Source organism: Cynoglossus semilaevis, chromosome 11 (genome assembly GCF_000523025.1).
Source record: "Cynoglossus semilaevis isolate Cse_v1.0 chromosome 11, Cse_v1.0, whole genome shotgun sequence".
NCBI lineage: Eukaryota > Metazoa > Chordata > Actinopteri > Pleuronectiformes > Cynoglossidae > Cynoglossus > Cynoglossus semilaevis.
In genome coordinates this window covers 16,861,697-16,918,743 of record NC_024317.1, presented here as the reverse complement: position 1 = coordinate 16,918,743, position 57,047 = coordinate 16,861,697, and the positions used below count along the sequence as shown (strand labels likewise).

Sequence of the window (57,047 nt, the reverse complement as noted above, 5' to 3'; positions counted from 1 at the left end):
AAACTGAACTGGTGAGTGGAAGAGCCAGGCTTTGCTGTCACACACAGGAAACTCTGAATGAGTCAAGGTTATTCCCACTTTGACAGCTTCAGCAAGAGACTGTAAAATTCAATCAATGTATGGTAACGTAAATAAATTAAATATGAGGATTAGGTGTTACATATACTGTATGTAATTGTGCAAAAGAAATTATATATTTTTGGGTGGAGATGCACATGCAATGAAAGTGTTGTATGATTACAGGTAATAGAAGTGGTAGCTCATAGAAAAAGCTAAGACAAAGAATCGTCAGGGAGATGAGGGAAGTAGACAAAAATACTGAACGCTTTGCACCAACATGAAAACTGAAACAATGAAAGAAATTATTTTGCTAATTATTAGTACCATTGCATTTATGCCTATGACTGTGTACTTATCTCACTAAAATAATAAATTACAAAATTATGAAAATGTTTATTCAGCAGATTTCAATGATAAAAGAAACTTCCCCCACTCATGTTTATATTAATAATAAAGGACAGACCTACTGGCCTGCTGACAGATTGTAAAATTTTCTCTGTATGACTACTACATAAAAGTGCATTCATATCAAGTGCAATTGCACAATGGCAGCTAAATTGGTATTTAAAAAAAAAAAAAGTTAGATGACAAATAAAAACAGCCAAAAATGTCAGTCAAAAATTATACACTTAACAAAAAAAAGGTAGCAGTAGAAGAACAGTTGATTAACGTGTCTGAGAATGGATCCAAGTCCACATTGAAGATGTAAAATGAAAGCAATGAAGGCAGATGCAACCATTCTCACTCATTTACTGTTTATAATGTAGAAAGGAATGAAACTCAGTGCTGGAATCAACTGAGTGGTGGTTTCTGAAGGCATTTTTTTTTCTTGTTAAATTGTAGAGTCATAAATCTTTGGTTACATAAACTTCAGAGTTATCATTACCATCTCCCACCCCTCCCATTATAGCTGCTCTTCATGCTCCAGTGACAGTAGTGACTGAGTCTGGATGTGTGAGGTTGGTTAAACACTATCACGCCACAAAGTCTGTCATTAAAAAAAAAGAAAAAACTAGAGTGAAAACAATTGGATGCATTTCGAAACCAGTGCAAAGATTCTTAAGAACCAGCTGAACCTGTCCTACTCTGTCTTTTCTTGAGTCAATTCTAAAAATAAAACAACATGTGGTTATCATTGATAACAAAACTGTATCTGTACACATTCACCTCTTATTATGTACACTTAATGAACTGTTTATAACACAAATATCTGATCAGCCAAATGTTGCAATTCACTCCATGTCCTCATGGCCAAGACCAACAGCTGAAGCTCAAACTGGCTATGAGAATGGAGAACAAAGTAACTTTAAACATGGTTTGGTTGCTGGGTTGACTATTTGCCAAAAAAGTTAAGTTGTGTAGATTATTTTAGAAATTTCTGAATTACTAAGAATTTACACGCACACACACAACCTTCTCAGTGATTTGCAGGAAGTGATTCAGAGAAGAGAGCAACAGTTCTTTTATCTAATCGATGGCCAAGATTTCTGTTTAATAGAGCACCTTTGGAATGTGGTTGAGCAAGAGACTGGCATCATAAATGAGAAGTCAACTAAATGTTTCCAGCATAGTCCAATCGGTGAATGATGGGATTGAGGCAGTTCAGTATCCAACAGTGGTTACATTTGTGGCTAGCAAATGTTTTAGGAAAAAATGTTGACAAATCACTAGGGTTTTTGTTGTACAAATAAATTCAAGCCTCTGACCTAACAAATGTGTTAGCTGAACGCTTTGATGACATCAGAAATGAACAGACACCTTGCTACAGTATGTTTGGATGACAGGGAAGCCCCCGCAAAAAGACCAGAAATCCAAAACCAGGGTCGGTTTTGGAAGTAATTTTGCATGAATGCATGTCTATGAGATAATTAGTGGGCTTCTTTTAAAAAAGGATTTGTGGTGATAGGAACATTTGAACTGGTTATAGGAAAAGATAGCATAACCATCATTCTCCAATATGTTGCTGCCCCATCTACAGTGGATCGACTTTTGTTTATTAATAAATTAGACTAAAATCTTCTGTAAAATGTTTACTAATTTAAAAATAACAAGTGCAAAGTATCATCTTTGATTAAACGCTAACGATAGATCCAATAATGGACATTACCCAGAAAAACTACAAAAATAGACAATGTCAATCTGTGCTTGAACTGATTTCTAAACAGACTATTCTTTTATATATTAATATTATAACTTAAATGTAACCTTTCTGACTTGTTCTACATGCTATTCAGATGAAACCGGCAGCTGGTGAGAAAAGGGTAAAGCAATTATTCTATCTCATTTGTATTTTTTAATTACTACTGCCGTGTTTTACAATTTCAGTGGAAAACATGAACAAAGATTTTTAATTGTGGTTAATTATGGGAAAGGTTAATCATATTTTATTACTCATATTTTGTATGTGGTTAATCAGTATTTTTCAGACACCTCCCAAGCTTATCTGTGGGTGATGGTCTAATAGCATGCTGTAAAGTAAGGAAGACGGCTGTATTTCCTCAATATATATCGACAGAACACGGAAGTTAAACAACAAAAAAAACATGCCTATCACATACACGAAGAGAAAAACAAGAACAAAATACAAAGGAAGGAAAAAATGAGAAATGAAAATATATTACGTAGTGTCTCAGATGCCACAGAATATAGGCTAGTCAGGGATGATTTCTGGCCTTTTCTTTTTTCTTTTTTTTTTTTTACAGACGTGGGACCTCCAGATAGGAGCCCAGTTGTTATGTTTTGCAAGAAGCAACAATGACAACCAAGTAAATCTTGAAAGCTACTTATGAAAATGTGTTTGGTTGCATTTCTGTGTGCTGTTATTTTTGTTGTTGGTCAAACCTGAGAGATAGTTTAAACTAGCCATTGGCTAACTTAAAGTGGACAAAGAACACAGCTAAAAGTTAGTCACAGAGGTAACCAACAATTAAAGTGAAATATAACAATATATACTGTATAACACATAATATAACAAACAATACAAATACATGTCTTAAAGCAAAAAATGAAAACAAATGCAAATAGCTAAACGTTTGCTACAGTTAACTGACAGTCAGTTACAGTGACAATGATGGCACTTGTCCGGACTGTTAAATATTTGCAATGTAGATATCTATGAAGATATAAGATAGCCCTAAGTTTTAGTACAGGAACAGCCTTTCTAGTTTTTTATTGAAAGTTCGATTAATTTCTACAAAAATGGACTGGTCTTGGAGAAACCTGTGTGTTAAGACTGTGACTAAATATCAAAACAAAAAACAATTCTTAGTTTAACTGTGCCTACGCTAGTGATGATGATGAGCTGGACTTATTTTTATATTTTTGTCTTACCTTCTTAGCTTTGTTAATCAATGACCTGATTAGGTCTTTGACGTTGTGGCTCTTGTCCCTCTGGAAGTAGATCTGGGTCTCTGAGGGGCCGTATCTGGTCGGTGACTCCGGCCAGCCTAGCTCTAGCATCGGCGGCTCCTCGTCAGACATCATGGGGAAATAAGTCCCAGAGGTGAGCTCGGACACGGCGTCACCGTCGCCAAAGTCCTTCTCCGCAGCGGCTCCAGTTCCGTTGCTCTCGAAGCCGTTGTTCTTGGCAGCGGCGTACTGAGTGATGTATCGAATCTCCAGAGGAGACAGGAAGTTTAGCTCTCGCTCCTCTGTCAGCACCCGCCGGTATTCCTTTTCCCCATGTTCCAGGAGCGCGTCCGTAGCCAAGCGCGCCGCCTCGTTGTGGCTTAGCTCCAGCGTGGACACCTGTCTCCACGGGTTCTTCACCTCCTCGAGCCGAGAAGCGAGCTTCCCAGGCGGCTTCCTGCCGCCGCTGGACGTCGGACGTAGGCCCTCTGAGCTGATCATGGTGCGAAACGTCGACGCAGCGAAACTCCCGGAGGGGATAAGTCCTTCTTCAAATCCACCTCTTCCTGAGGGAAACGGTCTATCGGTCCTGACGTGGGCAGTGAAAAAGTTTTTTTCCGTTCTAGAAACATTCAAAAGTTAAAAGTTATAAAATAGAACAAAGTGAGGGGAACTGTGCAGAGAACAACCGCATTACCAACCAGAACAAAACACAAGAAAAGAAACTGGTTTAAATTCTAAACACACAATATAAACGAACCCAGTCACACTGGAGAATGAAATCCGGGTTCAGATGATCCGGATCAGCGACAGAATGGGCCAGGCTGCTGTACTTCCCGTCATGTCAAAATACTGCCTGTCTGAACTGAAGCTCCTCCGTCCTTCAGTTCTCTGCTCCTCTGAATGTTTGCGTCTCACCTGTTGATACCTGCCCTCTCATTGGTCACAAACAAGAACAAGCTCCGCCTCTCGCTCGTCCCCTTCTTACCCTGTATGTCACTGTTGGAGGTCAACATATGACGTCACAGCGGGAAATTGTTTTTTTATCTCGAATTGAGCCTTAAGCCACAGGCACCCCGAGTTTTTTTTATACTCCCTTGAATGTTAGAACGAATAGTAGAAATTCGTCATTTTAAAAATTTTTTCGTTTTTTTTTCTTCATTTAGGTCACACTGATTTGAAATAGACTTAAAGATGTTTTGCGATCTGGCTGAAACTGCTATAATGTTAAACTTGCGCAGCAAACATGTAGAATTATTTTACTAAAAAGAAATAATAAAATAATAATTAAATAAATACGTTATTTAACTCACATTACTTTAGCTTTTATTATTTTCTAAACAGTTTCTTGTCAAACACAAGCACGGTGAAGGCTCATCGTGTGCGTTGCTCACGTCATACTCACGTGACCACATGACGTGTGAAATGGGAAATCCAAGGAGTTTCGGTGCCATATTTAAAGATGTATGTGGTCTGACCGAATAATCACGCGGAAAATGCGGAACTTGTACAAAAATGAGCAAAACAAATACTTAAAACTAGCCCTTAAAACAGTTGTTTGTGTGGTGAAAAAAAAACGTTAGCCCAGAATTTTTGTGTATATATTTTGATAAAGAATAATTTAGTTAAAACTTCAGTAAAAATTAAACTCATCCCTGAGGTTGCAATTTGATTTTGCCTACTTAACAGTCCGTTATGCATCCCTGAGGTTGCAATTTGATTTTGCCGACTTAACTTATGTGTCCCCTGTTTCTTTTTGTTCACTCACATAGAATTGGTTTGGTTAGTAAACAATTAATTTGTTTACTGAGCTTGCAGCAGAGGAAAGGGGGGCCCTTTGGTAAAAAAGAAAAACAACTCTCAGGGTTTAGAGTAAATAACTAAACTTAAATCTAAAGAATTGACATTGAACACAAAATGTGTTTTAGTTTCACTAATGTTTTACACGTTATTTAAGTTTAACATTGTTTAGTTCAGAAAAAAAGGGTGTTATTTACTCCTGCGTACCTGCAGGTGTAGCATTTATTTTAATTTTGTAAAGTCTTTTTGCATTAACAATTTTTGGCGTGTAATTCTATTTTTTAAATTTTTTTTAAAATATTATTTATCTTAGCTTTCACTTTTTAAAAACTATATCTGGCCTAACAAGTGCTATGTCTTTATTATGTAAAACCATCTCACACATTTCCACGACAATGATGACTAAAATGTCTTTCATCATTTCCAGAGAATATACACAATGGGACAGTTTAGCCACGGGACAAAGTTACACTGAAGTTTTTATGTGTGTGTGTGTGTGTGTGTGTGTGTTTATCTGAGTGGGTTCAGAAAGTCACTAGAGGCAGGTTAAACCTGATCTGTCAGGTAGCAACACAGGAAGTTACTCCAGTGACTCTCTCAAAGACGTACACACACGCTGCCTTTATTTGCAGACATGAATTGTGTGTATAATCAGTGAGAGACAGACGAACAGTAAAGCTTCCTTGCCTGCCACACCCAGGATTTTTACATTTCTGCATAATCATTTAATTAGGTAATTTTTTAATTCAGGATTTTTACATTTCTGCATAATCATATAATTAGGTGATTTTTCTGTCTTATTGTCTTAATATAAACCAACTGATTATTGCTTCATTTATCTTTTTAAAATTGTCATCTTCTTATTAGTCAAGTAGTTGTCAGTAAATGTAATTAATAAGTCTTTGTAGACACTCGATGACAATTTCTTTCAAACTAATATTTTCATGTTGATACTTTTATTACTCATACAACCCATTATGATATACTGCACACTTAACGACAGCTATTTTATATAATCGTTAACCGTCCTTACTGTGTAAACACTTCCTGTTAGATGAAGCCTGTAACCATCTTCACTCAGCCAGTACTCTTTATACTGTACATACATATTAAGTAATTACATATTGACTTACATTACTATATGTAGTCACTGACTGACACGGTGAGTCATCATGATGTCTAATAGAATAGACTTTATTGTCATTGTAACACGGGGTACAACAAAATGTGCAGTAAACAAAGTATTAGTGCACAATTTATAGCATTTTTTTTTTTTTTAATTTTCCTCCTACGTTCTGATGGGAAAATACAGCTCAAACAACTGGTTTGTTGGCCCACATTGTTTATTTGCTAAATTCTACACCTGTGCCTTTTGCAAACCAAACTTATAAACGTGTACCTGTCAAACACACAGTATAGACAGTCCAAAATAAAGGTGTGGTGTTTTCCACTTGTACTCCTCTACCTCTGTTTGGACTTGTTTTGGGTGTGTCCCTCTCCCCTGGCCTCTCCAACTGCTCCAAAGTTTATGTTGTAGTTTTAAGACCCGTCAGGTTTATCAACGAGATCGTAGGTTGTCAATCAGCTTTATTTATTTGGCATTGCAAATGATCTTGTGACTGTGACAAACGAGTCATGAGGCATTTGTGGCACAAAGCTATTTAAATGAATTCCACCTACTTATGTTTCATCCTCTTCATTCAGTCTTTTGAATCATGGCGCTCCAAGTGAATGTCCAGTTTTTGCAGATGAAACCCATTAAAATATATGTTGCCAACCTACTTTTCTTATAGAGAAGTTCCAGGAAACTGTTTCTCTGCTGCGTGTGTTCTTGCAAACTAGTTCTTCTGCCTCTGCAGCTGCTGCCTTCCATGGAAACCTGCTTCAACTTGTACTTATTTCTCCATTTACAGCCTTGCTGTGTCAAGAGTCTGAATGCTTACTTCAGTCTCACTTCCTTTACCTTCTTTTTCCAGCACGTTGTTAAATGTTGCATAAGTTGTGACTCACTGGTTTCATCGTCCGTACCATATACAGTACAACCTAGAAGGTGTTCTCACAGTTCCAACAATGACTCATCAGGGTCACAGCACAGTGACATTGACTAACCATAAACAGGTGATAATTACACGTATTTGACACGAGAGCTGCAGTTTGATGATCATATCTTCTATGTTATGCAACGCATGAAAGATGTGGCTCATATAGCATCACACGTTGCTCCAAAAACTATATGTCCATTACGCATTAATGATGCCTGCACAGAGGTGTCAGTTACCCATGGCAGGGGCAACAACCCCCCCATAATATTACTGATATATCTTTTTAATAACATGATGTGAATCATGCTTTATATTAAGGAAGACTGGAACAAGGTTGCCGGTGAAAACGCTGAGGCTCTTTACAAGTAACATGGACACGGCAAGAACCGAGTGACCCCAACGGTACATGAGTTAGATGGGGGAGGGGCTAACGCTCTCAAGTTTTAAAGGAGCGGTCTTCGATTAAATTCAACCTTAATACATAACAATTACAGATACGGTTTTTGAACACTGCACTGATGATAATCTGGCCGGTCCTTTTCACTAAACCTCAATGAGAAACAAAACAAAAAATAGGTGCACAGCTGTAGAAACTCTAGTTATTTGCAGAAAGTAACTAATAATAGTTATAGGATTACCTGAGTGAAATTGGATACAGTTCCATGATACATATGACGGTCTCTCTCATTGGTGTACAGAAATGGATTCAAAAAGCTGTTTGTTGAGTGTTTTTGCGGCTCCTAAGAAGTGTCGAGGACAGGTGTTTTTGAGGACGGTCCATTTTGACTGAGGCAGACTGGTGAGGCTGAAAAGGTGGTTGGTTGATGTCTCTGTTTGTTTGTGTGTGTGTGTGTGTGAGAGAGAGAGAGAGTGAGGCCCAGCTGGGGGCATGGGGTTTCAAAGAGAATGGGTGTGAGTGTGTGAGCAAGCAGGACACAGTCTATATTGTATGTACATGGGGCGGGGCGTGAGAAGGTCAGAGTGGCAGGACTGTAGGGGGGGTGTGTGTGTGTGAGAGAGAGAGAGAGTGACGCCCAGCTGGGGGCATGGGGTTTCAAAGAGAATGGGTGTGAGTGTGTGAGCAAGCAGGACACAGTCTATATTGTATGTACATGGGGCGGGGCGTGAGAAGGTCAGAGTGGCAGGGCTGTAGGGGGGGTGTGTGTGTGTGAGAGAGAGATAGAGTGAGGCCCAGCTGGGGGCAGGGGGGTTCAAAGAGAATGGGTGTGAGTGTGTGAGCAAGCAGGACACAGTCTATATTGTATGTACATGGGGCGGGGCGTGAGAAGGTCAGAGGGGCAGGACTGTAGGGGGGGTGTGTGTGTGTGAGAGAGAGAGAGAGTGACGCCCAGCTGGGGGCATGGGGGTTCAAAGAGAAGGGGTGTGAGTGTGTGAGCAAGCAGGACACAGTCTATATTGTATGTACATGGGGCGGGGCGTGAGAAGGTCAGAGTGGCAGGGCTGTAGGGGGGGTGTGTGTGTGTGAGAGAGAGAGAGAGAGAGAGAGGGAGGCCCAGCTGGGGGCATGGGGTTTCAAAGAGAATGGGTGTGAGTGTGTGAGCAAGCAGGACACAGTCTATATTGTATGTACATGGGGCGGGGCGTGAGAAGGTCAGAGTGGCAGGGCTGTAGGGGGGGTGTGTGTGTGTGAGAGAGAGATAGAGTGAGGCCCAGCTGGGGGCAGGGGGGTTCAAAGAGAATGGGTGTGAGTGTGTGAGCAGGCAGGACACAGTCTATATTGTATGTACATGGGGCGGGGCGTGAGAAGGTCAGAGTGGCAGGGCTGTAGGGGGGGTGTGTGTGTGTGAGAGAGAGAGAGAGTGAGGCCCAGCTGGGGGCATGGGGTTTCAAAGAGAATGGGTGTGAGTGTGTGAGCAAGCAGGACACAGTCTATATTGTATGTACATGGGGCGGGGCGTGAGAAGGTCAGAGTGGCAGGGCTGTAGGGGGGGTGTGTGTGTGTGAGAGAGAGAGAGAGAGGGAGGCCCAGCTGGGGGCATGGGGTTTCAAAGAGAATGGGTGTGAGTGTGTGAGCAGGCAGGACACAGTCTATATTGTATGTACATGGGGCGGGGCGTGAGAAGGTCAGAGTGGCAGGACTGTAGGGGGGGTGTGTGTGTGTGAGAGAGAGAGAGAGAGAGAGAGAGTGAGGCCCAGCTGGGGGCATGGGGTTTCAAAGAGAATGGGTGTGAGTGTGTGAGCAGGCAGGACACAGTCTATATTGTATGTACATGGGGCGGGGCGTGAGAAGGTCAGAGTGGCAGGACTGTAGGGGGGGTGTGTGTGTGTGAGAGAGAGATAGAGTGAGGCCCAGCTGGGGGCATGGGGTTTCAAAGAGAATGGGTGTGAGTGTGTGAGCAAGCAGGACACAGTCTATATTGTATGTACATGGGGCGGGGCGTGAGAAGGTCAGAGTGGCAGGGCTGTAGGGGGGGTGTGTGGGTGTGGGTGTGTGTTTGTGCACAGTCCATAAATCTGTGTCCAGCAGGGGTGTGGGTGTGTGTTTGGGCACAGTCCATAAATCTGTGTCCAGCAGGGGTGTGGGTGTGTGGGTACAATCTATTATGTGTGCAGCCGGGGGTGGAGTTAATTTGTGTGCTGCTGGTGTGGTGTGTGGGGAGGGGAGGGGGGGGGGCTGACTAAGTGTCTGTGTTCAAGGCTCTGACGACTTCTCCATGACAGAGCTGGTGTTGGTGGTCAAGGTGAGCTCATCGGAGAGATCCTTTTCTTTTCTTTGTATTTTGTTGCACTGTTCAAGTTTTTGTAACATGTTACAGACATCAAATTCAGAATAAGGGAACGTAAGCAAAAAAACAAACAAACCACGTTTGAACATTTTATGTTGTATCTTTATAATGTATTCAATTAAATGGTGATTATTGGTGACACTGGCAGGACTTATCCTACATAATCTACAAAACATGACTCTGTCGACCCAGTGTGAGGCTGGTCTGCCAGGAGGGAGGTAATTAGAGATCCTCATCATTCAGTACACTTTTAAAAGGAAAAGGATATTTAGTGTCATCTTTTTCACCAAATAATACCCAAGACAATTACTAAATTATTATTGCAGCTGTAGAAAATGAGATTTATTTGGAAATGGGGTTTAGATTTTTTAGGTTATTAATATGTACTCCCTTGCCAAAACACTTATGGACACTGGATACTTAATATTTAGGATAATCATTTGATTTTTTTCTAAATAAGGCAGACTTAATCACTATGTAAATAAAACATTAACAAATGCTCCTAATTATATGACCAGCTTGGGATGTAAAAAAGAAATCCTTTCATCAAATTTAAAATCAAAAAGTTATTAAAGACGCACAGAACTGTAACTGAGAAATAAGAATGGAAATTTGGAACTCTTTGAGGAACAGTGTAAGAACAGAATCACAAGAACAGACAGAGAAGACGACACAAGGACAAGAACATGAAAGTGTTTCTTCACTTTAGTCAGCGACCTCTCACTTTATCCAACTCTCTCCACAGTTCATGTGTACGCATGGATGTGTGTGTTTGTGTTACGTCACTTCAGATTGTTATTGTCCAACATCCTCCAGGCTGATCACACTTACATCTTCATCATAAACCACCGCGGTCACTGAAAAACACAGCGACTTTCACACGCCATAATAAAGGTGACCTTAATAAAACCATAACAACAATAGAAACTGGAATGTGAATGTAAATGTGAAGTGAAAGGAAGCGACACAATGCCTTTGTAAACTCTAAATAACAGTATAATCCTAAAGATGTAGGTGGGTCTATGTAACTTTGCCTTTTTTTAATCAGTCTTCTTGTGCTTCTAGTTTATGAAGCAAATATAAATGATATTAAATGTTTCTGACCGTCGTGGTTGTTATAAATAAAAATGTCCCCCCTTCCTCTCCCCCTGCCTAGGAAACAAACCCTTTGCCCCAGCTGAACTGGTCCAGTCAGTCCAGAACAGTCCAGAACAGTCTAGAGTGAGTGTTACTAGAAGTGAGGCATGAACCACAAGATGGATGTTTTCCTTAAAAAAAAGACCAAAAAACAAGCTTGTCTTCTGCAGTGTAACCTTATTTAGAATAAGCCAATATTTCTCTGTGTTTGTATTATAGGTTGGAAAACTGAAAGTATGCAGTGATTCATTTACTACATGTAAATGACTCCCTCTAATACTTTTGTGTTGTACTGAGCAGACCTCGTCTCCATGACAGCTGCAGGGCCTGACGAGGCTCCTAAAGTGTGTCTAAACAAATGTAAACAGCTTGTTGTTTGTTCAGTGATAATAAAAACCGGACTGTAGCACCCCCTGTAGGACATGTGCAGAAATCCAAAGAGACGGACTGGGCAGGTTTATCATGCTTTAAGCATGTGCCCTCTGTCGTTTGAATTGTTTATTTGTTTTGTTCTCTGGAGGGTGTGGATCGTAGTATCTCACACGACTTGTTCCACTGCGCCTCCTGAGTTCTCTACTGGATACTGCAGGTCTGAGCTCTGACACGGTTGTTTCAGTGAATACTAATGGTTTAGGACTCGTCTTTGTGCCTGTAAAATACTGATTTGAATTATTTTCTTGGCAGAAACCTGTAGCTGTCAGCTGTGAGATCAGTCAAAGTTTTCTACTGTTGCATAAGAAGCAGCAGAGATCATTGTCTGATAAAGACACTAGGTAGATTAGACTTTATCATCTGGGCAAATGTTGAAGGCATCACAGAGACATAGTGGTTTCTACACCACTGATGACACATGGACCTGCCATTGGTCCGGTACCTTGTAGTTGAAGTTCTTCTTCACCATTCCTATTGGCTGTGATGATTAGGCTGGGCAGCAGGGCCTCAGCATCAGTGTTTACTCAGTAAGTTAGGACGGGCAAGTTCAGACTAGATCTACCTGAGAGATGGGACGCTTTTAGAGCAGAGAGACCTGGGTTCAATTCCCTGAGAAACAACATATCCCTAATGGCACCTTCTGTGTCGGTTGCTGGTTTATTATTTGAGCTGGTACTTGTGTTTGAAGGGTATGATGACATCACTGGTCCGATGAGATGTTTGATGGTTGTGTGGTGTGTTCGTTGGTAAAGTCTTGGGTTGCGTCATTTTTTTGATATTGCAATTATGAAATCTGTTGTTTCATCAACTTTGCAAGATTGGCTGAATGGTTGGCCAGTTGCTTGATTCGAGTAGAAAGCAATGTGCCTTTTGGTTGGTTGATTATTTGTTCATTTCAGTGAAACTAACTCAGGTTGGTGCGCTGTTTGAGCTGATCTGAAGATCAGATAAAAAGTAAGGTCTTTCCAAACCTTACACCCACCCCAGGCAAATAAACACGGACAGAAATCTGTGGTTAGGACCAATTTTTAGGAATGTTACCAAATGGATACATTTTGTTTTCAAACATAATCATTTTGATTGAAAGAAAATAAACAACACCAACACATTTGCTTCATCCACTGAGCCTAAACACTCAAACGCTTTAGTGAAGTGAAGGCTTAGAGCTCGGGAATGTTAATGTTTCAAATATTTGACTGACTGTAAGGTAGAAAAACAGAAAAAGTACCAGGGTGTCACTTTTTTTTCAAAACCTAAGTGCCAACAGATTGACCATGACACGGTCGTTAATGCACACAATGTCCCCCGGCTTTCTAATGTTATCCTGTCACTCATGGCTTTTTCTGCTCATTCGGTCTGTTAGTTCAGTGTGTTGAGCATCTGCTTCAGGTGGTAACGCCCTTACTTCAAACAGCCTGAAGTTTCAACCCTGTTATCAACTTGTTTATTTCCAATGCAGATTTGAACAGACCTGGAAGTTTTGAACAAAAAGTGACAGCCCCAAACAAAACAAGTTTGTTACACTGTACATTTCATTTCAGTGAATGTGGTCAAATGTGGTCATCTGATGCCACACAAAAAGCATTTTGCGCTGCTTGATATTAGCTGGGAGCTTTTTTTGTCTAGTAGAATTTGTAATTCAGACGGAGCACATGGTTTGATTGTTAAAGTACTGTTAAAAAAAATGCAAATGAGAAGAGAACAAGAATCGAGCTCTACAGTAGTCTTTGTCTTTGGAGACGTGGATGTTCTGCTTGAAGCTCAGTATTTAATAGTCCACTGCTTGATGCTGGCGTCGTGGGAGGTGGTTACCAGCGTGTTCTCGTTGATCCAAGCCAGGCTGCTGATGTGGTGCAACCTGTGAGTGTCTGCACACACGAGGATAGGCGATAAAATCAATTAGCACCGTTGTAAATCAACAAGGGAGATTAACTGTTTGTAGTGCATCAGCAATATTTATAGATGTAATTTTCTAATTTTATCTTTATTTAGATTATCATTTATTTAAATTGCTGATTTTTTTTGTTCTGGACAATATTTTTTACCACCTTTTGGCTAAATGTTTCTTTGTATTTTGACTGTTGTTTTTTTAACTACTCAAAGTAACGCTTTCTCATCTTTGATCAAACAATCATTTGAAATGTTGTATTTCATATGTAGACTACCACCAACAGAATGACATGGGCGCGCCTGAGGTCGTTTATGTCCAGAATGCTGGTTAAAGAGGCGTACATGATGCACGTCTTACCTGGGAGCCTGATTCTATTGTCTGCATCACCGACCGCCCACACGAACACCAACATGTCCATTCCACCAGTTGCGAAGTGCTCGTTGTCAGGTGACCAGGCCAAGGACACAGGTCTAGCATGGTGTCCGTAAAACATATTCTTAACCTAGGAGGAAAAAGGAATTATATCCTGGTCAACTTTTCACCACATCTCTGGATAAAACCTGACATATGAGCAGTAACAAATGTTTACCGAGTAGTTATCTGCTACAGTAAAGACCGTGGCGAGTTTCTTCTCATCAATGACAGCCAAGTAGGCTCCATCGTTAGAGTAGGCCAACTCTATCACTGGACCAGTCAGCGCCAGTTTTTCCGTAGCTTTCAGAGTGTTGCCCTGAACAGAGTACAGGTATATATTTCCATCCTGTGGAGACAAAGGAAACAAAAAATAAGAAAAAGAAAACCTATCCATGTCCCACAAAGAAATAAACTGAATGTCACAACAGCAGAGACGGTATGTGAGAGAAGAAGTAGAAGCTAAAGTGTAGAATAGTGACCATCAACTGGTGGCCTGGGGGGCCAAATCTGGCCCACAACTGGATTGCAAAGTAAACATCAAATGATAATGTTAGAGAAAATGTGAATTTTTCAGTTATATTTTATTTGAGTGTCCAGCTGACTGTGCAAAACAACTGTGGTCCTCTGACAAATATATATTTGGTGACTTCTTGTGTAGAACATACCTTTAGTTGTTTTATTTGGTGACTTCTTGTGTAGAACATAGAAAAATACCTTTAGTTGTTTTTAACATATCAGGGAGTTTCAAACTCCAGGTGTTAACTGTGACAACTGGATTCATGTTTGACAGGACAAGTTTCTTGCACACTTACACTTCCTCCAACAGCAGCAGTGCTGCCCCCAGGGTGGAGAACGCCTACAGTCGGCTCATAGTCAAGATTCTCTAATGTAAAGACAACTTTCTTATTCTTCAGCAAAACAACCTAAAAGTAGAAAAGAGGCAAGTTAAACACATGGTCTTAGATTTTTGGCAAAGAAGTTAAATTTAAAGAATCATTTAAAGGGACAACTGTGTAAAAGTGACTTACTCTTCCAATGCACACAGCCAATGAGAGTCCTCCTGATGCTACTGACACACTTTGAGGCTGGGATTCCATCTTCACCACATCACTGATGACACAAAAGAGAAAAGTAATTCACAGGATTAGTATTCAATAACCTGAGAAACCAAAGTATAGACTCCACATTTAGATTGATTCCACTGCAGTTCAAACTGACTCAGGCATAAAGGTATCGTCAACTACACAGTCATTGTGTGTTCACATCAGGATCAGATCACAGTGCTCTACCTGTACTCCTTTTTGCCAATGCTGGTGTAGCGCAGTGTATCATCCATGCTGCACGTCACCAGCTCTTCTTCCTCACCAACCACCATCTTGCTCACCAGGTTGGTGTGACCCTTACCAGAGAAGCAGTCGTTCTCTCCTGTTTCAGAATCCCAGTAATGTGCAGTCTAAGTTAAGGACAGCATTAACTACTGACTGATGGACTTTTGTAGTTGTTGATGCAAAGGAAAGGTGATCAAATCAAATTTAGCAGAGCTAGAAACTTTGCTGCAGACAATGACAAACTATTTATAGCTTAAGAAATAACAAATGTTATCGTTAAAATTCCATTTTCATGATAGTTTAATATGAAAAACAACTTTTTTAAAAAATAAACCAACTTCAGAGAAAGTCAGATCACATTTTTAGTTAAATAAGATTATGTGCACAACCACTTAAAAAAAAAAAAAATCCAATCACTTCCAACTACAGCATGTCCTCAGTATCTGGTATCACTGATCCATGATTGTAAAGGATATTGATGTGTCCATCGTGACTCCCAGAGTAGATGTATGATCGCCCGTCACTTTTATGCACCGTCAGACACTGAATAGATTTGCTGTGACCCTGTAGAATGACACACGGTCTAAAACACATGTACTTCCTGTGTATTTGCACCAATCTACGACGTAAATTTAACAATGTAAAAACCTGACCTTGATTGTGCGTATTGGCCTATCTGGGTTGTTTTTGTCCAGGTAGTTGATGTATCCTGACAGAGAGATGCCCAGCAGGTGGTCTTTCTGCCACAGGCAGCCCAGCTGCTGGTCGGAAACCTCAGTGCCCATTTTAAAGGTGGTAACTGCTGTAGCTGCCCCGACATCCCACAGTTTCACCGTCTTATCTCCTGAAGCAGAGATCAGTTGGGTGCTGTCAGGACTCCAGCTGATCTGAGGAGGGATTCGAAAAAGAAAGAAAAATGCAAATTATCCTTGTCAACAATATATTCTGCAATGACTTAAAATGCCTTACTAGTGGTTAATTTGGTCTTAAAATGTTGACAATATTATCGCAATAATTTGTGGAAGAATATATGGTCCAGCACAATTCGTTATCGTCACAGGCCTAGCTGTAAACATGGACACTATCGCCTCAGCAACGTCAGCTTGTGGCATACTGGAGGAGAAAAGAATGTATCGGTTTGACATGAAAAAGTTGTATTAAGCCATTGCTAATTCTAACCCTAATGATGTTTCTTAATTTTAATTAGTTTTGGGCCACATGAAACCAAACGTTAGTCTGACCAGAGGGGAACAGACTAGTGCGTCCTTTCATCCAGGTTTACAGTAAAAAAAAAAAAAAAAACCTTCACTTACAGCATATATCCCTCCATTATGAGCCTTGTCTCCACCCAGAGAACTCACAAGCTCACCAGTTTTTCCATCGTAGATAAACATCTGTGGGAGTTGATTAAAAGAAGACATGGACATGATTGTTTCTCCATGCAATCCGAATGTGATTAAGGAGTTAATGTGTCTCTAGACAATCCTTCATACAAACCTGACCATCAGCACCAGCTGTGACAAAACGGCCTCCATCTGGAGAGAAGCGTACGCAGTTGACAAACTGGCTGTGATCCTGAAAGCAAAGGATGTAATAAAAATTTAAAAAACAATAATTAAAAAAAAACCACAATCAGTTCTTTTCTCTTCCAGTCTTTAGCAGCCAGGACATGCCAAAACATTCACAGAGCAATTGAATTAATTCATAACAGACAGTCGACACTTGTCTTCTTTCAAATTAATAAACCAATATATATTGTCTAATGAGAGAACTAATTTAATCTACAGTCCTGGAAGCCGACATTTCCAAAAATCCAGCTTGTGGACAAATTAAATAAAGACATTAAAAAAAAGAACACACATATATACACACACACACACACAGCTACTTACACGTAAAGTAAACTTGAATTTAAAGGGAGGTCCTTCGAAAAAGCCACCGCAAGTGTCATCGCTGGCAGTGGCCAGGCGGTAAGGACGAGTCTGCTTTATGTCCACACTGTTGAGGTACTTGCAGTGACCACTAATCTCACCCACGGAGGAACCAGTGTCAAAGAGGAACACAGCTCCAAACCTAAAGATGGAGAACAGTGCCCATTAGCTGCAGTCTGTGTTACATCTGAGAGGAGAGAAGGGTTGGGCCATAAAATCTACAAAAAAAAAAAAAAAAAAAAAAGTGTCTAATTTTGTTTACCAAAAAGATAAACAGGACTTAAGTGATTTTGGCAACTGAAGAGGCTCCCTTCAGAATTCACTCACTCCTGATGTTTGCGACTTAATAAAATGAAGAAGTGTAAAAACTGTCGAACACTTTGTGATCAAACCAGTCTTCCAACATTTTAGGTATTAATTTGTGTTATTACTCACTTCTCTCGCCCATCACCAACAACAGCGATTCTCTTGCTGTCTTCTGTCCATGCAATGTCCTTAATGGTGCCTGAAATAGGGGTGTACTCGTTCTTCAGTATGTGCTCCTTCTGAGTGGTGTCCCAGATACGAATCTTTCCAGTTACATCTGTTGGTTTGGAAATAGTAACAATATGATACTATTAAATATTGCAAAGAAAATGGTAACAACACCAAAAATGCTTGGCTTTACCTTAAAATCATTACAGGCAAATAAGTTATTCATTCTCACTCATTTTTGGATTAAAAGAAAATCAGACACTCTTGTATTTGCTGGCATAATGATTTGGGTTTTAACTAAACACGGCTGTTTACCTCCGGATGCAATGTAGTATCCACTGGGAGCATACTTGGCAACGGTAACCGTGTGTGCATGTTCGGTGTAGATGTCCGCGATAGCTGGGTTCTGCGGGACAAAAAGACAGACTTTAGAAGCTTGTTTTGGTCGAGGTAACATTCTTAATGTCCCTACAGCACTGGCAGTAAAACATAAAAGCTGACACTGCAAGCATGTCCAGTTTGACCTGTTTTACACATAGCTTTTCAGTTAGGTGTTTTAGCCTATAGTGTCAACTATTGTTACCAGTACCAATAGGTGTTTTAGCCCAATCTTTTTCACTCCAGTTTTTCAATGTGATACAATTCCAGACTGCGTTCTAGAGTTTTTGTGGGTACTTCCCACAGACTTATGCTTGGTTCAACGACACATTAGAAGAAGAGAGAAAAATAAGGTTCATATCAAGGATGTAGGGAATTTTTTGTTAAATTTAAAAATCTTGATCTGTATTAAAGTACTATGAAAAAATAGAAATAATTAGTAGTATTTTGTCCTTAACTGTACATATACATGTGACAGTAGATTTAAAAAAAGAGGGCAAGCTCACTAACTTTAATGAAAGTAAACATAACTGCAAACAACATTTTTTTTCTTGTGTATTGTGAATACATAGGTCAGAGATACATGAACACACAGCTGGATTCAAACTATCACAAAAGGAAAAAAAAAAGATAATTATTACATCAATGTTCCTGATGATGACGCATTTTCCATTTGTGTACAGGAAGTTGTTGCCTTTAGGATCACCTCCGATAACCTTTGAGGTTCCCCTCGTCATCTGTGGAAGCCCGGCAAATATGCTCTCTGAAAGAAGAAGTGGTGGGATAAGTAATTGACACACACTTGAACACTTTCCTATGCAGACAATACAACATGGACGACATGGGTCAGTCGGACTGATCTGATGTTAAAACCAGAAACACCTGCAAATAAACATGCATGTGTACTTCTAATTTGTGTCACCCTCTTATATACGAGTTAGAGATTTACCTTTATAAGGAGTTTAATGTGTTACACAGACACTTTTTACAACCCACAGAAATAAATGGATCTTATCTCTCAAAATCAGTGCGAGTATGTGAGGACACGCTAATTTACACCTAAATTGCCCAACAGGATGTCCGGCAAACGGTTCCTGATGCAATGCTGTCAACTAACATTGCAGAAGTTGCTGCTTTCATGTACATTATATAATATCTTATATAATTTCTACAGTAGCTGTCAGTCAATAATCAGTGTTGGAGTAAGGTTAAAATGTAAAACTCAAATATTGGTTGAAATAACTGGAAACGTCACTGAAGTACAATCATTCAAAACCTTTTTTTTTTAAAAAAAGGTTTTCAAAGTACAATCATTCAAAACCTTTTTTTTTAAAGGTTTTCACATTTATTTTCAAATTCTTGTAAAGGCTTTTCTTTCATTGCAGCTCAACCACCCCTCTGAGAAATACAAATTTCACATACATTTTGAAACTCGAAGGTATGTTATTAAATAGATCTTAAAAAACATGTATACCACAGCTGAGCTAAATCAAGGTATCACAATAACAGGTTAAAAAAGTACAGGGATGTAAGATAAAAGACCAAAATAGTGGTTATGTCGTGCCTTTAAAAGGTTGGGGCAATTACTTCCGCATTAGCTCTTAAATAACCAATTAAAGCATATTTGTTCAAAACATAACCACTTGACTCCTTCTATATGATAATAAACTGCCGCAGTTCTTTTTGCCATTTTTCCTACAGCTGTTCCTGTCTGAACATGTCATAACAAAGTGATGTCAGCAGAACTATTTCCCCTGCCTTACGTTAGCGCTCGGTTATGCTAACTATCAAGGAAAAGCCTTCATAACAAACGTGATTCCTTTTGGTATGTGAAGAACAATTATGATGATATATAGTTTAAAAAAAGGAGTGACGCTACGGTGTTAGCTCGAACACCAACGGTGTTCAATGTTGTTTCTTTTTACATTTGTATGAAACGAAGTCTCATAATCATGCAGGTCTGTATGGGTGAGGCTACGTTTACAAGCTAACAGTTTCAGCAGCAGCTGAAGTAATGTTTCTTTTCTGTCGATAACATTTTATATTTAAATTATAAGACTTACTGGGTTCGAGTGCCATAGTTGTCCGCTGATCTTCTTTAAATCGCCCAACGATGAAAAAAAATAAAGAAGAGTTAAGAATGTGGAGCTTCCCTGACAGTGCACCCCGAATACACCAACACGGAAGCGAGAGCTGTTCCTCGCTGTCTGGCTTTGTCCATATATAGTCAACTCACATGCCACCATTCTATTGACTGCGTCCAATGGAGAACATTTACCCTGACTCTTGTCTAACAGGCTCACGAGCACGCCAATCAGTCGCCGTCGTTTTCGTGCCTTTATGAATTGCTCATCAGGGGTGGGGACATCATTTTTCCAGGGGATGTATGGGATATTATAATGATTTTAGAGGGCAACAATAAATATAAAATAAAAAAAGTAATTGTATTTTACCTGTCGCCGATAAACATTATTTTGACCTTTAGATTGACAATGGTCTCATGCATACGGATCAGAGATAGCCAAAGACCAGATCAGAACGAGATAGTCAGCACCATTTCCCAGTCTCCAGTATATTGGAGAGAGACGCAGGAAGGAAACAAAAAGGACGCACCTAGTTTTAGAAGTGATAAGGTTTCTGTATACACAAGTCTTAGTATGTCTAATGTTTACTTTGATTGTGTAAGGTTAACTAATCTCTCACATTTATATTTTTATTACAATACAAAATCCAAGGTAGTTGTAAATAATATTTTACAATATAAAAGATGTGTTTTAATGTATTGTTTAGAAAGAGTGGCTCTGTCTAATGGACAAAGATTGTATTATGTTTATATTTGTTGTAATTTAATAATGACCTATTTTAGCTTACTTTTGCTTGTTTCTTCCCTGATTTTAATAGATATAGAGGCAAGCCATTTTTTACCTAGTATATTTTTATTTTTGTGTTTGTTTAAAATGTTTAATTGTAGCTAATTGTAGCTATATTGCTGTACAATAAGACAAAGCTCATAGGTTTAGTGATTTGGGTGTATTATATTTAAGTTATTTGTAGTCTTCAATTCTAGGTGCCTTTCTACCATTTTGCTATTTCCCCCTCCGTCCTACTGGGGTCGCTGCGACTTGATGGTAACTATTTCAGTTGTTCATCGTGCACTACAGACGCAGTGCTCTACGTCACTGTGGTATAGGAACTGTCATGGCGGCTGTCTTCAGGAGAAGTTTAGGAGCTGTGGTCAAGGTGAGAGTGCAGTTTTTATCTGATTTGTTAAGGCGGCTTTTGGTAACATTCCACCTGTTGCGCTTAGGTGGGTTTTGTTTTGCGGTTGTTACGCGTTACAGATAACCCGCCCTATCGTTAAGGTCCAGCTCTTGACTCCGTTCACCTTCAGATAGTGTGTTGTGATGACAGATTTACTTTTGTTTCATCAAATGTACCAAAATGAATGATTAAATTACTTTTTTTTCATGACTTTAGTTAATCTCTACCCAATTCCGCTAACGTCGAGCAATTTCTTCGCTAATTTAAACCATTTATGTTTCAACATCCTCGTATTTTTGACCGTTACCTTTTCTTACACATGACACACCTATAATCCTTAATTTTTGTCATACATTAATGACAAAACCTGAAACGCGTGAGACAATTGTTTGTTATGAAAAGCTTAGCTTTTTGTGCTTTCTTTGTGAAAGCTCTAGTATTTAGTGGTACGTACATATTTTTCTATTTGTTTAATATTATAAGTGAAAAGATGAGAACACATCTCACATCCTTAACCTGCATATTCAGCTGTACATCATATTGTCTAACTCTTGTTATGATGTACAGTATAATGAGTTGTAAAGTTCATAATGTGTCACTTGAATAAGTTGCACGTTAATCTTGTGCTGACACCTATTCAGTAACAGATTCGAAACCCCCTCCTTCAGCAATGTCAGTGTATTTTCCTTGTGTCTTTTAGGACCTTTACAGCCTTCAATGGCAGCAGCTGGCCTCTCGACCTCTGAGTTTATCTGCTAATGTTTGTGGCCCAGAGGCGGCGCCGGCCCGTGCAGATGCCACCTTCAAGGTAACGATGGTGCCAGGGGATGGAGTAGGACCTGAGCTGATGACTGCTGTTAAGGAAGTCTTTAAGGTATGTTTGAATGGAACTCATTTTTCATAACCCTTAGTTACCATCAGTTAATAAATGAGTCTGTAGTTTGTTTTCTAAAATAAATTAATCTTTTTTTTAAATACCTCTTAGTAGATTCTAGGGATTGTAGTTTATAAAGTTAAAATGACCTTATTGAATATGAACTCTGAAATGAATATCTATGAATATCTGAAACTAGCAATCGTACTATAGGCACTAGAGGAAAAAATATGACATAAAATATTGTGAGAAGTATCTTGTAGAATTCTGATCAGCTAAATGTCAACATGCTGAGTGTGAAAGCATTGCACATAAACAAAACCTGATGTAAAAAATGTATAACTTTTTGAAGTCATTTATTTTCCCCCTCACATGTCACTGATTTCTACTTCAGGCAGGAGATGTCCCAGTGGAATTTGAGGAGTTCCACCTGAGTGAGGTGCAGAACATGGCCACTGAAGAGAAACTGGATGAGGTGTTGAATTCTATGAAAACCAATAGAGTGGCAATGAAAGGTGGGCATGGGATTATAATAATTTAAATATTTTCATAAAAATGAATAAAATAATATATAAAAATGACATTTTTTACAAGCGTTAAATAAAGTGTTTAAAAAAACAAATGTGGCTGTTTAGGAAAAATCCACACACCCATGGAGTTCAAAGGGGAACTGGCTTCATTTGAAATGAGATTAAGGTAATGCAAGGCATTGTGTGTTGGTGTGTTTGAAATGTTCTCTTTAAATTTGTTCCAAATTTAACAATATCTTTTTTTCTTTTTTCAATATTTTTCCACAGGCGTAAACTGGACTTGTTTGCTAATGTGGTCCACGTGAACAGCCTTCCAGGCTACAGCACTCGGCACAACAATCTGGACCTTGTCATCATCCGTGAACAGACTGAGGGAGAGTACAGCTCTTTGGAACATGAGGTAAAGACATAGTCACAACTTTTATTTCAACTGCTTTTCACCAATGGGTTGTGTTAATGTTAATGAATACTTCCATGTGTGTGGGATTTTTCAGGTTAAACCCTTACAATACAAACAAAAATTATGAAACATTTAAATTAAAAAATATTTGTGGCTTCCCTTGCTCCTCAGAGTGTGACAGGTGTGATTGAATGTTTGAAAATCATCACGAGAGTGAAGTCACGGCGAATTGCCAAGTTTGCCTTTGATTACGCCACTAAGAAGGGACGGAACAAGGTCACTGCTGTTCACAAAGCCAACATCATGTAAGAAAATTGGTGCTTTTTTTTTTATTCCTAACACTCTCCACATCTGGACCTGAATTAAACTGGATTTCATCTTTTGTATCATTACAGGAAATTAGGTGATGGCCTGTTTCTGCAGAGCTGTGCAGAGATAGCACAGCTGTACCCGAAAATCAAATATGAGACCATAATTATTGATAACTGCTGTATGCAGGTAAATACATACATCCTAACACACACATGTTTAGATAAAATATGTATTCTGTGCTTTTGACACTCCTTGCATGTTAGATTTCGGGGGTTTTTTTTATGATTACAGGGTTTTAATACTAAATTGTATTTTATATTTTCAATATAAGGAGGAAAGGTGATGCTATGTTTTATTCCTGTTAGTTTAACAGCTTTCTCAGTTGACAAACACGTCTGGCTTGTCTGTTATATTGCTGCAGTTGGTGCAGAACCCCTATCAGTTTGATGTGCTGGTGATGCCAAACCTGTACGGTAACATCATTGATAACTTGGCAGCGGGACTGGTCGGAGGAGCGGGGGTTGTTCCGGGTGAAAGCTACAGTGCAGAGTATGCAGTATTTGAGACGGTAAGTGTTCTCACTTGTTTGTAGGTATTTTCAGAGCCAGTCAGTGGAAGTGGAAAATGAATGTGGCCCTTTCAGTCCAAAACCTAATGTAAAACCTGTGACTTGAGGGGAAACAATAATACTACTATCTCTATACTTGTAAATACTTCTTTTCTGATTTATTGTCTTTTATTATGAAGGCCTCAAGCCATCAATTTCCTGTCTCAAGCTGCTGTTTTGTAGTCTTTCAACCAGCAATTTCTGAAAAATAGAATTGATTGAGCTGCTACATGAATAAATGCCTCTTTATCAACTCAAATAATTGAATAAGTAATACTTTTTTTCTGATGGAACCATTGACCATTGATGGTGAAGTGAATAGTGAATGACACTGAAATATGACTCAAAAATATTCCATACTTTGTATTACTTATAATAAATCGAGGATTTTTTTAAAGGACATAAAAAGTATTAATTTCTTAAAGCAAGAATTATATCTTTGCATACAGTCTAGTCAGTAGACCAGGGGTTGAGGGTCACTGCTGCTAAAACCGAGGAATAGGACTAGGTTTACTGCTTAAGTAAAGTACTAGTCCCGTTCTGATCTTGACACTAATCTGCTAAGCAAAGGTCACATTAATACAGTTTTGAAAATGACACCAATATAACATGCCTGTTGTCTTTTGTCTCTTTCAGGGTGCACGGCACCCCTTTGCACAAGCTGTAGGAAGAAACATTGCCAACCCCACAGCTATGCTGCTCAGTGCAGCCAACATGCTCAGACACCTCAGGTAGGTCAAAACCCCATTCCTTAAAGAAACAGTTACAACCAGCTTAACTTGTTTTAGGTGTCACCAGAAAGCACCAAGTGCTTGTGTGTCTGAATGTGGACATATGTGGACACGGCTAAATAGCCCCCTGTATTGTGTTGCAGTCTAGAATATCACTCCCAAATGGTGTCAGATGCAGTGAAGAGGGTGATCAAGCAAGGCAAGGTGAGTGTGCGCATGTTTTACTTACATGATCAACTTGTGCTGACTGGTAGAAACATGCACTAACAACCTAACTCTAACATCAACACTAACATATATTCAGTCTGCATGGCAACTTATTTTGATCAATTCTCCTACAATTAACTTTAAATGTATGAAGATGTCCTCGAGAAGTCAAGACAAGAAATGATTTGTCTTTGCCTCTATGTGTGGGTCTGCTGTAAGATATGAAAGGATACGACTCCTTCAGAAATCAATAAAACAGTTATTATTATTTTCACACCATTCTACATTCTACAGGTTACCTTAACATCACACAGGAAGTCATAACCTGTCATAAATTCAACTGTTCAACAGATCCAGAACATTCAGACTGAACTGTATGAATGAAGTCAATCACTGATGTGTCATTGACCAACACAAGCCAATAACTGCTTCAAGACCCTCGGTCTTCTTTGCAATCACAATATTGTCAGTAGTGGTCTTTTAAATGGTTTTTGCAGGTTCTTAAGTCTCTCTCAGTTGGATGAATGAAATACTGTTTGCGAGAAAAGGGATTTTTAGGTTTATATATACTGTATATCAGTATATACACTCAGTGATGTTAGGTCTTTTTTATAACCCTCATCTATTTCTCATGTTATTTCTCTAACCACTCATTAACTCTAACTGACTACTGACTTACAGACACTTGCATGAAGTGCGTTGATTTCCATGGCTGAAATGGGAACTGTCAGAAATGCTGAATTTGTTAGTCTCTCCTTTGATCAAAATCATTTTGACTCAGAACGGCTTGATACAAATCTTTCCTGTCTGATACCGATACTGGAGCTTGGACATTTGTATGTTTTTGCCACGGGCACTAAACGTGTCATTGTACATGAGGAATCTTTGTTCATTTCAAGCCGAATTAACCTACCGTACTTGATTTAAATGAACATCCCATCCTTATGTTTCCTTTGTTTTTGACTAATGTCGTGTTTCCATAATCAACCTTGTTTGTATGTGTCTGTGTTTATACCTCTGTACATCCCAGGTACGGACACGAGACCTTGGCGGTTATTCTACCACTGGTGACTTTGTGCGTGCTGTTGTGGAAAACCTGCGTCATCGATCTGTTTACTAAGATGTTGCGTCACATCCCCCTCTCTGTACTGCGTTCTACCCTAATAATCCTGTCATTGTGGAACAGGAACTAAAGTCATGTTTATGAGAGGTCAGGTTTTATGGACTGTGATGTGTGTCCACTCCTGCAGAGCTTAGAGATAAAATGTTGGGGTTTAAAGGTATTTTTCACCAATAAAAAGGCTGTTGTAACTGTTACCAGGTTTAAGGTGTTACCTGACAAGGATCACTCAATGTATGTCAAATAGTAAAGACATTAAAAACATTGACCTTACTGATTGGAGTTGATCAACAATGCTGTTGTGATGTGTCGTAGCTTGTTTGTCTACAACTAGCTTAGAAGTGAAAGCTGTTTGTGAATTTCAGATTACAGTTGGAAACGTTGAGTATTAAAGAGGTTTAGAGGCAAATAGTTTGAAAGATGGTGTAGACGTCAGAAACAGAAGATTTCATAGGTGACACTGGCCCCTGTCTGACTGTCTTCTCACAGCACAGCCGGTGCTAAAAGTGTGGGAGCGTCTACCAAAGATTTCTGCCGTTAAGCTGCTGTTGATCACACATTATAAACTACCTCTTGGCGTCAGTGCAAGAACAAGTACCAGCAATTGCTTCCATTGCCAACCACAGGAACTATATGGAAATAACCAAACTGTTTTTCAACCTTGTCTCAAGACACAGAAATGTTGAGTATGGCTGTGTGTAGTGTAGGATATTGGATGGACTTGTGGTTAGCGCTCGATCTGGGTAGTTTTTTTGTCTAGGTATAATCATGTAGATTTGGTATAAATCTCCCATGACTATGACTATTTGTGTGAATGGTTGTTCGTCTCTGCATGTAGTTCTGTGATGAAAAGTCGTACTGTCTGGGGTGCAATCTACCTTCACCTACTGACCTTTGGGACCTTTGGGATTGTTCCCATCTCCCTTTGGGACACTGAACAGCATAAAATGGTAGAAGGTGAACAGGATAAAAGTGGACATTTCAGGGAGGAACCTACTGTGCAGAGTATGGTTGTGGTGCCATTAAAAAAAATTAATTAAAGTATAAGGTTTTTTCATTTGTGTACTCGTCAAACTGGCGTAACTTTGTGAGAAATATCATATGCAGTGTTGGCGCAAGGTCAACCCAAAACACAGTGAGGACAATGTTGGACATAACAGAAGAACAGCCAAAACGAAACACTTATATTCTGTATTAAATGAAAGGTCTTCAAGCTAACACTTTTTTTAAAAAATCCAACTTTCTGCACAGTGAACACAGCCAGCTGAACAGAAAGTGAGCAGAGCTTTTACACCAATAGTACATTTCAGTTGCTGCTTTTCAGTCACTAATCTAAACAGAGTAGCACATATTGGTATGGGTGCGTCCCGGGTCCTTCTTCTTTCACGGTGTGCTCACACTGACAGCAGCTCAGTACTGAAAGCTTTAGAATACATGCAGTACATAGGAAGTCGACATTATTTAGTTCTTCTAATGGATAATATGAACAAACACTAAAATTTCTGATTTATTAGTTAAGTGTTTTCCAATGTGAGGTGTGAATGGTGGTTTTGTTGTTACTATTTACCCTCACCAGTGTCACGACTGATTTGTTTTACCCCATGTTGTTCTTAAATCGTATTCTGCAAATACATGGTACTTGCAATTTAAGTATCACCTGTTTAAATAAATGACTTTTGAACATATTTTTTTGTATGTGATGTTGATATTCAGTACTAGGTGGAAAAACCACATGCATAAAGATTTCCAAAATGTATTGATGGCTGTCATTGCATATTGTTTGCATATTCAATGCAATTTGCCTGAGAAATAGTTAATTTAAATAAAAAAATCTAAACACCGCTTAAACTGAACCAAAACACGCCATACGATTGTCAAGATGGTGAAACATATGTAATATAATTTCAACAAATTAGCAACAAATGTATTAGTTAAAACATAAGCACAAAAAAAACCCCATCAACTTAGAAACGGACGTAGAGTGAACCAGTAATAATACAAGAAGAAAGTTAATGGTTTGCATAATTGCAAACTGAATGTAGTAAATGGATGGGTTATAATGGATTTGATTGAATTTCACTGGAATTCATATGTGATGATCCAAAAAGCTGTTTCACAGGTGCTGTTAAAAGTGTTTTCCCAATTGCAGGCTCATTTTTACATAAGCACAGATGGCTTTCAGACCGGATGGTGGTGGTGCATGTTTTCACCATACTGCACCCTGATGTCATATTCTGAACACACTTGCTTTGATAGTGCATGTGCACACTTGTGGCTGCAGCTGTGCACACACTAAACAACAAACACTCTCCTCATGTTTGCAACAGGTGCGTACTGGAGACCTGGGGGGCTATGCCACCAGTGACGAGTTCACCCGGGCTGTCATCGCCAACCTTGGAGTGTGAAGAGCTGACAACTGCTGACGTATATTCACCAACACTTTTTAATTTACCTCCACTAGACCAAGCTCTTGACTGATTGTATACATTTGGTTGAACAGCTCCTCCATCTTTTTCACCTCCATTACAGTACATTCAGATCATAAAACTGCTGTTTTTATTCTCTTTTAAGTCGATAGAAAAGACATGATTAAAAAAAAGTAAAAATTAAGAATTTAGATGTGTATAGTTACACATGTCACCTTATTTATCTATGTATTTATTCACTTCCAGGTTTTACCATTCTCTTCATTGTTGCTTGTTTTTGTTCCAATTGCAGAGCACATTGTACTGTACTTCGTGTTGTTGATATAATTACAGTATAGTATTGACTATATATGTACATTCTTCCACACAAAAAAAATGTTTGGGAATTTGGGAAATACAATAAAAAGCTGTCTTGACTTGACTTATTGACACCTGGAGTTTGCAATAATAGGTCCAAAGGCTTGTGTGTGTGTTAAAGACATATACAGTATATATATATATATATATAGAGAGAGAGAGAGAGAGAGATGCCAGAAATGGCTACAGTTTGCATAAAGTTACTGAAATATGTTTGAGAAGATAAAGATAGGTCTTAAAATTTAAAAAAGTTGGTCAAAAGATGTGGAAAATTACGGAACAAATAAAATGATTGTGAAAATAACGTCAGAAGTTGTCTATTTGTACATAGATTTGGATTAGATTAGTCTAGCCCAGTCTGTACAGCCATTACACGTCAACTAAATACAGACTGCATCTGACCAGAAATGCATCAGCAGCATTACATTATGAACATAGAATAAATATCTTGTAAACCACTACTAATATTTTACCAGACCCTCAACAAAGACATATTCAACACAATTTACGGTGCCTCCAAATAAGTTGTTTAATTGTGGTGGTTTAATGCTCAACTTTGACAGCAGGTGTCACTATAGGTCACAGAAAGTTAGCAGCGAATCATCTGGGCCTTGTCTGGGAATTCTCTGCTGCTCTTCTCTTCCCATTCTTCCTCTGCAGACAGACGCACAACATGGCGGATTAGAGGAGTTGGCTAACGCGCTCGGATTCAGCGGATAAACCGTGGGACTAACATCCAGGAGAAGAAGACACGAGTCTTCGATGAGGAACAAGGGGATTTGAGGCGAAGAGAGGATTTATTTTAAACCCACCACAGGGCCTGGATGTTGTTCACCGTACTGCCCTGGAAGCGCTGACCGTTTGTCCCGGATCGTGTTCCCCTCCACTCCGCTCACAATCTCGGTTCCTGGGGTGTGGAGTCTGGGGGCCGACGCTGAAACATATTCTTTGAAGCACTCAGGAGAGAAAAGGGGGGATTCCAGAGCGAACCTTTGCTTTAGTTGCTCCTCTTTTCTCCACTACATGGTCCGGTCTCCCTTTTTCAGGAGATCCAGGAGTTGAGGTGAGTTTTCTTGTTTTTGTCACGGTCGGTTCTCCCACTTGTTACAATGTCGCTGTAGCAGCAAACATGCTGCTATGTTCCCACTCCTGTTTCACCCACGAACACGCACCGTGGCCCGAGACATCCACGCAGACAATCAGTGATGTTTAGTACAGTGATCCGTCCTGATGACTTGAGAAGTAGCTCGGAGGCAGGGAGGGGTTTTCTTTTTTGACGGGAATATTTTTAGAAAGTGGCTTTAAAGAGGAGATGTGTTAACAAATCCGAGTCCGTGATATGCGACGCGGTGTCCGTGACATGGGGATAACAACCAGGAGTCAGAAGCGATGCCACAGTAAAGGGATCATGTTTTTCCTACTTAACAAATTTCCTTAAAAAGATCATTTCAATTCAGGAAGTTGAGGTCCTTGAATGACGCGGTGGAGGCCCACCTATTGTAAATGATGGGAATTTTCCGCTAATGGGATGATGACAAATAGATAAATCTGTTAATATTGCGCCGACACATTTCTCAACTTATTTAGGGATCATAGGTTTAGGTCCCAGTAACACTGGGTAGTACGGTTTGACCCAGCTCTGGAACCTTTATACTGTTGTTGCTTCTTGGTTAGTGTCAATTGACTTGAACTTAGGTCCAACTAAACAAGAACTTCCTGGTTTGCCCCAAGTAGGTGGTCCTGAACTTCCTGTAAGGGTATGATGACAGATGTCCTGCTTTGTTGGATTTAAATAAATATTGGTGAGTTTCTTTGAGGAGGTGAATAGTTTCCCATAAACAGGTAACATGGATCTGTGGGTTTGATTCAACCTTTTACATCCACTTGGTCTAACTCCAGGGATGAACCTGGACTCAACAGCTTACAGGTCCTTGTTTGATTATTTTTTATTTTGATTACCTCGATATTCAAATTTTTCATGTCTGATACCCAAATTGTAACTTGAGTGTCTGCTGATACTGTTTGCGGCATGTTGCGCAAAAATGTTAAGCATCTTGACTTAGGTATGGGATTATCTGAGCTATAGTTGTTTTGTTTGATGTTCTAAAACATCAGAAATATTGACCAATATCAGACCATTACCGATTTTTAGTATCAGCTCAAGTCACCCATAGTGGCGAATAGCCTGTACTCCCCCAAGATCTGAATGCAAAAAGAACTTTGCTGGATCAGCAGATGTGCCTTCAGCGCTGGATCAGTTAACTTTCCTGAAGACTTGCCCACCTCAGTTGCTGCAGTGTGTCAAGATATCAGACCCGATGATTCACTCCGCTCTTTACTCAGGTTCAGAGATGGGACTAATTAGTTAAAAGGAAACCTGCCATGTGAAAGTTAAGTTATGACATGTTCAGTGGGCGTTGGACAGAGGGTGTGTCAGAGGTGGGTGCAGGTTCATCAAACCCACAACAGGATTTCGATTGCCACTTGATGTGGTGTCAGGTCCAAACACTGCATTCTTTGCTAACAACGTCACCCAGAGTTTTTATGGTTAATATTCTTCTCACGCCCTTTGTTGGGTGGAACCCTGAGCTTTTCCTTTAGCTAATTAATGAGTGGATGAAGATATAATCTGTTCAATAAAATTCCAAATATCATGTCGCTACACATCAAAAATACTACTTTGAGATCAATTTTCTTACTGTAAACAATCGTTTTCTTGCCAACCAACAGAAATTCAGTGACTTGGTGATTCATTCATTGATTGAGCAACAATCATCAGCTGATTGCACCATTAATGGAATCATCATCAGTAGCATTTGAAGGTCTCTGTGATTGTCTGATGGATACAGGGTCATATTAAATGAAGCCAAGACGTTTCCATCTTGTGGTGGTCAGATAAACTACAGATGCACTGACTGCCTTTTTTTTCTGATTCACATTTCTTTAGCTACTGTTCAAGAGTTGGACCAGACTGCACAGGTTTAATCTGTCCAATATAATTGAACTGTTCATTTTATTTTCTTCAGGTTGCTCCATAGTTGACTTGTTTAGCCAGAAAACATTTTTAAACAGATTTTTTTTAAATGCACAATGACTATATGAGATTTATGAGGAGCTTGTGATAAACTCCCTGATGAACTGGTGTGACAATAGCCTGCTGTATTTGGTTATAGGTATTAGTGATCATTGCATTGCAGGACATTGTTTTCTGTTGATTCCTGTGTCTGTCTCAGGACAGTTGACATTAGGGAGATTTGGACAACCAACCATCTGCTTACTAAATTAACAAGCATTGTTTTTTTGTTTATGTTTGTTTTGTTTTATTTGCGTGTATCATCATCAACAACTGGAGCTCTTTATCCCGACAGGCTTAACTGACAAGTGGAGGTCAGGCCTGTTCTGTTGAACTCTGACCCTCACAGGCTGTTAAACCACCCAGTTTTTTTTAATCATTTTCTCATGATGATACTGCATAGCATTAGGTAGAAACTAAGTTCCTTTAGCAGCTAGTATTAGTAAGTAGAGCGCTCTTGTAATCCTGGAATCTCTATTGATATCGTTTCCAGCTCCTCTTGTTCTTCTGTGTGACTTAGAACGAACAGAATATGTTCTCAGTGTCTGTGTTTTGAAGCTACAAAAATCAGGCTTGTAATCGAATGATTACTGGTTCGAATCCCAGCAGCACGGTAATGCAGGGCTGGGGAATGTGTGAGCAGGCATCAGGACACCCCTGCCCCCTGGATGGGTACGATGACAAATGTATCCGCTGTTGCTGCTTCATCTGTTTGAGCCTGTGGTTTATTTTATTTTGGCCCATAACTGCCAAACACACTCACCTGTGACCTCAAATAAATGTAAGAACTTGTAAATTGTTAATGCTTTTTCATGGTCCTTTTTTAAAGTGTGCATTGCTGCTCACCTTGCTCTGAAATGTTACAGTGCATTCCCTGATGCTGCTGACACAGTATGATTAGTAAGCTGTTTGGGTGGAGAGGAAAGGTGTATTTTTGTTTCCACATGTAGAAGTGCACTGTAATTCAGCCTGCAGTGGGATGAACACGGCTATGTTTAGAAGTTTAGGAAGCGTTGTGGGGACTGATTGCAGATCCATCTGATATGTCATTTGGTCCTAATGACCTTTGTTTGGTAATACAGGAAATTAACCAATGTGGCGACTACAATTTCAGAAATAAAAGAACCTGATGGTGGGGCAGCGTGATCCAGTTTTGTTCTGCTTCTCAGTGGATGTGGAGTTCATCTTTATGGAATCTTTTCAACATCCTCCTGCTGTGACAGTTCATGTTTCTGTTTTGCCATGACTTGCTTTGCTATGTCTCGTGTTTTCACCCCAGGTCTGGTGAGTCTTTCTTCCTATCAGTTGGTTTTATTTGGTCCATGTTATTATATTTGCTAAACTACACCCGAGGTTCGTTTCACTAGTTTAAACTAGCAGAGAACAAGGATCTTAATGTACTTGTTAGGAAGGTCTTCTGGCCTGAAGTCAGTCCCTGATTGAGAGGTATTGTAGAGTGATCCAGGATCAGACCATAGAGCGGCATAGTAAATAGTGCTTTGGTCTAGTGGCAAGAAGATGACTGTTTAAGGCCTAGCTTTAATTGGTAGTCTTAGAGCTTGAAGGAGTTTGCAGGTTCTTTTCCTGATGCATTGGACATTCTAATACATTCTCTAATAAAATGTGTAATAAACAAAAAATATATTTAACAGAACATTATAAAATGTTTAAGAAGAAATAAGGAAGTAAATCATTTTCCAAAAAGTAGAGATCCACAAATTGACTGGTCAGTGATTGGAATCTGTCGGTCAGTTTTTAAACTGATCTTTTTGCACATTCTGTCAGTGTGAGTGAACAGTAGAGGGAGCTCACGCTAACATGCTTGAGCTAATGTTTTCTCTCACTACCCACGAAACTTATAACTTAAAAAAGTTTGAACTTGGACTAGAGATGAAATGATTTGTGATATTAGGGCGCTACGGTTAATCGATTGAAAACCCTCAGAAAATATTATACCTGTACTACAGTTAAGCGCAACGCAAACCAAACTATGCAATCATAAGGTGCAGAACAGTAAGAAATATCTTGCATCACTAACCTCATCCAGTTATCTGTTATTAATTAATATTTAATTCAGTAAGAAATATCTTGCATCACTAACCCCATCCAGAGTTCCCAAATCCACCTATCTGTTATTAATTAATATTTAAACATTTATCCATGACAAGGTTGACATTAAGTCTTGGTTTACATTACCACAAGTCTGTCTGTCAAATCATTCACTAAACATATATCAGTGATCACGTTTGGATTCCTTGACATGTTTTCTTGTTGTTTAAACTGGTCCAGCCATGTTTAAATCAGCATCTCAGTGTTAATGTAGATAAAGCAAACAATGTGGGTGTGAGTGTCAATAATCTAATCATTAAAGTGGTTACACAGGGTTGAGTTGATAAAGAGTCACAGAGAGCTACTTTATCTTAAACCCAGACCTAAAGTCTGTCAACAGGACAGCTCTAACTGAACCTCCATACTGCCACAGAGCTCCATTTATTAAATGGTTGAAGCAAATTGTGGAAATCACTCAGTGATTTGATGCCTTAAAATCTAAACCATTCTCCTTTGTTAATGGAAATCTCATATAGTTGATTTTCTTTGTCAGAATATGCAACAATAACTTTAATCTAATGTCTTTTTGGCTGCCGAACACTTCAAAGTGTTAATGTTAAATATTCAGAGATGCCATTGACATTTGGCATCTTTACAACAAAAGCCCTTCCTGCTGGGCAGTTAAGAAAAGCACACATTAAAGAGAGGGCTTCATGAAGAAGCTCCGCTGGAACAAAGCTGTGGCCTTCACCCTCAGATTGTGTCTCCGTCTGGTGTTTATCTTTAGGAGGAAGAGGAGGAGACGCGGGGACGATGATGGTCACTCCAGATATGAGACCCTTCACAGTGGCCATTTGTCTTTGTAAATGTACAGTAGTTACAATGGGTGTGTCAGCTGGATGTGCTTTGTCTGTGGTCGGGAAAACAGCTCTGCCAGAAAGATATGACAGACATGAGGTTAAAACATTTCTTAAAACAATTTTTACTAACTTAAAAAACCCCTTGAGTCTTTCTAAAACTAATGTGGCTGAAAAATCGACCAGGTCTTCATCTTGGTCAAAGTTGTTCTTAGAGGGGACCTCTCAGCCTTTTATATTAGTTTTATGTCTAAATGGTTAGGTCTGTTGGGTTAATGGTTGAATCATCACCAGGTCCTTGTTGTGATGTGTCTGTCAGTGAAGTGAGTGTGTGAGTTGTGGCTGTGACAGCAGCTCTGTAAGGAGTTTTGATTGATTTTTGTCAAATTAAACTCTTCCAAGTTACACTTTGGACCCTTCTGTCACTTTAAAGCAAAACAGACTTTTATAATATGTAACAGCAGGGTGAACCAATGACTCTTGCATTTGCACTTCCCACCTTTCCTTATGATGCACTCTGTTGTAGTTGTAAGTCAGTGTGAGTGAAGATGGCAGTCCAGTCTGTTCGTTAAAAAAAACTTGTCATTATGGTCAGAAATAGCACTGTGTTACCAGTCCGTAGACCTTCTTGTTGTTTCTTCTTACTCACAGATGGACCTTTTTAAGATGAGTGAAGATGGCAGTCCAGTCTGTTCTTTAAAAAAAACTTCTCATTATGGTCAGAAATAGCACTTGTCCGCCTTCATGTGTTACCAGTCCATAGACCTTCTTGTTGTTTCTTCTTTCTCACAGATGGACCTTTTTAAGGCGTTTTATGATTATTGGACATTTAATTTCAAGATAAGTAAATGAAAGGCAATGCATTGTTCTTCATATACTGTCAACTAAAAAAAATTGTATTGAAAACCAGAATCAGTATCTACAAAAGCATTGCCTTACTGCTAATGTAATGACAGGACTGAGGACTGATTCACCGCTAAACAAAACTATTGTTTGGTCATTATCTCAGTTTTGTCAAGAAAAAGGGATAAAACTGTTCAATAACATTTTAAAATAGATGGGAACCAGTCAGCTGGATTTATAGTTCTGAACCTGTTTGTATCTACTGAGGTGACAGTCAGTTGGATTTGGCTGTGGCCCTACTGCTGCTCTCTTGCCCCACATCATGCCTAAAGGTCACAGTGGCTTCTGTGGGGAGGCCTAGCTTTGCGCCTCCACATCCTCCTCATGTCTCTTGTGGGAAAGCCCGGAGGCCTCTGGCATGCCGCGTGAGAAACCCCACAGTGAAGCAGATGGAGCAGAGATTTCCTCACCCGCCACATTCTCCCCCATCAAAAAAAAGTTTTGTTGATTCGTCCAACCCAATGGAACCGAATCTTCATTACGGGTTCAATGACAGACGCGGTGGTCACTTTTGCCTGCATGATTTAGCCGGCCTTTTTGTCAACTTGGCAGCTCATAAATGAAGTCCGGAACGCAAACCGCAGCCGCGGGAATAGCGTCCTTCAGTAAGTGAAGTCCACGAGTTGTGGATTGTATGTGGTGCAGGGGACATATAATCTGTGGTCTGTTTGAGAGCAGGAGTCGTGGAGGCCCGGAGTTAGGCCTTTCTTCAGCTGCCGTAAAGACAGGCGTTCACTGTATTCCTGTTTTCTGTCCTCCTCTTCCTCCCTCCTTCCTTCTGCTTTTCCTTCTCCCTCCCTCCGTCGAGAGTCATAGGAACTGAATTAATATGCCATAAATGGAGACGGACAGAAAAGCATTATCTGGCTCTGCAGTGACTCTTGAGGCGAGATCTTTCAGTGGGAGACGGAGGGAAATATTTCCATAGTGTGAATGATTGAGACCACTGAAGTGTCAAGAGTCCATTTGTATCAGGAATGAAAAAATACTTCTTTTTAATGTAACTACAGACATTCTTTGTTATTCATGATAAAGAAAAACGTGAACCACCTTTCCTGGGGTTTTTTTCTCTAGATGTCATTTTAAACCTGTTACGTTTGAATTTCCAAATCAAACAGAAGAGCAAAGTAATGTGTTTGTACATGCAAAATAATAAGAAAAAAATACAGATGAGGGCAAGTGAACTGTTCAGTCACAACCTCTTTGATTTTAATGACTGATTAGTCATTTGGAAAACACCTCGTCTTCATACTGCTGCTTTTGGGGGGGGGGGGGGGGGTGTTGTTGAAACACCCCCGGCTCTTCTTTGGTTGGTGGGGGGGGGGGGGGGGAGACCTTCACAGAATGATACTAGGGGGTGCTATTTCTCAATTAGAATCTGTTCCCATTCCTGTGGTACAGAGGTGCTCAAAAGTAACCCTTGAGGACATTGCCTTTATAAGATACAGAAAAAAGGAAAAAAAAGTTAAAATGCTTATATTTTATTAAGAAAATCTGTAACAAATTCCTTGAACATACAGTAGCACAAGATGAAGCATTAAAATGAATCAATATTCTATTCTGGGGTATTTTTTTCTCCACTTCCAGTTGATGAGTCATTCATAATCAAAGCTGCCTGCAGTAGACAGACGGCAGACCTGAGCCTTTTCTTGTCTTTACAGTGTATACACCACGTCAGTGTAATTGGATTTTTAAGTACAAAGGTAGAACTAAGGCTAAGGTTTTGTTTCATTGTCTGGAGATCACGGATTGCACGGTAGATATCAGAATATTATATATATAATATTAATTATCCTAATTATACATGTGTAATATTTGTCCAAACCTGGTTGTTGACAACATGGCAGACTTAATGGTCTGGATTTTGTATATAAAATTCAACAAACAGTTATTTAGTAATAATGGTCAGTGTAGAAAACCAAAAAAAATCCACTGATGACAGAAAACCTAAAAATGGCACCAAAATAAAGCAGTGTCTTGTGAATTAATGATAACCTCCACAAGCACCAAATAAATCTAAAAAAAAAGGCACACAGGAAGCCTGCTGCTCCGAGGAGCCCAAAAGACATTAGCATGTGTCTACAGGGAGTTGGGTGTGCACAGTCTCTAGATGAAAGTGCATGAGCTCTAACAACAATAGCATCTGTAATGGTTAGCAACTGGATGACCTAATATCAGTTTAAACAACACAATGGCACATGTGACATGGAGGCGTCCCTGTACGGCCTGTAGAAAACTGGAGTCACTCTTCAGTTGGAAATGTAGCAAAATCAGAGATCAAAGTTTAGTGAAATCAATACGTCTGTTCCTGTAGCCTCCGTCTCTCCGACTCCTGAAACAGCAGCGCGATGCCGTTCTAGCTGTGTCGCCATATCACTTCCTGTGTGAGGATGAGAAAATTTGCAACCTCACTTTGACTTAAGGTAAGCCTACGAGGCACCTTCCAGATGGGGAGCTACTCTTCCCTGACGGTTCACTCCTCTGATCCTGGATCAGGTCCAGGAGGTGGAGCAGCCGGCCCTTTGACCCATCTCCTCCCCAAGCCTCGTCTTTCCTGTGGAGCAGACAAAAGTTTTCCAGCTTTGCCTCCTCCGCCCATCTGACTACAGACACTTTTGGCTGGGGGTTCTATAGCCCACTTCACTGGATAGGTCTATGTCCTTCAGCTGCTCCCTGTTCTTCTTAACTGCAGCGTCCAACCTGTCGTCCCTTAACACAGTCAGGTTGTCCATGATGACGCTGCATAAATCGAGGACTGACTCTTTTGAAGATAGTTTACACAGACATGGACAGTCATTGTAGCCCGGTTGATGGCCACAACGTTAGCAAAACTTTTGTACGAATCAGCGGTGTAGGTTCTGTATGTGACTCGAAACTTAGCCTTGCTTGTCGTTACTGGGTCGCTACTTCATAAAGATTGAGGTTAGAGCTGTGTATGTCTGTGCCAAGACCAGGTAGGCGGACAGTTGGAATGAAATTCAGGTTCAGAGCATCGGGATTAGGAAGGGATTATCACAGTTTAGTCAGAGCTGACAACCCTCCCAGGCTGCTGAACTGTGCATTTGATGCTTACTCTAATTTTGTCGTCTGCTGTCGTCAGCTCATATTGCTGATTCACAGTCAGTGAATTTTTTATCTAATAAAAAACGTGTTCGACCGTGTGTGTCACCTGACGTAACGTTGCAGTAACAGACATCCTGTTATCTTAAATTTAAACACTTTCTTAACTTTTGAAACAAATTAATAATAATTCTATCACAAATTCTGTCATTAGGTTTTTTTGTTAGATGTACGGTACATGCACTGTCAACAGTTCTGTTTTATTGTCTCTTCTGTGCACATTATAAACAACTAGCATCCTTTAAATCTGTCCCTTCTTTGTTTTCAGGACTACGCTGTTCGAATGAGTGACTGATGCCAACTTCGTTTTTTCAGGTAACAAGTCTGACATGTGCCAAAGAATTTATCTTGTAAATTTATGTGGCTGGTTTTCAAATGCCCAAAAAACAATTTCATTTATTGTATTTTTCTGAATGACGTGAGTGCAATTTTAAGAAATGGTTTCATGGACTCATCCTTATCTGCTTCCTTCTCTTCATTTGTCCATGTAGGGCAGAATGGGGGTGTGTCCCCTGCTCATGCTGCTAGCTCTTGCCCTCAAGGCCTCAGCCCAGGATCATGCTCCTGTCACAAGTACGATTTGTCTGTCTGTCTGTCTGTCTGTCTGTCTATCTGTCTGTCTGTCTGTCTCTCAAACCACTGTAGTCTGTATTATAGCAAAAAGAAACCATTTCTGTTGTGATCCATCTAATCCACCTTAATTTCCTTTTTCCATTCACTTAGCATAGACCATTCCAGAACATTTTCTCTGACTGATGTCATTTTTTTAGGTCCTCCAAACATCACCACACCCACAGACCCAGCTGTTGCACCCTCCCTGAACCTGACAATAGCACCAGCAGTGGTGCCCCCAGACCCCCCCACAGCTGGCCCCTCTGTGGTCATCCCTGTGCCAGTGACAACCACCGCTGCCACGACACCTACCAGCCCAGGTGATATGGGAGGTGCGGAGCCTGTGAACCCGGATCCTGCCATACGGGTCTTACCTATCCCTGCTCCCCCGAGCCCAGAAGGCACTGAGGCACCACCGAGCACCGGACCAGAGGTGGAGGGAGGGGGAAACAGCAGCAGCAGCAGCACAACAACATCCACACCAGATAAAGTGACCACAGAGGCCTATTCATATGAGGATATCCTCACAATTGAGACGGAGAGCACCACAGAGCCGGGAGTGGTTTTCCCCTCAGACACCACTACTAGGGGTCAGTGTTTGTGCATGTCTGCAGTCTTCTTAATGTGATAAACAATACTAAACATGTATGTAATAACTTAGACACACTACTACACTAGAAGTAGGGGAGTCCTTTTTTATCTAACCAGAGGCGTACAGATGTTAGCAGTAAGCTAAACAGTTTTTGCTATTGTAGTGTCTAATTTGGGCATCGACTAAGATCAGCAGGTGTTGCCCTCCAAAACACACAGACTAAGTCTGTGTCTTAGCCGAGTGTTGTTCTTCCTTAGGAAACTCTTGATGCTGTGGTCATCAACATGAGAGCAACAGATGTGGTCACATTGCACAGCGTGGCGTCTGTTACATAACATAAGGACTGCTGGTGTGTAGGTGGGGCGTCATCGCTCCATTGTTGTCCTCTGTCTCCGTGGACCTTGTGTGCAGTTCTTGTTGATGCTGATTGGTCTGTCAGGTTTATCTGAGGTCTGGCTGAGGTGTGTATGTAGCTCAGAGCAGCAGGCATGTGGAGGAACACTAAAAAGTCTCTGGAACAGGGCATGAAATCACACACGTGCAAATGATGCAGTGGAGTTTGTGGTGTCTTTGGTACAGGTAGGGGAGGAAAGGTCAGCAGTTGACCACACAGGATTGCTTTTAACCATTGACCACTGCACACAATGTGAAAACGTGTGTAAATTGGTCAGCCATTGTAATCTAAAGGATGTATTTCCACAAATAGATAACTTGACCTGTGTAATATTTAGTTTTTCCTGTAAAGCATAGCTGAACACAGACTCACCACTGAGAGTGTTTAGGATTTAAACTTTGAATAATTCATTTTTAATTCAAAGCCAGTGCCTTTTTAAGTGTCCTGTCTTTCACGCATTAACTCTCGGGCTGCTGCCTCCCACTGGTTCTGCCAGATATGGAAGGAGAACGTGGACATTTTGGTTAAACTGTGATTGGTCTGCTCCGCACAGATGCATTGTTCATTTGCTTTTCCGGTTGTTTTTTACACTCTCTGAATTATTAATGTGGACACAGCCACTAAAATAAGAAACAGAGGGAGGCTGGTGTTTAAAAGGCAAAAATCACTGTCAGTGTATTTTTAAAAATAAAGATCTTACTCACACCTTTACTGCCATTTAAACCTAGATAAAGCATTGATTTGTCTTTTGTATAAAAACAATAACAATTCTTGAAACAACTTATTTTGAATGGCTAAGAATTGCTCATTAGCATTTAAGATAGCAGCCCAAGTTCTCACTTATATTTTATTATGTTAGACGGCTACATGGAAGTATTAACACATTTGAAGCCCATAATATTGAGAAGGAATTCATCTATATGATAATGACATTTTTATGACACTGTCAATCTGATCAAGTTCTACCAAGTCTCCCGTTACCTCACTAACCAGTCTGGGGATTAAAGCTTTGGACACAAACCCAATAGAAGCCTAATTCATTTTGAGTAGATTTATATTGAATCTAATTTGATCATTTAATATCACACTTCAAAATCGTTCTGATATATTCACTGTAGTAATGTTAACTTGATCCTTATTATAATTCAAGGTTACTACTCTGAGTTAAATTGACATAATATTAAAAAAAAAAAAAAAAGAGCCATGATTGTGTAGACAACAGAATGAACATCAAATATTCTACTTTTACCTTTACCTGTTTCTCAGACATGGGCAAAGACCCGGCAGATGACATGCCAATCATAACTGTGATGGTGGGGCTGTCCTCCCTGCTGGTCATCATCTTCATCATCATCATCCTCTACATGCTCAGGTTGGTCACATACTCTCGCCCAAAATACAAGATGTTGTTGACGAGCTTTGAATTTATGTTTTTAAAATTTCGCTTGCATGTTGATTGTCAGGTTCAAGAAGTACAAGCAGGCAGGAAGTCACTCGAACTCCTTCAGACTGTCCAACGGGAGATCGGATGATACAGGTAAGATGTGATGCTATGCTAGTGTCATTTTTATTACACTTTAATTTCATAATGACAGGAGTTTTCAATTAAATTTCAATATTTAGTAAGAACTGCTTTTGCAAGAAAATCATTCCTCTGTGAGTCAGAGTGACTATTTTGGTAAAATGCTTTGTTGCCGGGAACATGTTTTCAGCTCTCCACTGGGACAAAAGATATTTTTAGATTTAAGATTTAGTTTGGAGTTAAGATGATAATTAGGGCTGGTTAAGTTTGGGTCAAGGCTTAACATAAGGCATACAGTTGCAATGGTTGAGGTCAAGGTAAAGGGTTATGGAATGCATTGTGTTGCATCATGTCTATGTGAAGAACACGCCTCATGAAAACCAGGCTGTTTGTGTCTGTGTGAAAGGAAACAAAACAGACTGGTGTGATGTACGGAGTTTGTTGCTTAATTTTTAACTTTTGCTCCTAGTAGGGCTTTGACCTGAAATTATACTTACTATGAATTGATATAAATATCAATGATACAACTCTACATTGTTATCATGAAGGTTCTTTCAATCATAATATCATTGAAAGTGTGTTAGTTTCAACATTGATGTTTTTAGGGTCAAATGTTTCGTCAGTGTTCAATAGACCTGAAACTTGACCTCAGTGAGATGGAAGATAATTTTTGAGGCTTTGAAAAAAGCTTTACAATCAGGGCGACTTCAATAGTAAATGGGTATTAATAGATGTAGTTTAGAAACAGCCCTTACGTTACCTTACCTTAGTCATTATGTACATAATCAATGCACTGATCTGTGGTTAAAGAACTGAGCCTTAAAAAAGTACCAAAAGTGTTTAGTTGATTTAAGAAGTCTGGATTTGTATCCAAGTCTACTTGTCAGTCAAACATGTTCCTAACACTCCCATGTGGGAGTACCAGATATTTCTGTTAGAACATGATGTTCATTTCAAGGAAAAGAGAAAATGGTCTGATGTGTGAGCAGGAGAGTGATCATTGTTTTGACACCACATCCAGTTGACAACGGGGTCGAAGATGAAAGTCGCCGTCATCGCATCTTTTGAAGATGTCACTGACTTTGTTTCGTTGTGAGGCTTAATTTAAGAACATGCTATCGTCCAATAATAACTCCCCATTCACTTCCATTTCAATGGCCACCGTATTCCATGGAAACAGAAGTCCTGAAAGACCTGGAAATCCACAATGAGACCCTTGGATTGTTGGGCAACATGTTACTGAAAATATAAACAAAGTGCGAAATGACATTATTTAACAAGAACCTTTATACATACTGAATAACCTGAAAACCACTTACTGTCCTGTCCAGTTCATACATACAGTACATGGGAAATACAGTCCAAACGTAGCATAACATCCCTCTAAGGCTGAAGACAGGTTTCAGGTTAAGATGTGATGAAAGAATGCCTAAGACAACAGCGGAACAAACATTTCGTAAAACCTACCATAACATTTGTTTTGCGTCATCTTTATGAGTTAATTAACTTTAGACATTCGGCCGAAGTAGATGTTTCTCCCCTGACTCAACATTGGACAGGCTCAGTGTTAACAGGAGGCTTCCGTTGACTGCGACTGCCTAATTCACACTACTGCACTTACTGTATACTTCCGCTTCTGCTCTTTGAATATTGTGTCACAGTGCCCTCTGGTGGACAGCTTTACAAAAGAGAGCGATCGAAAAAGGCAGTTATTGTCAAACTGTTGCATTTCTCAGCCTGGGTTTGACTTATCTTTCTTCTTTCTTTACTTCTCTGCTGCCCTGCTGCCTGTCTGGAGAAGAACTCCAGAGTGTGCCGCTCCTGGCCCGGTCGCCCAGCACAAACAGAAAGTACCCACCTCTGGCTGTTGACAAGCTGGAGGAAGAAATGAACCGTCGCATGGCGGATGACAACAAACTCTTCAGAGAAGAGTTCAATGTACGTCACTCTCACACACATGCTCGCAGAATGAACCACAGAGGATGAGGCTCACGTGCCTGTAGAACATGTCAAGACTTAGTCAGCAGCCTACAGAGACAGTGGTGCTGAATGACCAACAGGAGAGGCCTTAAAAAGCCTTAACCTGACAGAATCATACAGTCCAACAGTACCAAGGCCAGTGTGAAGACATATTTAGTCAAACATCAACAGACAGAGACGGTCTGTGGCCTCCTATATATTATGGTGCATGAGTCAATTAGACAGACAAAGACACTTCCAAAAATGTCACATGTTAGTGAGTGGAAAAATCTGTGGCATGGTGGAAGTTTCATGTGTGACTATGACACAGAGGCTCCAGTGACTTTTATAGTGTCAGCTTGTTTTTTTCTTCTCTGTTAAAAGTCAGGTTTATTTTTTTGTCCTAAAGGTGAAGTGGAAGGCTGAGCTCTTCCATTATATATCTAATCTAAACTAAAGTCACTTTTCATGTTTTTTTCCCAAACCATTAAAAATTACAATGTTTATTTTAAAAAAGACAAACAATTTTAACATGAGAATTTAAAACCTAACCTTTCCCTCGTTTGTGTTGCTTACGCAGCAGATAAAAAGATCATGTGAACATTTGAATGATTTACATCTGTCTGCTCTTCTCCTTGATTTGTCTCCTGCTTCTAGGCACTGCCAGTCTGCCCCATACAGGCGTCATGTGACGCTGCGTCCAAGGATGAGAATAAAGAAAAGAACAGATATGTTAACATCCTGCCATGTGAGTCATAACAGAAACCAGAACATGAACAGTTCACTCACTTGTGGCCAAAGCCTGAGGCCAAAAATGATTCACTGATTTACCTAAGTGCAAAAATGAAGTTGTACAGGAAGTGCTTTACTGATTTATTATACAATCTGTACAAATTATTATTATAAGATATAGATAAGTAATATCCCATCCTAACCCTGATATCGGTTTGTAATCAGTTTATGATCCCATTTAGAGAAATAAAAGTATAACAGGACAGAGAAGATAAGAGTGGAAACACAGCAATGCCACAACACTATTATTGGTAACACTGTTAAATGGCATTTTTTGTAAATCCCGGTTATATAATAATACTCAGCTGTGAGTTTATTTACGTATTTAACACTGTATCTTTTTGCATAAACCTCAGTTGTATCACTGTGGTATCATTTATTGGTGTTGGGAATAACTTGAAGCTGTGGGGCACACCTTGAAAGCTTTTTTTTTTTAACCCAACCAAAACAACTCTGTTTCTGAAGCCTGCCCTCTAGTGCTCAGTCAAGAGTTAAGAGTAAAGTTTCTATTATTTGTTGCTTCAAAATGTTGTAATGCGCTAACGTAATAAAACAACATGCTGTTACTCATTTTCTCCATTACACCTCCATATCTTTCTGTCTCTCCCTCTCTCATAGATGATCACTCAAGGGTTCACCTCTCACCACTAGAGGGAGTCCCCGACTCTGACTTCATCAACGCCTCCTTTATAAATGTTTGTTAATACCCAAAAAGTTTCTATCTATTTTCCAAGTAATGAACTTTGTCTCAGATATGTTTTTTTCCCACAGGGTTACCAGGAGAAGAACAAGTTTATTGCAGCTCAAGGTAACGCCCGTCTCTTTGCTGCAGCAAAATTATTCAACTGAATTTAGCATAATTTATAAGTCGATATTTGTGTCACTCTAATTTCACCAGGGCCCAAGGAGGAGACAGTAAATGACTACTGGAGGATGATCTGGGAGCAGAACACAGCCACGATAGTGATGGTGACCAACCTGAAGGAGAGGAAAGAGGTGATCCTCCTTCAAACTCCACCCCTTAAATCAGTAGTACCATCATTGAAGGATCAGTACATTGGGGCTGACTTAAATGACCCAAGGTGGACTTTACTAGCATTTTAATTGGACCCATATTGACCATGACCATATTGGGTTGTTTTTTCTTTTTCAGTGTAAGTGTGCTCAGTACTGGCCGGACCAGGGCTGTTGGACATATGGGAACATCCGCGTATCTGTGGAAGATAGCATGGTTTTAGTGGACTACACCATACGAAAGTTCTGCATCCAGCAGGTACCACATTAAGACTCTTAGAGATGGACGTTTGTTATTGTTTTATCTCAAGCTTTGAAGCCCATAGTTAGTCCAACTTAAGGCCCTCGGGCCAAATGTGACCTGTCGGGTCATTTTGTGTGTCTCTGATGCTTCAGAGCGTTTGTTCAACATAAATTACAACTACAACAAAGTCCAAAGAGTTTAGTTGATTAACAACTGGACTTCTTCTTGGAGCTTGAAAGATGTTCCGTTTCTCAGTTGAGGAAGGAACTAGAACAAAAGTTGGCATTTTTTATAAATTGCCAATGTTTTGTTTTCATGTATTTCTGTGAAAGCACAATCCTTTCAAAAATAAAAAAAAATCTATATTGAGTTATTGTTTTGTCCTTGGAGGAACTCCTCGATGATTTGTCTCTTACCCAGAGTTTATTTTTTCTCCAGGTTGGAGACGTGTCTGGTAAAAAGCCTCAGAGACTGGTCACCCAGTTTCATTTTACCAGTTGGCCAGACTTTGGGGTGCCCTTCACTCCCATTGGAATGCTCAAGTTTCTCAAAAAGGTCAAAACCTTTAACCCCCAGTACGCTGGGCCTATTGTAGTCCATTGCAGGTAAGTGGTGCACCATCTGTACTCTGACTTTTGAGTCCTTGCCACACTTACAGAACTTACCTTAGTGGTTTTTGTCTCTGTCTCTGTCAGTGCGGGGGTGGGCAGAACAGGTACTTTCATTGTGATTGATGCCATGGTGGACATGATGCTCGCAGAGAGGAAGGTAGACGTGTTTGGTTTCGTCACTCGGATCAGAGCACAGCGCTGTCAGATGGTCCAGACTGATGTAAGTGGAGCTGAGGTGTTTTTGTGTCCAGGTGTAGGCTGCATATACATCAGTGATAATATGAAATATGTTTTGTTTTTTTTCCCCACAGATGCAGTACGTCTTCATATTCCAGGCGTTGTTGGAGCACTACCTGTATGGAGACACAGAGCTGGAGGTGACCTCTCTGGAGTCTCACCTGGCCAAACTTTACACTCCTTTACCTGGAGCTGGCTGCAGCGGTCTGGATGCAGAATTTAAGGTTTCTTTTAGATTTTTTTTATTTCTGTTTCAGATTGTAACTTATGTAATTATATTTTAAATAAATACTTTAAAATAAAAAGTATGTATTTATTATAAACAAACTAAAGCTTAAATCATGTTTCTGCTAGAAACTAACATCCATCAAGATCCAAAATGACAAGATGAGAACAGGAAACCTTCCAGCCAACATGAAGAAGAACAGGGTTCTTCAGATCATTCCATGTGAGTGAACTTTGAAATGCATATTAAGAAAATTCCACCACAACTTTGTGATGGTTGTGAAATGCGAATCTTTTCCATTGTAATCATTTAACTGCTTTTCTTAATGTTTGTGTTGAATGTTTTGACAAACCCTTTTTTTCTACATTTTTTTTACTCTAAGCTGAAAATAGTTTTTCAGCTCACAGCTACCAATTACTCATTGCTTTAACCTATTTCTGATCTCATTCTAACTTTTCAAACATTTTATAACCGTCCATCAAAATCACCTGTGTTTCTGTTTTCTCTAATCTTTCCTAGCTTATATTAGTGACCTTAGTTTTACCTTTATTCTCTGACTTCAAATGCATGAGTAAACCAAATAGAATCATTCTGTTTAAATGCCACTGTCTTTAGTATCACAGTCAGAAGGTTTGATAAACAATAAAACTTCAATTACTTAATATAATATATCCTGGTTTGTTGATCACTGTGACAGATGAGTTCAACAGGGTGATCATTCCAGTCAAACGAGGAGAGGAAAACACAGACTACGTCAACGCCTCCTTTATCGATGTGAGTGTAAATAAAGTGCTGATTCGTTCACACCATCCCTCGCTGGTACTTCCAGGGTAGTTGTAATTTTCCTGCCTTTACTCCATGTAGGGCTACCGTCAGAAGGACTCGTACATGGCGAGCCAGGGTCCCTTACAGCACACCATCGAAGACTTCTGGAGAATGATCTGGGAGTGGAGGAGCTGCTCCATTGTTATGCTCACTGAACTGGAGGAGAGAGGACAGGTTTGTGTGTGTGCTGTCTGTGTGTGCCGTGCAACTTTTTAAGTCTTATATTTATATCTCCAGAATTTTTAAAATCGCATCAAATATTGTATTTGATCAATCGTTCATTTGGAATTCAATGGAATTCACAGGCCATTATTTTTAGTACACCTGAAGGATCTGGTGAGAATTCCCCTTCTTATTGTTCTAACTGATGACTCATTTTCTTCTACAGTCATTTCTCTTGAAAACAGGCATTCTGTTGTGTTTACAAAAAAATGTCCTTACACACCTCACAACAAATGATTCATCAGTCATTTACTGATTCTGATTCCAGGAGAAATGTGCTCAGTACTGGCCCGGGGATGGAGTGGTGGTCTACGGCGACATCTCCATTGAGCTGAAAAGGGAGGAGGAAAGTGAAAGCTACACAGTGCGTGATCTCCTGGTCACTAACAACAGGGTGAGACAGGAAACAAATGCATCTTTAATGCATTCTTACTTTTAAAGTGCAAGGTCAAATATGTACTCGAAACAACATATATATATAAATATATCCTCCCTGCTCCCAGGAGAACAAGGCTCGAGCTGTCCGTCAGTTTCATTTCCATGGTTGGCCAGAGGTGGGGATCCCCACTGATGGAAAGGGCATGATCAATATAATTGCTGCGGTGCAGAAACAACAGCAACAGTCGGGCAATCACCCCATCACTGTACACTGCAGGTGAGCAATGGAGACATTTTATAAGAGTTTTTTTGAAGTTCTTGTATTTGTAGTTTGTAGGTGTGTTTAAAACATTCATGCATTTAACAGTCAACAGAGAGGAACTCTTGAAAGGAGACCACTAGCTAGGAAAGTGGTTTCCAGAGGGTGAGAGTGTTCAAGTGGAGACTAATGTAGAAGGAGAACGGAAGTGCTAGGACAGGAGGCGCTCTCTGAAAAGCTGGGTCTTTAAGAGCTTTTTAAAAATAGACCTGGATGCCAGATCAGGGGCGTCCCCTGATCTGAGTGTTTCCTCACAGAGTAGGAACTGATATTTCCATTATTTCCTTCCTTTTTTAAATACCAGTGACCCACTCACAGAAAGTCCACAGGACTGGCTTGTAAGGTTTGGGCAAAGACATAATTTTCCTCACTCTGTCTACATCTTATTATTATTGTTAACAAAAGGGTTTTTGTACAAAAGAATGAGCATATTTATAGCTAACGGTGCCCTCCTTAGGAATTCAAAGGAACAGCACGGAGGACTTTTTTGTCTTCCTTCTAACATTTAGCCTGCTCCCTGAGGGAACTGTCGGCCTGTCACATTTCAGCCAACTGTAACTGTGCACATGGTCACTGCATTGAGCGTAATAAAAAACGCATGTGTTCTTTTCACTGTGTGTATTTTTAGCGCTGGTGCTGGACGAACAGGAACCTTCTGTGCACTGAGTACAGTCCTGGAAAGGGTGAAGGCAGAAGGCATTCTGGACGTCTTCCAGACGGTCAAGAGCCTTAGACTGCAGAGACCCCACATGGTGCAGACACTAGTAAGAACTTTTCCTTCTGGACTTGTTATCACAGTTGAATCATAAACCAATATGCTGCCTTTGAGTTGAGCTACAGAACATAATTCTCCCTGTTCTCTGTTGTTCTCCCTCAGGAACAGTACGAGTTCTGCTACAAAGTCGTCCAGGAGTACATCGATGCCTTTTCTGACTATGCCAACTTCAAGTAGGGGCCTGGAGTGGATGGATGAATGGATTATGAGTGAACAAATAAACATCCAGCATACACTCATTCACAAACCGACTCACTCACACATTACCATGAAAACAAAAACTGCATATTTTTCCATCAGATGGATTTAGACTTAAGGACCTGGAGAGTGGATGGCATGAACTGAAACAAGGAAAAGGGAACAGGTCCCCCGGTCCAGCAGAAAGAGCAGGGCAGCGCAATGGGACACAGAAAATAACTAAGATGCCTTTTTGAAAATTTTGTAATATTTGTTCTTGTCTATACAGCCCCTATATTTCCACCACTCGTCTTTATATGTATATAGACCTTACTGTGTTGCATCCTAATACGTTGTTTTTGGGTTTTTTTTTTCTGAGACGGTTTTGAGTTTTGCTGCATTTTTGGGTGGGACCTGTAATATCTACACACACAAACACACACTGCCTGAGCCATGCTGAAGAATAACTCAGACCAAGGAGTATCAAAGTCTACACACACACACACACACACACACACACATCTGAATCAAACAGAATGGGGAAAAAATTTGAGAAGTACTTTTGGTACTGACACATGTTGAGCACCTTGCCTGCGACATGACACTCAGTTGTAGACACTACATTTCCAAGTAACATAATAAAAGGATAACATATTAAAAATGTATTCCTAATTAAGTTATTAAGATATTTTTAGAACACACCGTTGACTGGTCTTTTTCTACTGGAGACTAAAGTTTGTAAACTAACCCATACAAAAGTCTAGACTTTGCCTTTTAAATCAAGGAAACAATTACTTCTTAATTAATAGCTGCTCAAATGTTGAACATTAGGAAACAATTACTTCTTAATTAATAGCCGCTCAAATGGTGAACATTTTCATTCATTCATTTCATTTCATTTTATAAATTACATTTGCATAAACCTACCAAACAAGGCAGCAATGACCCAGCAGCTCTCGTCCCTGTTTCTCTCTCTCCATGTTTCCAGTTGATAAAGACTGTTTTAACAGTTCACACACAGCCATGAAACAATCCCTTAGAAGTCATAGACTTCAACATGTAGCTCTAATTAGCTTAGCTCTTATATATGTAGCAAAATTACCAACACACTGGTCGTATTTTACTAAAATTTAGTTTAAGTTTAGAAATTTAAACTAAAAAGCAGTGGAGTTGTCTGTGGGTGCACACACTGTGTCAGTACCTCCATATAAAGTCACACCAGTAGGGAGAACAGTCTCAGTTGTTAGCCTAGCCTAGCGCAGCCTGGGCCCTAAAAGTAGCTCAGTAAAAACCATTCTAATCTACACATTTCTCAAACACCATTTGTAAAGTAGTTTTTACATTTCATTTTTTTTCTTGCCCCACATAGAAAATGTTCATGCCAGGAGATTTATTTTACACTCTGTAAGTGACCGCGGCGCTGTTGACCAATTCTGATAAACGCTTGTTCTGAGTAACAATACAAGTCCTCAGTTCTTTTCACTATGTATCCAAATGTACATTGCATATAATTATTTTTGTCTACAGACACACTTTGTTATTCTTCTAGATTATATGACTGCATTTCTTTGCTGTATGACCTTTGTTTTTAATAGGTTCATGTTTTTTTTTTTTTGTTTGTTTTTTTTTGCCATCCATGTGATTTCCCCACATGCGGACGAATGTTACCTGTTTATTCAAACGCTGATGATGGATGTGATGTTACTTTCACTAGTTTTTAAAACTGACTGTGTCCAAACTGAGGCTCGAACTACGACCAGATATTTGTCATTTTTCTTTTCAGTGATGTGGAAATTGACAGCCAGCCTTTATATTGCTGTCGTGATGACAAATGTCAGTGATACAGTGATTCTGATGCGAGCCCTAATTTCAACTCCAGCAGCTCAGGTAAAAATATTGACTGATTGCTTCAGGATAGAACCCCGAGATTAAGACTTTTTAATGCTGTGATTTAAACTATTCTAATTTTTAAGGATTTTTAATATATATGTTTTTAGAGTAAGTACCCCAAACTCCCGACTACAATCATTTTGACCCCAAAGTTGGTGACTGTTCAATTTTGTTTTTTTTTTTCATTTTTTAAACCAGACATTGACTTTGTCCCGTTAACACAGTGACTAATGTGGTTGGAGCTAACGTAGCTTGATTGACAGGTTACTACACCTTAAAATATGACTTTTTTGATCGCTAACATCTTTCTGAATATTAAATGTTTATCACTTGAATGTGGATGATGTGGAACTGGTTAAGAGACCCAATTGTTGACCAACGATATTGACAGAATTCTCAGTGAGAAATGTTGGTCACATGTTAAAGGAAGCCAGCAAGACCTAGAGTTTTTTCCTAATTTGCCCTCTGCAGGCCAGTAGTGTTACTGTTTTTGATCCACATTTCCACGTGGTTAGAAAAAATCTAAAGTAAACTTTTATCTACACAAAATTGGAAATGTAAACATTTCAAAAAAAGCAACGTGTTCAACATTCCGATTACCAAATGTAAACTTGTCTTCATAGTTGCAGACCAATATCTCCAACATTCTAATCTATATTTGCACCATATTGGCTAAAATGACCGACATTGAAATTGGACATGGATATGGGGAACTGTCAGAATACAAACAGACCAAACCATCAGTCTTGTCCAACAGAGAATCAGACAGATGGGGAATTAGCTTGTTCCAAAAAAGTGCCAGAAATGAGCTATCAGGTTTGGCCAATGCTCTGTATACATTCAGTTGTGTAAAAGTTTGGACATTCAAAGTACCAGATGCATGAGGATTGTTGATGTCAAACATGGAGTCCTAAACTTTGAGTTGACAGAAGAATGTTGTCAGGATTCTTAACAATGGTGGACAATGTTGTTTTTCTTCCACAAGCCAGAATGCTGTGGTTCACCTTTTAAACTTTCAGAGTTTTGTAACGGCGCAATTGGACAATCAGTGTGTCCTTGGACACTACATAAAACCCCAAGCTCTAGGGCGTTGGAGTGGACAGGAACTAAACCAATGAAGGAAATCCTGAATAAAAGCAAAAATAATCTAAATGTGGAGGAGGCCTCAGTATGGACACCCTTTTCACTTAGTGTTGAAATTCACCCTACGTTTGTCCATAATCAAACTAACACACTAACACTCCCCTCGTTACCTGGGTTTACACACGGAGCACAATCAGACTGAAATACTTTAGAGTTTTCAGGCAGGCTGCTTTAGTGACCGTGTAGATTGTTTGAACTCTTCATGCACAATTTGCACCAAAAGCAACGCTTTTAAATGTACAAAATGACAAGTTCTGTGAAAGGTTTTTTAGGGTCTTAATTTTGTTAGCTTTGGGTTTGTATGAGGTAGTGGTAGGTCTCTCCAGGTGAGGCCTTTTTTCTGAGGCTCCTGTTGAACCTGGTCAGATGAGTGGTCATCCTTTTCCCCAGCATTCTTCAACATTTCTGCTCTCGTTTTACTCCAAATCAACATTGAGTGCACTCCTAGTTAGGTCCATCATTGATTTCAGTTCTTACACACTACATATTTTATGTAATGGAGTAGGAATTCTCTAAATGTGTATTTTAACCCTTGCTGTGCTTAAATGATAATGCTCTAATTTGTGTGTGCCTGTTTTTGGTGAATGTAAACATCTCTTTACAGTTTAACAGCGACAAGCAAAGCAACTCACACGACACTGTGCCAACACTGATTTGTGATTATTGGAGACAGAAAAAAGTGCCTCTGTTGTATTTCCTCTTTGTTTTCCCCCAAATTCAAAAATTAGGAATAGACGGGGTTTCCAGAACGTTCATCCACACCTTCTGTCAGTGGAGGACTTAAAACTGGATGAAGGCCCTCTGAATCCAACACCTCAGACTCTGACGGTACTGACAACTGTTGGAGAACTTTCTGTCTGACTTGGAAGGTGTTGTGTTCAAACATGTCATGGTTCCATCATTTTATACAGAACTAAATGCTTTTGCGCTCATCCTTCAAACTCGTGTGAATTTTGAAACATAAAGTCAAAGAATTCATTCATGTTGGCGGCATTCTTATTGCTCCACATGTCATATCTGTCGTATTCAACATACACCAAGAAAATCAACAGTCAGACCTTTTTTGTCCTGATCCACTACCAAATCCATGCCAGCTATTTCACATGTGCAGATTAGTTCAATATGAAAAATCAATTCCTTTAAAAATAACCATCTGCACCTTTTACACTATCCTAAAAAGTAACATTTCAAATCTTATCATTCAGTCAGAACATCCTGTTGTGATCTACGTTGTTGTGACGTAATTTATTTTTTACTTTTGCTATTCCGAATGTTGCATCTTTGTAAAAGACGCACATTATTGCCAACTATACCGTGAACACATCAGTTAACGGGTGAAAATGGACATGCAGTGTCACTTTGGCCTGGAATGACAATCCTTCTGGAATTTTCCATGAGTTTCATCAATGGCACATTATTTCCCTAATGGCGTTTCATACCGTGTCATCAAACTGTGATTAAGCTTTAACAAAAACTCTACTGCTAAAGAAGTGGAATGTGGAGAGAATCACCTAGAACAGCAGCGGGCTTTTGTTTTTGGAAATTCCAGTTACATGATGATGGTGTCCATATGTCAGTGATTAAAACTAACCCAAATTAACGTAATAGATTGTTGTCATTTTTGTTGCGAATCAAGAGTGACATAGACACATTAGCATTTGTCCTGTAACTTCGTTTGTGCAGAATAAGTGTAGTCGTTTACGAAATTCTTTGCCAGCGTTGGTGTGTGGGACCAATGTAGACCGTCAGCGTGGTCCATGTGTGAGGAGCAACCAATAACTATGAGGGCTTTTGTTGCTGAGGCGATGTTGTGTTCCTGTTTATGGCAGGTCACTCAAAGTTAAGTTGAGTGTTTGGGCTTAGGTGTCAGATATAGATGTACTATAATTGTTGTTTTTTTATCCTGATATTTTGAACCATCCCTACTAATAACTTGGTCCCAATGGCTGAGTTTCTACTTGGTCTCCCTCTGTCCACCAGGTCTGCCACTTTTCTACCTTCTAACCTCCTAACGTACCTCGCTCCTCTCCTTTTCTGCAGTGACACAAATCCAGTATGGAACTTATTTTGTTTTTCTGAATGTTTGTTTTGGCACAAGGTCGTCTTAGGTTGGTGCCCTTCATGTGCCATTCATGTCACTATGACAAATAATTCACTTTCACACCCCATCCACCCTACCCCTAGTGGCTATTGAATTCATTGCAATTGTTCTGCTTTCTGTACTGTCAGCTGTACTAACAATGTGTTGTGAAGAGAAACTGCGTGGGTGGAAATATTTCAGAGTAACACGTCAGTTTTAAAGTATGAGAAAGACTTAAGACTATGAAAATAAGAAAGCAGATTAGTGTAGAACTGGCTTTTAGTTATTTATCCAAACATATTAAATTCTATTAAATACTGCTTTTCTTTTTAAGACAAATGTAAAATTTCATATACCTTGTATACAAAGTGAAGACCAGATAATACTAAGACAAAACCATGTGGTAAACATTCAACATTGGACCCCACAGGTTTGTTTCAGAATAGCTGAGCACTGGCTGATATTGTGGATACTAGATGTAAGTCACGCAGTTTTCTTTTTTTCAACACAATATTTTGGCCCTGATTTCAGTTATTTGCAGTTATTTGGTCCGCTCTAGGACAAGATTTGTATTTTTTTTTAGTACCAGGTTTAAGTAACTGCTGGCTAATGTGGCCTGTTATCCCAATGAAGTTGTCGAAGTCTGTCTGTTTCCTGGAGTAGAACAAAATCACAACTTTGATTCATTTTGGCATAAACTTTACATGTGTAAACCTGATGTTGGTCATAAAAGACCTGTAATTCACCTATGCTTTGTGTGGGCCGGTTCACGTGTGCCAAAATGCTTTTTTATATGTGGGTCATCATTATTATTTTTCTAGTAATCGGTTAAGAAAACATTTCTTCAAACTCTGCCTATTAACTTGAGATCAAATCATTTAAGCTTCTTTTAGAATTCACACTATATGTTTTGTTTTTAACTTCATTCTTAGACCATTCCTTCTCTGTGGTCACCCTAACTTTTGTACATGAAAACAGGGTTATTTATTGTCCGTGTGTGCTCCGCCATGCTTATTTTAGTTTCTTCAAAGTTGTATATTGAACTGTATTGGGATCATTTATTTTTTGGTCTTTTGTCATTTGTTATACTTTGTTATACTATACTTTGGTATTCTTATATATGTACATATACAGTTACATATATTAAATATATATATAATTATATAATGTCAAATGGCTTTTCTGAGCACCCTACTGTTCAAACCTAAATACAATGCTTGAGGTTTGAGATTCTGCCCTCTGGATTTATTGCGTATGTTGTGTGTCATTTCCGGTTTGCTCATGTGGGGCTCGCAGTGTAAATCGAACAAGTTACTCATTATTACCTAATGAAGACGGATGTTGCAGAGGCACTGGTTCAGAATAATTGCCAATCATTGGTGGAGATAAAGATCAGAGGGTTCTCCTGAGTGTTGGACCTAAAGGATCTTCAATCAACAGTGGAACTTTGACCCTTCATCAAATATCCATTCACCAGTCTGTTACTAATGCTGTCGTCAATGCTGCAGCACTGATGACAGAGGGAGAGACAGTCTGAACAATTAAACATCTGCAACATAAGGACACGGAATAGAACCTTAGTATAATACGTACAGTGCACAATTTAACATTAACATGAACACATTTATTTGTTCATTCATTTTTTCCTTTTATAATTAAGGGTAACGAAGTGGTAAAGTCTACATAACTGCTACTCTGGTATCTGTTGTAATTGGTTTTAGATGGTGACTGAGAGGTTGGTCAGGTCAGACAGAGGGTGAGTGAGGAGTCACTCTAGTGGCACAGAAATCAAAACCAGAGGAAATGAGGTCAACCTGCTCTAATGGAGGCCACAGATCACATTTACTTTTCCATTAAGAATTCCTGGATAAAAAAATGTCCAGATGTTGCCTTCTGTTTACCTTCTATTATTAAAAGTAACCACACACTTTAATTAGTTGGGTAACCTTGAGAATTTGTTCCAGTGATGAAAACGTCTATCATTTTAACGTATGTTTTAAAATTTGGGCTAGCAATCAATCCAAAATATTAGTGGAATAATAATGGTTAATCTAAGGAATCACAATTGTAATTCATCATGGTTAATCTATGTAAATTAACATTCCAAATTATGTTAAAGAACATTTTTATTTAGATGCAACAGAAACTCAAATAACAGGTAAGTAAAATAACGGTATTTGTTTTATGCCTGTTTTGTTTGTAATCTAAATAAGAAAGACTAAGACT

The 57,047-nt window shown here is 39.5% G+C and overlaps 4 protein-coding genes across 6 annotated transcripts in view; 2 read left to right on the top strand and 2 right to left on the bottom strand.

The window, feature by feature from the left end:
- fam83c (family with sequence similarity 83 member C) overlaps positions 1-4,989 on the bottom strand; it is a 10,585-nt gene extending 5,596 nt beyond the window's left edge. The window contains exons 1-2 of the mRNA XM_017036580.2: positions 4,169-4,989; positions 3,391-4,030 (exon numbers count right to left, since the gene is read on the bottom strand). Of these exons, the coding sequence (XP_016892069.1) occupies positions 3,391-3,909 (519 nt within the window). The 5' untranslated portion in view covers positions 3,910-4,030; positions 4,169-4,989. The remainder of the gene's footprint in view (positions 1-3,390; positions 4,031-4,168) is intronic.
- Positions 4,990-12,576: 7,587 nt separating this feature from the next.
- Positions 12,577-20,204, bottom strand: wdr1 (WD repeat domain 1). The gene is made up of 15 exons (XM_008321017.3): positions 20,046-20,204; positions 18,624-18,745; positions 17,920-18,010; positions 17,566-17,713; positions 17,092-17,272; positions 16,697-16,774; positions 16,513-16,593; positions 15,853-16,086; positions 15,676-15,763; positions 15,161-15,317; positions 14,900-14,981; positions 14,684-14,794; positions 14,047-14,217; positions 13,815-13,959; positions 12,577-13,434 (listed from the first exon to the last, which is right to left on the bottom strand). Exons 1-15 carry the CDS (start codon positions 20,059-20,061, stop codon positions 13,328-13,330), a joined length of 1,812 nt encoding a protein of 603 aa, XP_008319239.1. The 5' UTR covers positions 20,062-20,204; the 3' UTR covers positions 12,577-13,327.
- Positions 20,205-21,065: 861 nt separating this feature from the next.
- idh3b (isocitrate dehydrogenase (NAD(+)) 3 non-catalytic subunit beta) lies at positions 21,066-29,108 on the top strand. Of its 2 annotated transcripts, none has more exons than XM_008321019.3 (11): positions 21,066-21,222; positions 21,944-22,117; positions 22,512-22,632; positions 22,753-22,813; positions 22,915-23,047; positions 23,219-23,352; positions 23,443-23,545; positions 23,781-23,927; positions 24,603-24,697; positions 24,841-24,901; positions 28,352-29,108. In XM_008321019.3, exons 1-11 carry the CDS (start codon positions 21,181-21,183, stop codon positions 28,427-28,429), a joined length of 1,149 nt encoding a protein of 382 aa, XP_008319241.1. In that variant the 5' UTR covers positions 21,066-21,180; the 3' UTR covers positions 28,430-29,108. The 2 variants fall into 2 exon arrangements, with proteins under 2 accessions (XP_008319241.1, XP_024916238.1); XM_025060470.1 differs by lacking the exon at positions 28,352-29,108 and adding an exon at positions 25,935-27,709.
- A 149-nt stretch (positions 29,109-29,257) lies between these two features.
- Positions 29,258-50,231, top strand: ptpra (protein tyrosine phosphatase receptor type A). 2 transcript variants are annotated; one of them, XM_008321015.3, is made up of 23 exons: positions 29,258-29,870; positions 39,078-39,124; positions 39,301-39,382; positions 39,580-40,011; positions 41,674-41,779; positions 41,871-41,944; positions 43,731-43,867; positions 44,546-44,636; positions 45,299-45,375; positions 45,452-45,488; positions 45,579-45,676; positions 45,834-45,953; positions 46,377-46,543; positions 46,634-46,769; positions 46,861-47,010; positions 47,141-47,234; positions 47,710-47,786; positions 47,877-48,011; positions 48,328-48,453; positions 48,563-48,714; positions 49,385-49,520; positions 49,634-49,704; positions 49,832-50,231. In XM_008321015.3, the coding sequence occupies exons 2-23, from the start codon at positions 39,104-39,106 to the stop codon at positions 49,839-49,841; spliced, it is 2,529 nt and encodes an 842-aa protein (XP_008319237.1). In that variant the 5' UTR covers positions 29,258-29,870; positions 39,078-39,103; the 3' UTR covers positions 49,842-50,231. The 2 variants fall into 2 exon arrangements, with proteins under 2 accessions (XP_008319237.1, XP_008319238.1); XM_008321016.3 differs by having other exon boundaries at positions 49,634-50,231.
- The last annotated feature ends 6,816 nt before the right edge of the window (positions 50,232-57,047 follow it).

Coding starts and splice junctions, on each gene's coding strand:
- ptpra (XM_008321015.3), top strand. CDS start 39,104: ATGCCAACTTCGTTTTTTCAG. Junction 41,780..41,870: donor ATCATCCTCTACATGCTCAG/GTTGGTCACATA, acceptor GTTGATTGTCAG/GTTCAAGAAGTACAAGCAGG. Junction 47,011..47,140: donor GTCTGGATGCAGAATTTAAG/GTTTCTTTTAGA, acceptor TGTTTCTGCTAG/AAACTAACATCCATCAAGAT.
- wdr1 (XM_008321017.3), bottom strand. Junction 14,795..14,899: donor TGGCTGTGTGCATTGGAAGA/GTAAGTCACTTT, acceptor TTCTACTTTTAG/GTTGTTTTGCTGAAGAATAA. Junction 13,435..13,814: donor CAATAGAATCAGGCTCCCAG/GTAAGACGTGCA, acceptor TCGTGTGTGCAG/ACACTCACAGGTTGCACCAC.
- idh3b (XM_025060470.1), top strand. CDS start 21,181: ATGGCGGCTGTCTTCAGGAGAAGTTTAGGAGCTGTGGTCAAG. Junction 22,633..22,752: donor CAATAGAGTGGCAATGAAAG/GTGGGCATGGGA, acceptor GTGGCTGTTTAG/GAAAAATCCACACACCCATG. Junction 23,353..23,442: donor GTTCACAAAGCCAACATCAT/GTAAGAAAATTG, acceptor GTATCATTACAG/GAAATTAGGTGATGGCCTGT.